Genomic DNA, 60,948 nt, shown 5'->3' with positions numbered 1-60,948 from the left:
AGTCGAGAAGGAAATTGAGAAGAATAGATGAAAGAGTTTAGTTTCTGTGGAACTGAACATGATTTTTTATATTTATTTTTATTTTTATGTCCTCATTTCTGTTTGAAAGCCAGTCAGTGGAACGGACGGTTCCACAACTGATTTGCTTGGTAGACCATCCCAGTAGGTTTTGGTTTGCTAATAGCTGGTAAAGTGTTGCCATAGACATAAATGAGGCTGGGAGAGATGACTTAATGCAGTGGATGAGCAGCTCCAGTTCTGACAGGATTTAACAATGGCAAGTAGATCCCTCCCCTCTTCACTTGTTCAGCAATGCCACCCACTGCTTATTCTTTTCAGCAGGCTTGATGTCAATCCAGTATGACCAGGGGAAGGCCTTGTGGCTTGCCTGTTCACACAATGTTCTTCAGTATGCCCTTTTTTGTTGCTTTCTGAGAAACAAACTATCATTGTAGTTTGACTATAGTTGCGTAAATCTGTCCTGCATAGCATAGCATGCCATTCCATTAACATCATCTTGCCAGTAATTTCTGATATAATCTCATTTGAGGTGCATTTCATTTCTGGCATGGTATTTCCATTACAACGTCTGGATTATGGCACTGCTACCACTACATTTTCTGGGCCTGCAACTAACCACAAGAATATAGTAATCTACAGCAACTTTCACAAAAGTGTTTCAGGAACTGCAAATTTTGCTCGAATTTTTCCTCTGTGTTTCTGCTGAAGATTGGCTTGATCCAATATACACTCACTGAGCACTTTTTTTCGATAGACCTGTACACCAGCTTGTTAATGCAAATATTTAATCAGCCAATCATGTGGCAGCAACTAAATGCATAAAAGCATGCTGACATGGTCAGGAGGTTCAGCTGTTTTTCAGACCAAATGTCAGAATGGGGAAGAAATATGATCTAAATGACTTTGACTGTGGAATGATTGTTTGTGCCAGACAGGGTGGTTTGAGTATCCCAGAAACTGCTGTAGAGTCTCTAGAAACAGTCCTAGAGTTTGCAGAGAATTGTGTGAAAAACAAAAAACATACAGTGAGCAGCAGTTCAGCGAGCAAAAACATGTTGTTAATGAGAGAGGTCAGAGGAGAAGGGCCAGACTGGTCAAAGCTGACAGGAAAGTGAGAGTAATGCAAATAACCATGCATTAAAACCATGCTATGCATAAGAGCATCTCTGAACACACAATGTGTCAAAACTCTGAAGTGGATAGGCTATATATAGCAGCAGAAGACTAATAAGTCTAATAAATACTAAATAAAGTGCTCACTTATACACACGTTATTTTCTCACCAACAGATGGCAGCAGTGATACACAATTGAAAGGTGGTCATCGGCAGCCTCTGAAAGTTCCCTTTACCCTTCTCTTCAGTTCTGAGTGAGTCCACCATAGCAAGGGTCTCTTAAGATGCTTGTTATTAGGGTCTAGGAATATTCTGACCTAACGTGGTGGTGTTACACATCCAGAAAGAAGTGTCCCTGTATACAAGTGGGGACATGTTCCAGGTGTCCACTTGACGAACACTTTAAATCTTGAAATGATAATGAGACCTGCAATTGAGGTTTTATATTTAAAAATGACAACTGGGGACTTGCTGTGTGTTCCGAGTGTAATTCCAGTGCACAGTGCTGGCTCTGTAGGCTAGAGACGCAATATCAGTCACACAATATCACACAACATTACTATTAATACACCTGACTCGCGCTGATAACTGGTATTTAGTAAATTTATAAACACTTATTTTTGTGAAATATGCACATTGGTCTGAGGTAGTTTTGTTTAATTTGTAATGAATTAATTACAAATTACCAACATAAATACAGATATGTTACTCATTTGCTCAGGTTTTTAAGCAATACTGATGGTGAGGGCTTATACATTTTCAGAAATAATTCCCATTCTAGGCAGCTCGGATGGTGCAGTGGGTAGCACAGATCCACACATGGATGCCATAGAATGATGATCACACTGCAGCATGTGTATCAAGACAAAGACATTTTTATTTTATTTGACTGTATAACCATACAGCTTATGAGCAACGGATTTCATATCCTCCTATGGCAATACAATCAAATCCATCTATAAGCATCATAGTAGTCTGTCTGTCATTCATTACCAGAGTTCTGTTAATACAAAATGGAATCCTAGAATTTTTATTCAAGATAAAATAATCAGGAGATATGTCAATTTGTTTGCCCTGTGCCTGCAATGTATGATTGTCTGTATGTTTCCTTTTTGTGGCTTTGACATAACTGAAAACTGTTCTCATCATGGCACTCAAACCAAAATCTCCCAACAAAAAGGGAATCTAACTGGAATTTACCCCAACATTATTGAAATATTAAAGAATGTTGGCAGGCGAAACCCTTGTCTTGGTTTAGCCTGCCACGCAAGCTTTGAACACAGGCAGGCTGGTGTTGTATTAGCCAGAGGAAAGCTCTCCCTCTTTATAGGAAACTGGCTATCACAACTGGCCCATCACCACACTGCCTTTCTGCTATGTGTAGTTTGGATGTTATAAATAGAATCAATGCTGTTTTCACAGGGTTTGCAACATCACACATCAAAGCAGGGAAATTAGTTGTTGGTTCACCGCTTCACCGGTAAATGTTTTTAGTAAATGCTCAGAATCCTTTTTTTACGAATAGCGGATAGAACGACTAAATTATGCATTATACAGTATATTTGTAAAGAGATGGATTTTGGAGATTGCACACATGCAGACACAGTAGAACGATACCAGCAAAGATGGCATATTTGAAATAAAAGCTGTTTAATTGAGACCTTTGGGTGCAATGCTACACTCATATGTTCATTGAAACGGGAAACGGGCGTTTATTGACGCCAGCCGGCTCCCAATAATTGAATTATAGGTGTAATCAGCGGGGCGCTGTCTACGCCGATCGGCTGTGGCGCAGTTCTTCTGCCACAGTTCTTCTGTTCTTCTTCTGATCTCAGACAGCCTTGATCAAGTTTTTATGTAAAAAGGAAGCATGGACTTCCAGCAGGGCTCTTAGTTATCGATCGATTTGATGAATTTCTCATAAGCCGCTTCGTCCATCAGCGCATCCACCTTTGTTTGTCAACGGTCGTCTTGATCAGCCAACCTGAGACAAAAAAAAGACATTTTCCATATTTTTAAACAGAAAATAAAGACTTCAGAATATAATGTACAGTACTGCGTGCAGAAGTCTTAGGCACCCTAGACTTTATTATATATACGTTTATTACGTTAGGAGAAAAGAACACATTTGACATTTCTAAATATTAATTTTCCAAAAGATTTAATTTTACAGAGACATTTTTGTATTTAATTTTAAAAAGGAACATATTACTGTCAGCAATTGATTACTTTTTACATAAAAACTTGATCAAGGCTGTCTGAGATCAGAAGCAAGGAGCCAACCATAGTCTGCAGAAGAACTGTGGCAAGTTCTCCAACATGCTTGGAACAACCTCCCTGATTATTGTCTTATAGAACTGCAGGACAGCGTTGGCCATCTCAGAGAAGTGATGCAGTTTTAACACCAAAGGGTGGTCACAAAGAATATTTATTTGATTCAGTTCACTATTCTGCCAAATTACTAAAATGTAATTTATAGTATGTTTATTTAGGACCTTTCGTTTAATTATTTTTGAAAGAATCTTATCTGTACAGAATGTTATACAGGTGCCTAAGACTTTTGCACAGTACTGTATATACCTTTTTATTTTCAATATATACACAATATATTGAAACGGATACTTTATAAGCAATAGTAATGTAAACCAAAGGTTGGACCAGGCTGTAGGTTCAAGTTCACATGAACAGCTCACATACAGGCATTACTTCAGATACCATCCATGCTCTCTTTCTGTTATTTAGTTCCTTAGAGTACAAAAACAATTCAAGGCATTTCTTACTTTGTCTATGCCAGACAGTATGCACTTTCTGCAGACAATGAAGGCACAGTAAATAAAGAGCTCTAAATTGCTTGGTCGGCTGAACAGAGGTTCTCATTTGGATAGGTTCTGTTGCAGTTCAATCATTTATTGTGCTTGGCGGACCAGCTCTCGACTCAGTGCTGGATGTCCTTCACACCAATGATCAGAGCAGCAGCTCGGGGATAAGTGGGGTCTGTAAAACAATGTCCCCTGAATGTACTATGAACACACGCACTCGTATTTGACGTCACTGGAGACAGACGATTCACAGCTGATTGCACTAGATCTAAGGGGAGGCATGAAGATAGCCCTTTCTGTATATGCTGCCATCTTCCGTCTGGTGGAATACACAACTTTTCCTACATTGCAATATGGCCTAGATTAACACCCAGTCCATATTGCCATGACACAAGTGCTGAATAATGTTTCCATTAACATGCATTGACATGTGCTGGGTGGAAAGCTCACTGGAATTCTGGCATGTCTCTTTCTTTTGTTCACTGGATGGCCGGAGAGAACACATGACCGGTCATTTTGTCTTTTTAGCTTAATGCTTGAGTAAACATTCAGTTCAGTCAAGTTTTTTTTAATGAAGGGGCAAGGAATTCATAAAGAATTAGACACAAATTTTTGTGCAATGGCCTATTTTTGCTTCTTCACATGAATCCTTATGAAACTTTTAGTAGAAGGATCAATCCTGCACAGCACGCTCACCCTTATAATAACATGATTTGTTGACCAGGCCGGGGTTGTCTGCCAGTTCCATGTTAATTTCTGTTACCTCCCCACATTATTACCATGAAAATGAAAAGTTCACTGGAGGAGGATAAGGTAGCGGACAGATTACCTCTTCACCTCTTCCCCCGCAAATTCTGTCTCACTCCCTCTTACCCTCCCTCTCTGTTCATAAACTTAACCCCTCCTTCTCTCTTCACTGATCACTCCACCTGTCCATTCTCTCTTTCCCTTACATACGTCTTTCTGTCACTCCCATTTGGTTGGATTAGATACTTGAACAGAGAGAAAATCACTACTCTAAAAAAACAGTGTCTCAGCTGGATTTTCCATTCAGAAGCTGCTAGAACACAAATTAACGAGAAGTGAGTTGATTCCTCTAAGGATACAAATGCTTTATCGATACTGAAAATAACCAGATAGAGCAGGCAGCACTATCTGTTTCAACCAAGGGCGATGTAGCTAGATGTGATCTCTGTACTACATATCACACTATGTGATGTTTTTCACGTTCAATTTAAACTTATCAAAATATGATATAAGCGCTTCTTTCCAGTTTTCAATATAAATCTTCTACATTTCACTTCTCCTACAAAGACATGGAGATAGTTGTCTGAAAATGAGAATCTGTGATAATATCTGTTCCTTGAAAGCATACACAGCAACCAAGGGGTTATCTGTGCCCAAATATCACATTGGGAAAGGCACAGAAAACCCACAGCATACAGACACTTTTCTTCCTCAAGTTCACCAGTGGAAATGCGATTAGCACTAAAGCGAAGGTGAAGGAACCATAATCAGATGCTTGCAAAAACATGTGTTTTAACCCGATTTGTGCTTAAAAACGCCAAAAAACATATGCCCAAAAATAAATAGCATGTGAAATTGTGGAATTGTTGATGGGTGTCGGGTATTTGAAATAAATCAATGCACCTCACTGCCTAGTTTAGTAAGCAAAATGCAGTATTTCACACCTTACGAGACACATAATATAATTTGGAGTCTAGCTTAGAAAAAAAATGGTGGTGATATTGTCATCAAATTTTAAACAGGACTTGTCCAGTGTTGTGGTTGTGGTTCTGTTGTGTTCCTAACCACAGCCAACCAACTGCAAAACTGTCATATATGCTTCATTGTATTCCTCTGTACAGCATGCATTAACTAAACAAAGATTTGATTCACTCAAAATAAAGTTAGTTATGTATATTCAATTAAAATCTCCAGAATGACTCCAAGGCCAAACATACTATTCAGTGAAGCTATTCCAATTACATACCAAGAAAAAGCATTCACAGCAGTTTCCAACTGCAGCCTCAAATCGAAACATCTGAGTTTCAAGCCCATTTCAATTGACCACTACATTGCATAGCTGAAACCCAAAGCCTACTGAGCCTCACTGAACATGGAGCTGAATAAACAGCAGGGAGCTGGTGAATGATAAATATAATTAATATATCAGTGAGAAGATTCTAGGATGGGAGATTGACATACACTACTTTTGAACCTCTGTTGCACTTCAGACAATTTCTCTATAGTCAAATAAAAACTCCAAGCAACAGACACTCAGTTAGCACTCAGTACTTATGAGACTTATTTTAAAAATGATTGGTCTTCTGCTGCTGTACTACACAGCATTGAGGCAAATGAGAAAGGGTTAAATATGTTTTCACAACAGTTCTAATGGGACATGAAGTCCCATGGTGTATTTTAATGCCAGGTCAGGACTTCATCTCCCATAAACAACTGAAAGGTCAAATGCTATTTAACTTTTCTTTACACTGCTGTTCTAATGGAAAAAAATGGTTCTGTGGTAAGCTCCAAATGATGGCTTCATGGGTATAACCCTACAATGCGAAGCAATACCAACCCTAGAGTCTGTACATTTTGTGAATGACGCCATGGTAAAATCCTCTACTTTACATGATTTGAACCCAGGACCTCCTTGCTGTGAGGCGGCAGTGCTAACCACTGCACTGTCCATGCCGCCCCCATATGTAGATGAAACATCTAATTCAAAACAGATATCGGCTTTGGACCAGATTAAATCTAAACAGAAAGGATAAAATATAATTAACACATTCCACACCTGTCTTATATTGTGAATGCATAATGTAGGCCAGGGAAATACACAAATTACACATGGATAATATCAGCATCATGCCACTAATACCACTAAGAAACTATTCATGGGTACCATGTGACGTCACTGTGTTTTACCGCCGCCATCTTTGTGTCCGGTCTCAGCTGCGCGCCACAACCAAAACGACCAGAGAAGACGAAGGAAGATCCACGATAAAGTTGATAAAATATGCCCGGGATATGTTGTGCTGTTGGCTGTGACAACAGTCGTCAGAGAAACCCCGGACTACAATTCTATTCGATCCCAAAGGAGTTAGATCGGCAAAATAAATGGTTGGCTTCAATCAGAAAGGACCACTGGCAGCCAACGTCTAACTCCAGATTGTGCAGTCAACACTTTGTCTCCGGTAAGTTTAGCTACGTTTGCCCTCAACTTAGCTAATTATTATTTTTATCTTTTAGCTCCCTTTGCCAGGAAAACGCTTACAAAAAATTTAAACATGGTTAACTTCAGTTGCCATATAATTAACGTTTGCAATGTCATGTCAGTCTCACATTTACAACTAATCGGGACCTACATTATTTACACCGTACCCATGTTAGGGTCCTGTGGTTAATGAATCATCCTCACCAAAGTTGTAAAAATACAATTGAATGCTTGTACCTACCTGTCCACGGCCCTATGTGGAAAAAAGTAATGGTTAGATTTATTACACTAATATTTGTTAAAAACGAAACTGTTATTAAACCCAATAGTTGTAAACCTACCCTTACTTACCTCTGCACTTAATTAAATAGACTGTACTTACCTGCAGTATATATGTGAATATGAGAGAAAAAGATGAAAGGGAAATTACCTTGCTCAGGTTGGTCAATATCTTGATAGTATGCACACATTTAATATTCTACCATTTTTGCCACTCTGTCTGCTTAGGAAGAAAAAATGACAACCCCATGAGCCCTGATTCTGTACCAAGCCTGTTTGCACACACATCAGCTGGACAGCGACAGAAAAACATCTATGCCAGCAGTAGGTTTGAGCATACCCAGCAGATGAAACGCAAAAGGACTGAGACTTTGGCCCCGAGCAGCGATGACACTGAGCATGAGTCTGTGGCCCCAACTAGCACCAGCGATGACTCCGAGCATGACAACACTATGGAAGTACGGGCAGAATGCATGAAGGATGAGCACAATTACTCCCAAGCCATTCATAGCCCAGGCATCCTGAGACCATGCTCGAATGCAGCCTGCCAAGCTACAGTTGTGGCATTGACAAATGAGTGTGCACGACTTAGAGCAGAGGTTCATCATCTAAAGGAAAAAGTTGATGAGCTGTCTTTGAATGAAGAGACCTTTCAAGGAAATGATGACATGGTACAGGAACTCACAGGCCAAAATAACACGGTTGATGATTGTTGTTGAATTACTTAGGTTAATTTCTCCATGTCTCTTGGTTCTGTTATCTCTTCCCACGGCTTCTCTTATCACTCCTACGCTGATGACACCCAACTCTTCATCTCCTTCCCCCCCGACACCCAAATCACCACACGGATCTCTGCCTGCTTGGCTGATATCTCTGCGTGGATGACTTCCCATCACCTGAAGCTCAACCTTGCCAAAACTGAGCTTCTCTACATCCCTGCCAAGTCCTCTCCGTCAATCGACCTCTCACTGACTGTGGAGGACTTTGTAGTTTCCTCCTCCCGTACGGCAAAGAATCTTGGGGTGACTCTTGATAACTGCCTCTCCCTGGCCCCACAAGTATCCTCCACTGCCAGAACCTGCAGGTTCTTTCTGTATAATATACGCCGCATCCGTCATCTCCTGACGGAGAAAGCCACCCAGCTCGTCATTTCCCGCCTGGATTACTGCAACTCCCTCCTAGCCGGTCTCCCAGCGTGCGCCATCAAGCCCCTCCAGCTGGTCCAGAATGCTGCAGCCCGCTTGATCACCAGTCAGCCCAGGTCGGCTCATGTCACCCCGCTTCTCATTGGCCTCCACTGGCTTCCTATTGCCGCACGCATCCGATTCAAGGCCCTAGTGTTGGCATTTCAGGCTGCTAAGGGGACTGCCCCACATTACATACAATCCCTGATCACTCCCTACTCCCCAGCTAGACCACTCCGGTCTGCCAGCTCTGGTCGCCTTACGGTTCCCTCTCTACGGGCACCTGGCGGTCGAGCTGCACGTTCACGCCTGTTTTCCGTTCTGGTTCCTCAGTGGTGGAATGACTTGCCTACCGCTGTCAGGACAGCAGAATCCCTCCCCCTATTTCGACGCAGACTCAAAACACACCTCTTCAAACTCTACCTTAGTCCTCCCTCCTGATTTACCCCGCCCCCCCCTTCTGATACCCCTATCCCTGTCTAACAGGGATTTACCCCCCCCCCCCCCAAAAAAAAAAAAAAAAAATTGCACTTATGATGACGACTATATGTTTAGAACAGCAGTCCAGGTGTATTCTCCTAGTTCTGGATGTGATGCTTTGACTTGTGGTAGAACCTATGCACTTGTAAGTCGCTTTGGATTAAAAGCGTCTGCCAAATGACTAAAATGTAATGTAAATGTTAATTTGTGAGTCTAAAATGACCATATGTGTGAATGTGTGTAACTGTGTGAATGTGAGATCTCGTATCTCAATGGGATCTTTCTGGATAAATAAATAAAATACAAATACTTACATGTCCTGTGATCACAAATATATTTTTTGTTTCCAGATGCCATATATTGGTGTCGTTGACCCATCCTGCAACTGAGTATTGATAGGCATCCGTACTCTTGAAAGCCTTAAGGCTGTCTCCGGTGTATGGGGATGGATTATGTATCAGATAAATGTAGATGTCGGGGAAAGTAAGTTGGGGCAGACGCTTCGCAGATTTTAAGGGACAAAATAAAGTTAAAGGTAATAAATAAGGATCACAACCAATAATCGCCGTTTTTTCCAAATATCGCTTTCTTTCTGTCTCGCTTAGATGCGCTGTATTCGCTGCCATGATGGTCGAAAAGTGTCAGTTGGACACAAATATGGCGGCGGGCATTCCGGAAGTGACGTCTTTGGTACCCATGAATTCATTTTTTGTTAACTTTGTCACCCTGAAGGACATCCCTCTCTGCTTGAAACAAATGCTTTTGAATGGGGTGAAGATGATCACTAAATTAAGATCAACCTTGACTTCTAAGGGTATGAGCACACCTGAATCATACCAGGAAAACACCTTTGTTGCTCCTACGGAATATGGAATCATCAGAAAACCTGCAGGAACACTGTTGTGTTTACATTTGTCCATCTACTTTCATATGGAGCCTGATCCCCCTTCTTCTCTCCCAGCATTCTCTCTTTCCTCATCTCCCTTCACTCATCCTCTCTTTCTGCTCCTCCCACTCGCCCAGTCTCCTCTCCTGTGTGACCCTCCCCTCTCAGAACAGACGTCTGCTGTGCTGTGTTCTCTCACCTTGTGCTCGCTGGCTCTGTGCTAATGAGCCCCTGTCAGCTATCAGAGGACAGGGCTTGACTGGGGCACTCTGCCAGACCTCTGGAGGGAAAAGCATATTGGCAGGCACAGCACCGGCGAGACAACACACAGCAAACGGCGGGTGACAGCAAGACACCCAGGGCCCGCTTGGCCCGGCAGCGGCTGGCTTCAAAACGAATTACCGCCAAACCACGGAGGAGCCATCGCGAAAGGCTGAGGCACCTCTCATCCATCCCCCAAGTCAGCTAATCCAGCTCCTCGCTCAGAGGAAGCAGTGCCTGCTTCAACCGCTCGGGTGGGTACCATGCAGGGGAAAGGCCACGTGTAACAGATGAGAAATTGCCTGAGTCCGACGAACTCGCCTCTAGCCAAGGGCAACAACGTTCTTTTGAATTTGAGGGTTACGTCATGAGGGAGTGTTGTCGCGCGATAACCTGCTACCAGCCTTCGCTTTCACTGCACTTCACCATGCTTACTAGCGAACTAGCTGAGCTAACCATGCTACACACGCACCATTATTGGCCATTTGAGAGTAACTGAAAAACCTGAAATCCTTGTGAAGTGCATTCACATTCCCGCCTCACTGGCTGAGAAGGAGGGTTTATGCGGGAATTATAGGGCGGGCTGAGTGCCAGCGTGTGTGGGCAGCGGGGGAGAGAGGGTGGTGAGTCCCATGTGCCCCTGTTAGGCAGTTGTAACTGTCAGGGCACAGTACCAGCAAGCCCGGGCCCAAGTCTACAGGGGAGGTAACAGATGTACTCAGAGCATGTGAGGCCAGTGGGCTTGGGCCACTGTGGTTGGCTATTCTTAGACCCATTCCCCTGTTATGTGGTCATAATGGCATATGAGGTAATAACAATCAAAATGGTGGATCTCCTTTGCAAAGAGACACAGAGATATGAAGAATATAAGAGGCGAGCAACCGATCTCTTTACTGTAGGGCAGCAACTATGCCTGCAAAAACTGTAGTAAGCCCTATATATGGATTACGTGTAAATACATCTATTTTATAAGTATTATATTTCTCCTTGCAATTTTAGAATGTCCTCGTGGTGGTGGCACTTATCCAGAATTCAGTGTATGTGAATTTCCAGGGCAAGATCATGTTGATTCTTCAGGCAGCACATGCTGCAGGGTACCAGAGCTGCCAATCACAATGTACGGCATGAAACTACATTGCTAAGAAGACCAATCATAATGTATGCTGGGTAAACTCAGTATTCCATACAGTATGGACAACTTATCTACTGCATCTAAACCCCAATATGTCCGCTTGTCATCCTTACTTCATGGAAAGAATTTCCATATTTCCGCACCAGATCAGATAAAGCTGAAAAGCTGGCATGTTCAATGCAATACAAGGTGACATCCCCCCCCCTCCACCCCAGGTGAAAAAATAAGATGTAACAACCTGTGGATAAAGATAAGATACATGTGTCTTCCCTGTGTTAATTCAGTTAGTGAGAGTGAATGAGTGACACATACCTGTCGTAATCTTGACATATCTCCCTAATTGCTACCAAGGCCTCCAGGTACTCATTGGCCTGGTAGGGGTTGATGTAGTGCAGGGAGCAGCTGTTTCGAGGGTCCCCATTGGATGCTGTGAAATCAATGGCCACCTAGGATGACAGTAGGCGGTACTGTAAGTGCAATGTTCAGTTCATGCATGGCAACAGTCATGCTGATTCATCTGGGGTAGGTAGAGCTAGCAGAGTCATTTGTGACATCTACTTAATACATGTTCTGCTACCAGGAATGTGGCTCCTCAAAGCTTCACAAGTAACTTTGGAGGTAAACATCCATACACTATGCAGGAGCCATTTTAATTATATGACATGTGAGGCAATGATAAACTGTATGTGCCTGTGACCACAGAATTTCTATAGTAACCAGATGACCAGCTTCTGCATTCCTTTCTGAATGCCTTCCCCACGACCATAATAGGCTACCTTGACTTAATGTATTCACCAATGGCAGTACACTCGTAGGGAAACAATAAATGTCTTCAGCGTATCGATAAATAAATGTAGCTAGAGCATTATATCACCAAAATAATAACATATCAAAAAGTATAATAGGATACTAACATGATCCAGAATTTTACAGCAACAGGGTTAGCCGTTCATTTTTAAGCAGCTGAAATTAACAGCGATGCATCGCCACGTGGCAGTTTCAGCACTGGACAGCAAATAGCTTAAGCAAAATCTGGACAGCAAAATCCTTTCGGTAGTGGCAAACCTCTCAGCCAGTTTGGATGTCCTGTCTTTATATTTTTAAACAAAGTGTAGCTACTGTAGCGTAATCCAGAAGGAAAATCAATAGCCGCGTTTATATGCAGAATATTACTTAATTCCGAATAATTTGTTCCGATTGAACATTCAAAATGAATACATTTGATCCGAATAAGCTATGGGTTTACACGACAGGCATTTAATCAGAATAAAACATTTTTACATGGGTAGAATGATCTCGGCCAGATACACAAAACACGTGTACAATATTTGCATCTATCCTGTTACATTTCAGAAAAATAATTATTTAACTAAACGAGAGACGAGCACTTTAAAGTTCACCTTAAATTGAAATGTTTTTTTATTTTGGCTTTTAGCCCTTTAGCAGTAGGCGAACGTCCATCTGCCTACATTTGTAGTTATTTTTATTCTTGGCTTGATGAAAACCGGACCTGGCACTGGACCTATGTGAAGGGATACATTTCATCCCCCCCCCTTCAAACTGAAAGCCTTTGCATCAGGATGACCAAAAAAGAGAAAGAGGCAAGAGTTGATCACTCAGTAGCCCCCCCCCCCCCCGCCAAAAAAAAAAAAAAAAAGGAAAGGAAAGGAAAATGTGCGGTTGAAAGAAGAAAATGAGAAATTGAGGAACTCCTGTGAGGCGTTGCGCAAGGCACTGGACATATTTGAAGGGGTACATTTCATTCCCCTCCTTCAAACTGAAAGCATTTGCATCAGGATGACCAAAAAAGAGAAAGAGACTAGATTCTGATCGACAGCCGACGCTCCTTAACCTACCATTAACCCACACGATTAAAATGCACTTTTTAGATTATAGATCATCTGTCTGAAACCCATTTTTTTTTTTAATACCAATACAACAAATGTTTTCTTTATTCCATAAGGGATTTAGACTATTGCAAAAAGCAGCATAACAACTGAACAAGGATCCACACATTGTAGGTCTATCCTACCAGCAGCGCTGCTATTTATTTAGTAAAACAGGCGGAATAAAGCTTTAAAACGGGCAACGGGCATAACAGGTTAGATCTCCAGTGTAGAAAAGTTGCCTATTTGGAACTGATTAAACTAGGGCCTAAACAGAAAACATTAGCCATGCTTTTGGGGAAAATTGTTTATTTGCCATCTTCCCAAGAGTCAGCAAGAATACTGTAGGCCAGCCGCAAGCGGCTCTTTGTCCGGTTTCATGCGGCTCTTACGTTCATATCGAAGTTTGTATTTGTGTTTTTCTAATTTGCGTGTTCGCTTCGCTTGAATTCAATATGGTATTTTCGTCAAACGTGCATGTGCGTGGGATGAAAATACCTCAAAGTTTCCCAGTAGGAGCAAGATAATTTGAGTAAATAATTTGTGTCAAGTTCGCTCTCAAAATGGCAGGGAAAAAATGCACAGCAAAACGAAAATATGAAGATGAACACAGGACGTTTTTAACAGAGTGGGAGAGTTTATATTTTTTTGTTGAACGTAATGGCAAGCCATTCTGCCTTATATGTCAGGCGCCATTTGCGCATTTCAAAGCTTCAAATCTTCAGCGCCACTTCAGCTCACTCCATGCTATCATCGACCAGGAATTTCCAAAAGGGAGTGAACTTCGCAAGCACAAGTCGGTCACTTTGAAAAGTCAGGCAGAAAAGCGGATACAGTTTTTCCAAAAATTTACGAAGCACTCAGAGACTGTAACGCTTGCATCTTATCAACTGGCTTGGAACATTGCACGGGCTAAAAAGCCATACAATGAAGGAGAGTTTATTCAAAAATGCCTCGGTGATGTTGAAATCTTGACTCCTGAAAACGACAAACTAAAACGAATGGTATCAGGCGTCCAATTGTCCCGCCACACTGTTGAACACAGAATATCGGACATTAACCCTCTATTGCATAGCGTTGCCATATGGCAACAATTACTTTATCTCAATTTTACTAAAAGGCTGTAATATAAAATCCATGTGTTTCTGTTTAGTTGTGAAATGGGGGGCCTTTATTTTGAATGACAGATAATTGATGACAGCAGGAACCAGGAAAGCCCTCTTTTCCATAACTCATGATGCTGTGACGTACATGGTCTGAGGGCACTCAAAATTGACAAATTCTTAAATATTTTAGCAAAATTCCACCAAGAAAAAAATCTAAATACTATCTGAGGTAAGTTAACTTTCAATTTTCATCATTAAAAACAAACTTAGATGTTATATGTTTTTGTAAAATGCTAAAATGAATTTGTTGCCATTTGGCAACTATATGCGAATATGGAAGTGATATGTGTGCATTCAACCTATTGGACTGCAATTGACTTACATAGCTCGAGGCTATGCTGAGACTATGTTTACAACTTTTGCTTATATTTTAAATGGAAAAACATTATTTTTATTTATATTTTGTAATTTCAGACATTTTCTAACTCTAACATATTATCTGGATTTCATCCATAGAACATGGAAGCCAGCTACTCCTATGGGAGAGGGAAAGAGAACAGGGCAGAGTTTGCTCTTCCACCAGAGGAGAGTGAGGATGAGCTAGTGGACAGTGATGAGGACAATGATGTGGATGTGAACCTGGATGAGAGCAGTGACAGTTCAGAGTCAGAGTCAGGCACAGATACAGAACCAGAGGAAACAGGTAGAGGTATTAGATAGTTCATCCTCTAAGGGGTGTGTGCGTGTTTGTGTTTTAGATAGACAAAATAAAAAAAAACCTGAAGTGGCAGACAAAGAAAACAATTCCACCAGTGCCACAATGGAAAGGTTCTCTCCCAGAGTCAATTGGAGTATTAGAACCAGTAGCCCAGCTAACACAGGACGTCGTCACGACGTCGCAGTAAGGTGATATATTGGTCACGGGTGACATGACCTTCTGACGACGTCGTGACGACGTAAGCTACATCTTATTCAAATAATGCGAATAACAGTTATTCTTGGCAGTTGGTGGTTTTCAGTGAGAGAAATTAGCGAAGCATTTTCAGTGTTATTAATATGAGTTTTATAGTAGTATTTAGTAGTTTAATATATTATATAGTGTAGTCGTTTTTAATACAGTAAGTTGTTACGTTTAGTGTTTTAGTATAGGTTTTTGTATTTTATAGCGTAGCTTAGTATAGTGGTTAACGTTATTAACGTGTTAGTGTTTTGTATATTTAGTATTGCAATAGTTTTAGTGTTGATAGTGTTTTTTATTGTAGTGTTATAGCAGGTTTTTGTATATATATTGTGTACGTTTCCGATAGCGTCAGGAAAGGCTGACCATCAACATCAATTTCCCCCTGAAGACGATTTAAGGTGAGTATTTTTGTATGAAGTCATACTGTTAACGGTAAGTATTTGCTGTTAATGCGGGTATGAACACTTTAAAGTTAGCTATCTCATGTTTCCTATTTGAATTACCTCAGAGCTAGCCTAATGGCTAAAACTTTAGCCGTTGGCTCTGAGGTAATTCAACTTAATCCAACGCGTTACTCGAACGAATTAACTAGCGAGCTGGGTGCAAATGTTAATATATCATCGATAGCTTTACGTTACTGACGGTGCAGATACGGCTCTTCAAGGCTGCTTTTCCTCACACATTAAATTAAATGAAGGCGATCCCGTTTCAGCGTCCCTACGTAGTTATCCAACAAGTCGTATTAGATTTTAGTCAACGATTTTACAGATAATGTGACACTAAAATAATTAATCTACACGAAGCATACCCTTCTGTATGAGATAAACAACTTAGCACTTCCACAAATTCCTCTTATCCGCATTAAAGTGAATCCGCTCTCTTCAGGTGGTTTTTGTCTGATTCTAAAAACAGTACATGTGAATCCTGGGAAATGGAAACGCCTGAGTCCAATCAGTTCTGACGTAGCAAACTTTTAAGTCACATGACTGAGCTGTTTCCGTCCCAAAATTTACCCATGAAAATAGCATTTTAAGCTGGAAGTCTAGATAGGCTTAGAGCTAAGCATGCATTTATGCTTCCATTTAGGTGCAGAAGAACCAAACCAATGATGATCATTGGAAGCATTATTCCAATAATCGTCAAACATTACTCTAGTATAAAAGTATTATAATATTAACCATCAAAGATCAGTTAATGTAGAAAATGCAAAATGTGGCTGTACAGACAGCTAGTAGCTGGAATACTATCTGAAATATCCCAGCAAGCAATCTAGTTATCATCACATTATCACTTGGAGTTAGATTAATGCAATGAAACAAATAGGCTGATAATTTTTATTTTGTGAATCTCTTTTAAGAATGGAAAACAAATGGAAAGTGGCAAGGAGAGAATACATTAGGCGATGGGGGGCAGCAAAGAGTTTACTTCGGGGCTTTCAGCCCCTTGTGCCCAGCGACACTACATGAATCATGATTTGATTACAAAATATGCAACAGTATTTACAGATAGTCTATACAAGAAGCAACATTATTTACAATATGAAAGTATGTAGGTATGTGAAAGTGTGTGACGGTATGTAAATATGTGTATACACTATATTGTGTCTATGTGTGTGTATGTGTGTGTGTGCATGAGATGGGCAGAATGTGTGACTTGGTCGGGGCCCTGGTGAGATCTGTATTTACAGTCCCAGTAATAGTATGTGAACATACTATTGACTGCAAAAGGAAGAACAGTTTTACTCAGTCCAAATGAGAGATTTGTTATTATTGCCATATCAAAACACACACTTGCTGTGTCATCTTTGTGTTTGCCTTAGGATGAGTGAGGAAAGACAGGAGCGAGCTAGAATATATCTTAAGACTTGGAGGTCTGCAAGAAGAACGCTAAAAAAAATTGGCATAGCTTCAGGTGTTCCTCATGATCAACCTCTGCCAGTTCCATCCCATGAAACAGAAGTTGAGATGGCGGATGATTCTCCTTCAGACATGGAGGAAGTCATTGACTCACCCTCTGAGGATATTAGTGAACAGTCTGTAGAGAACACGTGGGAAATGATTAATCACTTGAATGACACAACTCATACCTCAGACTTTGAAGATGACTTGGAAGTCAATGAGGGTGTGTCGTCATTGGCAGAGGAATTGGCTACATGGACCAATGAGTGTCAAATCAAACACAACGCAGTGGACAAATTGCTGAAGCTCTTACAAAATCATGGGCACAGTGAGCTGCCTACCACTGCCCGTACTCTGCTACAAACCCCCGAAAGATTGATACTCAGAAAATATCAGGGATGGAGTATGTATACTTTCCACTGCAGCAGAAACTGTTAGAAACATTAGATAAGTACCCACAGGAACAAACAGCCCACCTCAACACACTAAAACTGTCATTCAATGTCGATGGGCTTCCTCTGTTCAAAAGCTCTAGAACCAACATGTGGCCTGTCCTCTGCGCTGTGTTACTGGATCCAGTCAGCATTTTCCCCACAGCCTTAACATCTGGTGCTAGACGACCAACAGATCTAGATTTTTTGAACGAAACAGTTAGGGATTTGGGTCAACTTTTAGAACAGGGGCTTGAATACAGAGAGACAACAATCAAGGTTCAGTTGATTTGCTTTGCTTGTGATGCCCTAGCACGAGCAATGATTAAGGGGCCGTGTCCACAGAAAGTGTTTTTTGAGCTGCCAGCGCCTTTCTGCCATTCATTTCTATGCTAAAGACGCGCTTGGCGCGCTCCTCTTCCCAGCGTCGCGCCTAGCGTTTCAGCGCTCTCGGCGGCTAGCGTTTTTTGGCGGAGCACTCTGGGCGCCTTGAGTTGAAAATAGTTCAACTTTTGGAGAGGAGCGGCGCTCATCAATGTCACTTTTTTTTGACCGACCAATCATAATCGAGAGGTGGGACCAACAAAGATCAACAGACATGGCGGAGGAGAGGCTGATTCTTGCGGTGTCCGACAACCCGGTCATATACGATCTTACCATGAAGGGCTATCACGATAAAAATATGAAGAACAAAGCCTGGAGAGATGTCTCTGCCATTTTGGGTGTTTCAGGTGAGAATTATTAATTGTATTCTCTTGTTGGGTTGATGTTAGCTTGCTGTTTACCTTGTAGTTATGCTAACTAGCTAACGTTAGCTACTAACTGTCAGAGTTTATCCAACTGTCAGTTCGTATGCTCTTGTTAGGTTGATGTTAGCTTGCTGTTTACCTTGTAGTTATGTTAACTAGCTAGCTAAATAGTCAGCTAACTAACTGTCAGTTAGCATTATCTTGTTAGGTTGATGTTAGCTTGCTGTTTACCTTGTGTTAGTTATGTGAATTAGTAGCTAGCTAACGTACATAATCTTATATCAACAGCTGACGAGTGCAAAAAAAAATGGAAATACCTCAGGGACAAATATTTAAAGGAAAGAAAATTAGAGACGGACAGGAAGAGAAGTGGTGCCATGGCCACCTCACATAAGAGGTGGAAGTACATGGGCATTCTGGGGTTCCTTGAGCCTCACTGTAGGGAGAGGGCCACAACATCTAATTTGGTAGTGGTTTAGGGAGGAAAGGGAGTGGAGGAAGGAGAGGTGTCGGGAGAGATCATGGCCCTTCTGGGGCCAATGATGTCGCCCCAAAGAGAGGTAGGTGTACCAAGCTAGTAAACAAACCCTAAAACTAAAATCATATCTGAGTGTGTTACATCCCAGTGTATTATAAGGTTAGATCTAGGGATGTAATTTTAAGGGTACTGTTTGGAGTTTTTGGCTGGGTATTGCCGCGTGCTGGTTTTTCCCTATACAGGTAGGAGTGCATCCTGTTGCCGGGTGACCTGCCTTGGTGGATGCCCATGACGACCATCGCGGAGGAACCACCTGGCCATGCAGATGCTGCGGAGACCAGGATGCCTTTACGTCGCCCGGAGACGAGGGATCGCGGCGCGACGTGGGATTAAAAGATGCACGACTATATAACAGCTGGACGTCGTCATCTCATGAGAGTCGCCATTTGAATCACCATACGAATCATCATTTGAATAATCTTCTTGAGACTCATCTACTTTGAGCCATATTCTCTTCTCGCTCTCCCTTTTGGTTATTTAGGTTTACCACTTTTAGCTATTAATTATCAAGACTATAGAATACTTTATTTAGTCTCACAAGCCCAGCGTTTTCGGTTCTTCTTTTGGACTTACAAGAACCGACCATCGGACGACCTTGGACCGCTGTATGGACTGCCTGGTGAGGCTCTGTAAATAGTTTATAGTTTAGAGTTATAGGTTTAAGCTTAGGATTAAGACGATCATTAACTTGTAAATATTAAATGATTATTTAACCGATAAATCCCGTGTTGCGTTTCAGTCACGCCTTTACATATTACTGTGGTTGTGTGTTAAACGTTACGAACTTTTACACCCATTTGTCTTTGTTACATTGTTGGGTTTCCGTTTCGTAACAGATGGGGGCTCGTCAAACTTTGAACCCGACACTCCAATGAGCTATATTGGGTTTTGAATTGTTTAGGATTTTACCACGGAGTACAGACTTTGTTCTGTTCTCTTTCGCGCTGTTAGGCTACTCTGGGAATTAACGGTGTTACTTTGCTTGGTAGCTACGTTTTTCGGTCCCGTGGGGATTTTCGGTAGTACCAGCTTTGGATTTTGTAACACTGTTATTTTGCTGAGGCAACATTACGTCCCGTCGGTAGTAAACAGTTTTGGTATATCCTTTTGAAATTCGCTACTTCTCTCTGTAGCGATAGTTGCCACAACCACGATAGTAATTGTTTGTTGACGTTTCCGTGACAACCGCGTCTGTGGGAGAGCTTGATTCTTTTCTTGACTTTCGAATTTAGCATTAGTTATGACAACAGTTGCCATGGAGTTCGTTCTCGAGGCGTTTGTAGACGCTCCTACGTTGGAACAGCTGGACAGCTGCAGAAAAGCTGACCTCTTGTCGGTTGCGGACTACTTCGGTATAGATGTGACCCGCTCTGGTAGGAAGCAGGCAATTAAGGACAAGGTGTTGGAGGTGTTACAGGAGCAGCAGGTGCTACCTGTAGGTGCTGACACCGGGGAATCGATACCTTATAAGGTCGAGTTGCCCACGGTTAAGACCGAGTGCTCCGTCACTGCCTCCCAACACCAATTTGAGCTGGAAATGAAACGTTTAGAGCTAGATGCTTAAGCGAAAGAGAGAGCTAGATGATAAAGCGAAAGAGAGAGAGCTAGATGATAAAGCGAAAGAGAGGGAGCTTGCCGTGAAAGAGAGGGAGCTTGAGGCTCAGATACGCTTGAGGGAGAGGGAGATGGAGATGAATGTGCGTTTGAGGGAGCTAGAGCTGGAAACCGTTCGTGTTAACGGTGGCTGCAAGACGCAGCGGGCCGAATTCGATGTAACCAGGTATATTAAAATGGTTCCTCCTTTTCGTGAGGCAGAAGTGGAAAAATATTTTCCCATGTTTGAGCGGGTGGCTATCACGCTCAAGTGGCCCAAAGACGCCTGGTCACTGTTGTTACAGTGCGTGCTTGTGGGTAAAGCTCAGGACGCCTATTCGTCGCTGCCCTTAGAGCAAAGCCTCGATTACGAGGAAGCTAAGGCTGCTGTGCTCAGGGCTTATGAGCTGGTGCCAGAAGCTTATCGACAGAAGTTTCGGCGCTTTCAGAAGGTCGACAGACAGACTTTTGTCGAGTTCGCTCGCGGGAAGGAGAGTTTGTTCGACCGCTGGTGTGCTGCACAAGGGGTAAAAACTTTCGAAACACTCCGTGCTCTTGTGATCATGGAAGAGTTTAAAAGTTGTTTGCCTGAACGTGTCACCACCTACTTGAACGAGCAGAAAGTGACTCAGGTCGCTCAGGCTGCTGTTCTGGCCGACGAATTTTCTCTTACGCATTCAAACGCGTATGTTGGGAAACCTCCGGCACGTCATAATGACGTCACTCCTCGGAGGGAGTTCCCTCCTAGCTCAGCCGGGCCGCCAAAGGCCAGTGCTTCTGTTTCTGGTGCGGAACAGGATTCGTCGGGGAACAAGGCAAAGGTGTTATGCCATTTTTGTAAAAAGCCTGGCCATATGATGGCTAGCTGCTTCGCTTTTAAGAGGAAGAATAACCCTCCGAAAGGCGTCTCCCTGGTGAAAACCACGTCGCCTGCGTTTGTTCCCGGTGAGACTTCGCCTGTGTCTGGGCTTGGCGAGACTTCACCACTGGGGCAGAGTAGTGCTCTTCAGGATTATGCTCCATTCATTATGGATGGTATCGTGTTTTTAACTGGTGAGCCCAGTTCTCAGAGGCCAGTTAAAATATTGAGGGATACTGGTGCTGCACAGTCTTTCATTTTGGAGGACGTCTTGCCCCTATCCGAAAAATCCTCCTTACATACCAGTGTCCTTGTACAGGGTTTTGCGATGGGTTATACTAATGTGCCACTGCATGCTGTCTTCTTAAAGTCTGACCTAGTGACTGGTCGCGTCGTAGTGGGCGTGCGACCCAGTCTTCCGGTCGACGGAGTTTCTTTCATTCTGGGGAATGATTTAGCTGGTGGCCGTGTTTTAGTTAGCCCTGAGGTGACGCCAGTCCCTATTGTTGATCGCCCTGATGAACTAGCACAAAAATACCCTGATGTATTTCCTACTTGTGCTGTCACTCGTGCCATGTCTAAGCGACTGGCGGAGAAGGATTGGGCGGCTGGCGAACTCGGTCTATGCGATTTGTTCGCTGAGAGGCCAGAACCCGACGTGCAAACTCCCCTTCTCGCTGCGGCGGGGGAGAAACGGGCTGAAATTGTGGAGGAGTTTAACAAACTGGCTCTAGCCCGAGAGCAGTTTGTTGAGGAACGGGCTGAATGTACAGAGGAGTTTAACAAGCCGTCTCTAGCCCGAGAGCAGCTTGTTGATGAGCAGAAGAAAGATTCAGAGCTTTCTTCTCTCTTTGAAAAAGCAATTCCTGAGGAAGAACTTGCTTTAATACCAATGGTGTACTTTATTAAAAATGGAGTGCTTATGCGTAAGTGGAGACCCTTGGACGCTTCAGTTCTTGATGATTGGCGCGTCAATCAACAGATCGTGGTCCCTTCTGCATTCCGCAAGGAAGTACTTAACCTAGCTCATGATAGCTGCCTTGCTGGACATTTAGGCATCAATAAGACCTATGACCGTGTCCTTAAGCACTTCTTTTGGCCTGGTTTGAAGAAGGATGTCGCTAGGTACTGTGAGACGTGCTCTGTGTGTCAGGTCACAGGTAAGCCAAATCAAAAGATTCCGCCGGCTCCACTGTACCCTATTCCAGTGGTTGGGGAGCCGTTCGAAAGGATTCTTGTTGATTGTGTGGGTCCGTTGCCACGGACTAAGTCTGGTAACCAGTACCTGCTCACCATAATGTGCGCGGCCACTCGATTTCCCGAGGCGATACCTTTGCGGAAGATAACCGCGCCGGTTGTTGTTAAGGCGCTCATTAAATTCTTTACCCTCTTTGGTCTTCCTAGGATTATTCAATCTGACCAAGGGACCAATTTCATGTCTAACATTTTCGCTCAAGTGCTAGACCAGCTAGCAATTAAACATTGTCCCTCCAGTGCTTACCATCCAGAGTCGCAGGGGGCGCTTGAGCGGTTTCATCAAACTCTCAAGTCTATGCTTCGTGCATACTGCCTTGAGTTTGAGAAGGACTGGGATGAGGGTGTGCATTTAATGCTTTTTGCAGTGCGGGAGGTGGTTCAAGAATCTCTGGGATTCAGCCCTGCTGAGTTAGTTTTTGGCCACTCCGTACGCGGTCCTCTGAAGCTGCTCAAGGAGAAGTGGTTGTCAGAGGACAGTCACACGAACCTGCTTGATTTTGTGTGCAATTTTCGCTTTAAATTGCATAGAGCAGGCGAGTTAGCGAGAGAAAACCTGAAGACTTCTCAAAAGAGAATGAAGTGCTGGTTTGATCGCAGGGCAGAGTTGCGAATCTTTTCACCTGGTGATAAGGTTATGGTGCTCCTGCCCATTCCGGGATCCGCTTTGCAAGCGCGCTATAGCGGCCCTTATCTTATTGAACAGCGAGTGGGTGACCGTGACTACTTGATAGCCACTCCTGATCGCAGGAAAAGGAGTAGGTTATGTCACGTCAACATGATCAAGCCCTACTTAGATCGCCAAGCTAAGGAGGATGGTGAGGTGAAAGGTGTGGCACTGTCGGGCGTTATCCTTACTCCTCCCGAACAGGAGGAGGGAGATGTGTTTATACCCCCGAAGAGTATGACGGAAGGCAGGTTGCAGAATTCTGAATTTTTGGGCAGCCTTGAGGTGCAGCTGTCCCATCTGTCTAGTACTGAACGTGCAGACATTACCGGAGCTATTCATTCGCACCTGTCTCTGTTTTCTGATGTGCCTACTCGCACTCACCTTATAGAGCATGACATAGACGTAGGTGGTTGTTCCCCAATTAAGCAGCACCCTTATCGTGTTAACCCAGAGAAACGAGCACAGCTTAAGAAGGAGGTGAACTACATGCTACAGAATGGAATAGCTGAGCCTAGCTCAAGCAATTGGAGTTCCCCCTGCCTGCTCGTTGGTAAACCCGATGGCACTTTTCGTTTTTGCACAGACTACAGGAAAGTAAATACAATCACTAAACCTGATTGTTACCCTTTACCTCGAATGGATGACTGTGTAGACCGAGTGGGTTCCGCTGCTTATGTAAGCAAGTTTGACTTGCTTAAGGGTTATTGGCAAGTTCCCCTGTCGAAACGCGCTAAGGAGATTTCTGCTTTTGTGACACCAGATACTTTCATGCAGTATACGGTGATGCCTTTTGGTATGAGGAATGCTCCTGCTACGTTTCAGAGGTTAGTTAACCTTGTTGTGTCTGACCTGCCTGGTTGCGAAGCATATTTAGATGACCTGGTCATTTACAGCGCTTCTTGGACCGAGCATGTTAAACAGATAGGAGATCTTTTTGACCGTCTGTCTGCTGCCAATTTGACAGTCAACTTGGCAAAATGTGAGTTTGGCCAAGCAACTGTCACATACTTGGGCAAAGTTGTGGGACGCGGACAGGTACGTCCGGTGGACTCTAAGGTGGAGGCTGTGGTTAAATTCCCAGCTCCCAAATCGCGCCGCGAGTTGCGGAGGTTCTTGGGGATGGTAGGTTACTACCGCAACTTCTGCAGAAACTTTTCTGCAGTCGCCTCACCGTTGACAGACCTTCTCAGTCCTAAGACCGCTTACGCTTGGACTGACCAGTGCCAACGATCGTTTGAGAACGTGAAAGCTTTGCTAGTCAGCACGCCAGTTCTCTCTGCTCCCGATTTTACCCATCCTTTCAAACTTACAGTGGATGCAAGTGACTGTGGGGCCGGAGCCGTTCTTCTGCAAGAAGACACTCTTGGTGTCGACCACCCAGTGTGCTACTTCTCGAGGAAATTTGACCGACATCAGCGGCTATATTCCACAATTGAAAAAGAAGCTTTAGCCCTGGTTCTGGCTTTACAGCACTTTGATGTGTATGTTGGTTCCTCATTACGCCCCGTCGTTATACAGACGGATCATAATCCGCTTGTCTTTCTTCACCGTATGCGTAATCATAACCAACGTCTTATGCGGTGGAGCTTATTCCTGCAAGGTTATGATTTGGACATTCGACACATCCGCGGGCGGGATAATGTTGTCGCCGACGCATTGTCCCGTACATACGAATGTGACAATAAATAAGGATGTATTTATTGTCTTAAGGGTGGGGGTGTTACATCCCAGTGTATTATAAGGTTAGATCTAGGGATGTAATTTTAAGGGTACTGTTTGGAGTTTTTGGCTGGGTATTGCCGCGTGCTGGTTTTTCCCTATACAGGTAGGAGTGCATCCTGTTGCCGGGTGACCTGCCTTGGTGGATGCCCATGACGACCATCGCGGAGGAACCACCTGGCCATGCAGATGCTGCGGAGACCAGGATGCCTTTACGTCGCCCGGAGACGAGGGATCGCGGCGCGACGTGGGATTAAAAGATGCACGACTATATAACAGCTGGACGTCGTCATCTCATGAGAGTCGCCATTTGAATCACCATACGAATCATCATTTGAATAATCTTCTTGAGACTCATCTACTTTGAGCCATATTCTCTTCTCGCTCTCCCTTTTGGTTATTTAGGTTTACCACTTTTAGCTATTAATTATCAAGACTATAGAATACTTTATTTAGTCTCACAAGCCCAGCGTTTTCGGTTCTTCTTTTGGACTTACAAGAACCGACCATCGGACGACCTTGGACCGCTGTATGGACTGCCTGGTGAGGCTCTGTAAATAGTTTATAGTTTAGAGTTATAGGTTTAAGTTTAGGATTAAGACGATCATTAACTTGTAAATATTAAATGATTATTTAACCGATAAATCCCGTGTTGCGTTTCAGTCACGCCTTTACATATTACTGTGGTTGTGTGTTAAACGTTACGAACTTTTACACCCATTTGTCTTTGTTACATTGTTGGGTTTCCGTTTCGTAACAGAGTGTATTACTGCTGGGCTATTCTCCATATGGTTAACTCAGGTAAATTTAAAATATTACATTTTCTTTACAGGTTGTGGAAAGTGAAGAGGAGGCAGCAGGCCTAACAGCAGGCCCCTCAGCACATTCCTCAGAGGACACTTCTCAGCCCTCAGCACGCCTCTCAGGGGACCTGTCAGAAAGCACCTCTCCTCCAAGGACCTCTACAAGGGTGCGGGAGACCCCAAATTGTCCTTCAGCATTTAAGAAAAGAAAGACCTCAGAGACCACACTCACACCTTATCAACAAAGTGTTTTGTCCGTCTTGGAGAGACAGACGGATGAAGATGAACATTTTATGATGAGTCTGGTGCCCTGTTCGGAGGCTTACCAATCAAAAGAAGGCGCAAGTTCATATGCGTTTTCTACAAGTGCTATATGATGTGGAGTTTGGGGAGATGTAGACACACACACACACACACATTTTTTTCTTTTCTTTTCTCTATCCTAATATTTCAAATACAAAACATTTTTCACTTGTTCATCAGTTTTTACTTTCTTGGCTGCATTGGAACTCACAATCTGTATTTGACCTTTTTTATATGACCACCTGAATTAACTACGCACAAAATAAATAAGTTTAGATATTTTATTTGATTATTATTATCACTAGATGTATAGGGTATGGATGTGTGTAGTAGCTGGTTTGCTGCCGATGGTAAGGAGCAGGGGGGCAGGGAGTTGTAGGGCTCAGAGGATGCTGTCCTGCCAAGGCACTTGACCATCTGGAGAGGAGAAGTAGCTGGTGAAGGTCTCTCACAGCAGCTGCTTCTCTGGAGGCGTTGTTGCTGCCGACCCTGGGGATGCTCTGCACTGCACCCTGTGACTCTGCTGGCACGGTTGTAGTGCGGGGGACATCTTCTCCGTCACAATCCCAGCGCAGGAAGTTGTGGAGGATACAGGTGGCCTTCACTACGGACTCCGCAACCTCTGGGGACACTCCAAGAACCCTCCTGTAGAGCCTCCACTGGGTGGCAAGAATTCCAAAGGAGCACTCCACCATCCGTCTCGCATGGGATAGCCGATGGTTAAAGATCCTCTTCTCTCTCCCCAGATGTTGGCCAGGGTAGGGCCTCAGGAGGTTCCTCCGAAGAGGAAACGCCTCATCTGCGCGGAAGACGTGCGGCTGGGGTCCCAGATGGTCTGCTCCAGGCAGAGGTCGATCCTCGGGGAGGTCAAGGTTCCCAAGCCGCAGAGCAGTGCCAAAGGCTGAGGAAGCCAGCGTGCCTCCATCGCTGCTCCTGCCATATGCACCCACGTCCACCACCGTGAACCGGTAGTGGGCATCCACCACCGCCAGAAGCACGATAGAGAATGCCCCCTTATAGTTGAAGTACTGGCTTCCGCTAGATGGTGGGGCTTGGATCACCACATGCTTCCCGTCCATGACACCAAGGCAGTTGGGGAATGCCCAGAGCCTCTCGTAGTCCCCTGCAATCTTCCTCCAGGCTTCAGCCCCTGGTACGGGCATGTAGTCGGAGACCATACACTCCCATATGGCCTCACACACACTCCGCACAATCCTCGCTACAGTGCAGAACCCCACTCTGTAGCTGAAGGCGATGGAGCGGAAGGAGTCTCCAGTTGACAGGTACCTGCAACATAAAAAAAGATACATTATCTTCAGATAATCAGAAGAGAACTAGGTATGGGAAATGACATGACATAGACACAGAATATCAATAGCTAATACATCTATCTACTTATCTATCTAGACAGATAGATGGACAACTAATTATTAGGCATGGGAACTGTATCTGTGGATTACTTAAAAAGTCTCTGGCAATATGACAATTTCACTGTTACTTGCTTTGGCAACATTGTAACAAATGCAGTCATGGCAATAAAGCAGTATTGAATGGAACTGATATGACAGACACAGACTATCAACAGACTATAAATAGCTAATGCATCTATCTAGACAGACAGACAGAGAAATAGCTAGCTAGTCTATTGATAGTTATGTAGTTAAATATCTAACGTTAGCTAGTTTAATCTTGAATTGTTTTTGTCGTGTTATGTTGTCATTTGCTGTTTATTTATTATGCACCGTGGATGAGAGGGAAACGCAATTTCAGCCCTTTGTATGTCTACATATATTGGATTGACAATAAAGCCGACTTTGACTTTGACTAGTTACGTTAGTGATACAGTTTATTAACGTTACCTACCTAGCTAGACACTAAACTGTATCACCATGTTCATCAATTAAGACAATGTTCACGTTTTAGCTAGCTACTCACCTCAGACAAATGCAGAGCCGTTCCGCAGGGCTGATGGTCTCCCTGTAGTTGGTCTGCATTTTGGTGATGTTTGGCCCGATCTTCTGGAGTACCTCTTCAAACTGCTGCTTGTTCAGTCTGAAGTACGCTTTGAACTGGGTATCGTCCAGTCGCAACTCTTGGACGAGCCGGTGATACTCCCCAAACTGCTTCCTACCACGATTGATGTCGTGCTCCCACACACTTCTACACCTTCTCCTGACAGCGGGATCTTCATTGAGATCCGCCGCTAGAGCAATTGCGAGGATTTTGTTTCTGGTATTCATGTTTACCGTTATGTCGTTATTTCGGTTAGGTTATGTTATTTGTATAAGTTATTTGTATTAATGACGGAGATGACACGAAGACCGTAACCTAGCAACAAAAAGCGCTCTGAGCTCTGAGCGCTTTTTGGAAGCGCTCTAGGAATTTTTTGATTTTGATGTCCAAAGCGCTCTGCCATGAAAAAAACGCTTTCTGTGGACACGGCCCCTAAGAAAATTAAGCAATATTCGGGTTACTATGGCTGTGATCATTGTCAACAAAGGGGGGAGTGGCTGGGTAGAGTCACTTACCAGGAGACAGACAACCTGGAGTTAAGGACGGATGAGGCATTCAGAAGCCAGACACAGGCAGAACACCACAATGGCAAAACACCGCTGACCAACCTGCCTATTGACATGGTGCAATGTTTCCCGATCGACTACATGCACCAGGCCTGTCTTGGTGTCATGAAAAGGCTGCTCTTAATATGGACAAAAGGAGAGAGGAGGGTTAGAATGTCAGCACAACAAACCAATGAAGTAAGCAGCAGACTACTGAGTCTAAAGGACAGCATACCGTCCTGTTTCTCCCGGAAACCCAGGGGTCTGGATGAATTGGAGAGGTGGAAGGCTACTGAGTTCCGTCAGTTTCTGCTTTACACAGGGAAACTTGTGTTAAAGGGGATGGTTAAAGAAGATGTTTATGTACACTTCCTGACACTAAATGTAGCACTAGCAATCTTAGTTTGCCCTGACCTTGCAAAGGACCATTCTCCCTACGCACACAACCTTCTCCAATACTTTGTTGTGAAAGGAAGAGCACTCTATGGGAAGGAGTTCCTAGTGTACAATACACATTCTTTGTTGCACATGGAAACTATGGCAACTGCTTTTAAGGGTCTGGATAATTGCAGTTGTTTCATGTTTGAGAATTACCTTCAGACTCTCAAGAAGAAGGTCAGGCCAGGGAGGAATCCTCTTGCTCAGGTGGCCATGGGACTGGAGGAGTACAAGATGGAAAAACTGACAACAAAAGAAAAACATGTCAAAACAAGACAAAGACAGGGCATTTGTCCTTAAAGAGGAAGTCTGCTGTACAGTGATTGGAGACACAGATAGAGAAGAGACTCTTTGCAGGGTATACAACAAGCCTACCCCATTGTTTGAGAAACCATGCAGCTCCTATCTAGTTGGTGTGTACAAGTACATCACTGCACACTCAGTAACCAGGTTGATTCCCAAACGTGATCTGAAGACAAGAGCAATTAAAACAGTAAAAGGAGACAAGACAATATTCATGACAGTGCTGCATCAGCTTTAATTCTCCACCCTCACTGCTGACATGATGCTACCTTACTCTACGTTCAACATCCTCTTAATGGGTAGTTATTGTTTGAGTTCTAGACAAAGTACTTTATTCTCTCATAGTGAAAAGTAAATTGTGGATTTTACATATATAGATACAAATAGCTATACAGCCAGAATGGTCACTTTTTCCACACATGCGGTCATTAACCATCATTTTAAAATCCATTTAAGTCACCTCTAATTTAAAAAAACAACATACTGCAAGCCATGGTAGCCTACAAATTAAATAGCAAACACAGGTAGACCTCTGAAGCCAAATAAATCTTAAAACAGTCTTACCTTATATGATTAATTTTCTTCTGGCTCTGCTTCGTACAATATCCTCCACAACGTTGTCAAAGTCCAAAGTTCTGGTAAGTTCACTTTCAATGGCGAGGACAGCAAGTGCCTTGAGGCACTAAAGGGGACACACAAGGTGTTACAGTAGCTTTACATATATCAAAATACACAGTTAATTTTGCACCATATTATTAACTACAAATTTAATTAAGAATACAGGTTTACATATCACAGAAAAAACCTTCACTTCACGTCTGCTGTGGTTTGCATACTATCACGAGATAACCATGAGAGGACGTCATCCCCATTTTGCGAGCATTTAACCTTATTTTCCACACTGTTACACTAACGTGGTTGAAACAGTAGGCTATAAATAAATAGTCTTATAACCTTACCGTAGAAAATTATCTTGACGATTTTTGCAAAGTGGATCAAATGTGACCTTGCGTAACAATAATAATACTAATTATTGCACTTTTACTCATACATTTGTTTTGTCTTTTTTAGAGGGTGCAACAACCTGGTCCAGTGGTGCCAATGCACAAAGAGGGGTCGGATGATGACACATTTATTATTAAATCTCCCTGAGCCTGTTTTCTACTGGCTGCGATGTAGTTTGAACAAATGTATTCATTAAACATTTTTGAAAATAGTAATTGTCATTTGTATCTTTGTTATCATAAATAAAGCAGTAGGAAACTTAAATTATTATTACTAAATATACTATTTTTATAGATAATATCCACAGCCTACATAAAGTAGGCAGGTATAGGGCTGGGTCTAGCGGGGGCCTGGAAGGACAGGAATAAGACGTTGTCACGACGTCGCCAGTACATACCAGATACGTCTCCACAAGGTCCGATAACGACGTTGCCAGAACGGATCTGGGACTTTCACTGTCACGTCTCAGCGACGTCGCTCTACGACGTCGTCACGACTAATAACGACCAATAACAGACGTCCTGACGACGTCGCCACGACGTCCTGTGTTAGCTGGGAGATTACTTTCGCCGCCTTTTCCACAGAGAAGTAATAGAAGAAATCGTCAGCCAATCTAATCTATATGCTTTACAGTGCAATGTCTCTAGACCCCTCAATGTTACTGTTGCAGAAATTGAGCAGTTCATTGGTGTATGCTTCTACATGTCTATCCATGGCTTGCCAAAAACCAGGTTGTACTGGAACCCCCAAACTAGGGTGGAGATGGTCGCAAGCACCATGACTGTGAATCGATGGGAAAACATCAAAAGACATCTCCACTTCGCTGACAACAACAACCAGGTGCCAGGGGGAGACAAGTTGTTCAAGGTGAGACCTCTCCTCAACTTCCTCAATGACAGCTTCAGGAGCATCCCTATGGATGAAATGCTCTGCGTCGATGAGCAGATGGTGCCCTTCAAGGGGAAGAGCCAACTGAAGCAGTATATACCTATGAAACCGAAGCGCTGGGGCTACAAGTTTTTCATCCTAGCAGACCAACATGGAATTGTATATAATTTTGACGTGTACACAGGTTCCATTCAACCCTGTCCTGGATTCCCTGACATTGGTGGCAGCGGAAACATTGTGCTACAGTTGGCCTCAGCTATCCCCACCAACCTTTCGCACAAAATGTTTTTTGACAACTGGTTCTGCAGTGTGGACCTGCAGGTACTCCTGGAGAAGGAGAAGATCCATAGTGTCGGAACTGTGAGACAGAACCGTCTTGCAGGCGGGGGGGAGTGGATCTTCTTGATTCTTTGATAGCCCTCTACCGCACCAAGATCAGGTCCAAGAAATGGTACCATCGTCTTCCATATGCTGGACCTGACCCTGGTAGAGGCATGGCTTCTCTACCGAAGAGACTGCCAGTCGCAGATGCCAGAGAACGGCCACCTCCCACGGTTGGACTTCAAGATCCAAGTGGCCTCCTGCTTGTGCATGGAGAAAAAGGTGACCAACAAGAGAAAGGGGAGACCTTCCCAAGCTGTTGTGGTGGGGAAAAATAAAAGAGGGCCCCTCAGCTTTGTCCCACCAGATCCTGTCCGCAGGGACAACACTGACCACTGGTCCTTGCATGCCTCCGAGAAGGGCAGATGTAAAATGCCAGGATGCAAGGGCATTGTAAGAAGTAGGTGCTCGAAGTGTGCAGATTTCCTCTGCTTCACCGGAGAGAGGAACTGCTTCTTGGCCTTTCACACGGGGTGAAATGAAGAATGACCCAATGAAATGAAAGAAAATAATAACTAAATTAAATAAAATGAATAAATGTAAAGAATAACTCAATGAAATGAAATTAATTGAAATGAGTACATGAAATGGAATGAAAAGAATAACTAAGTGAAATGAATTGAAATGCAAACATGAAATGAATGAAAATAATAACTAAATGATATAAATTAATAAATGAAAAGAATAACTAAATGAAATGAATAATACTGAATAAGAATGATTACATGAAATGAAGTGGGAAATAAATTTGTTTTTGATCAAGAAAATGTTGTCCCCGAGTCTTAGTACAGGTGTCTACGATGTTATTATTACCATACATTCCAAATAACAATTGAAATTATATTAATTTAACTGTGTACATATTGCATTATACATTTCACAAAGTATAAGTTGGATTTGTTTAGTCTTCTTTTCAATAAAAGGATGTTTTAGAGAAAATTGAGATTTTATGGTACTTTCCACAAATGCGCATTGTTGCCATATAGCAACAATTTACCAACTACCCCCCTTTAAACATAAATAAAATATCTTCATTATTTAAGCAATTTTAAGTAATAAAAACACATTAAAACATTTTTATCATGTTTAAGTAATAATTCATGCAATAGAGGGATAGAGCACCCTTGGGGTTCTAAAAGTTTGTTCAAGATATTTAAACCCTGGCACGTGAAGACAGAAGTCACCGACGGTTAACGCAATCTACAATTTGACAAGGTAAGTGAGTGAGCATTATCTTCTGTAACGTCACTGGCAATAACTTAAATTAAAATATTACATTTAATTTGTGTGATTAACCAACTGTTAACGTATGACTTAATGTGTTAGGTAACGTTATTGCAGTTAACATGTTAGTTTCGACTTGAAATTAACGTTAGCTAGCTAAGCTAACTTAACATTAGACCGTTATATTATGGTTGAGAATGCTAACTAACGCTAGCTAATGTTAATGGTGGATTACGTTAACTGGCTGAATGTTAAAGTTACTGCTTCCGAAAATGACAAGGGTTAGACCAAGGATGAGACGTCCCGAACGACTTTATTTATATTAGCATTAGGTTAATTTTTAGAACCGTTGGGCTTATGTTTGCCATCAAGTCCAGGGTTGTCTGGTGCGAGCGTGCAAGCCTTGTGTCGGCTGGACGAGGCCTTTACCGCAAACGCGATACACTGAATGACGTCATTCATAGGCATGACTCCTCGAAAGAAACGATCCTTGAAAACCTAGCTAGCTGTCTAGATCAAATTGCACTTGTCTGTATGTGGACTTAGATACATTATAAGTACGGCCAAATAAATGCAAGTAATTAAACTGTTATTTGATGTGTGTGTTTATGTGTTATTATTATTCATCAACAATACTAGACATAGAGTGAGCTAGCTATCAATAAGTCATTACAGCTTGTACAACTTTCATTGACTAGTCTTTTTTGTTTGACTTTGTAGTTCCAAAAGAGAATAACAATGACCCTGCAATTATTTTATTATTGATTTAATACAAGCATGTTTCTATTTCGTCTTGATTTCAGATGGATGTTGAGAAATGGAGTACTGAACACACGTGCAAATGGCTTCAAAACATAGACCTTATTGATGGCAAAGAGGCTTTTTGCGGTATGTGAATTTAATGGGTTTTTTTCACTGTCCTTTTTGTGATGTAGTCAAGTTCCAAATTAAATAATACTTGACTCATTTACAGCTGCAGCATAGTCACCAACCAAACTTTGTCATTACATGCAATATTGAGAACTGCAGGAGAAGCTACAAAAGTGTTCAAAGTTTCAGGAACCACGTCTATATTAAACACAGACAACTTATTTCTGCACATCCATCTAGAGTTGAGGAGCAAAACTGTGAGCAATTAAATGAGGAAGATGACTTTTGATCACTCAGATTTGGACGTTTCTTGTGAAAACTCTTGCTCTGCTATAGATGTCAATACCCTTCTAGCTGGCTTAAAGGACCATATAGCTCTTTTCATTCTGAAGCTTCAAGAGCAACACCTTATTCCCAAAATAACCACAGAAACTATTGTGAATGGTCTACAGTTCATTTTACATTTCTTCAAAGACAATTATGCAGATATAATTAAGTTTCATTTAGAACAATCAGGCTTCAAAGTTGAAGATCATGAAGATTTAGATTTTTTTCTTTCAAACACAACTGTCTTTGATTCAGCATTTGCACATGTTAAATCTGAATACCAGCTTCATCAGTTCTGTAAGGGAAACCTGCAACTTGTTGATCCTGTAGAATACACACTGGGCATTAACAGCAAAGGAACCAAAGACACCTATCAATATGTGCCAATTAGCAAGGTCTTGGAAGTTGCTCTAGCAAAAGAGGACATTTTTGATAGTACACGAAGAGAAAGTGAGAAAGAGTCCAATGGAACTTGTTGATGGAAAGAGGTTTCAGGAATTCCCTTTTTTTGGCGACAAGGATATCATACGGCTTCACCTTTACACTGACGAATTTGAAGTGGTGAACCCATTAGGGTCAAAAAAAGCTTTGCACAAAATATGTGCATTTTATTTTAATATTGGAAACATAGTACAGAAGTACAGGTCCAAGCTTAGTAACATCCATTCCTTGCTCCTCACCTGAGGAGACAGCTCACCAATTACAGGGTGCCCATCGACCCAGAACAACGCCTGGCAGTGTGTTCGAGGTGAGGAATTTCTACACTTCGGTTGAAAATGTTACATTGGCCTACTTCCATTTACTGGACTATTGGACTAGACTTGTCTTTTATGATCTGACACTGTATTGTCTGGTTGTATTCGAGTTACTGATCCTGTCTCACGCGTAATGGGTATTGGGGTGGATCCAGTAATTTCCGCGAGGCCCAACATGACTTTCTGGATTCCAAGTAACGGCACAGATGGTGAAAAGAAAAGATAGCCTATAGCCAAGCGTGCAAGATGGCAAGTATTTTTAACTGACATAATGCAAATGTTTCAGAATATATATAGCCTATTTTACACACACTCAAACCACCAAAAGTCTGTTTTTCCAGCATGTAATGCTACAGGCTTAATGAACAAATCATTATGGCACGTAAAGACGCACATTCCAAACAATTTAACGTAGCCTAACATTCTCTTAAACTTTACAGACGCACTTGCAATATTAATCAAAGGATTTCACAGGTAGACCGTCTTCAAATAAAGAATCAGCTTGTCGCCAAACAGTGTTCAAACCTGCACCTGTAGCTGCGTAAGACGCACCATTGAAATAGACGGGCCAGAACGTAAGCTTGCGGAGATGGGGAGGCGGAGACGTGCGCACTGAAAATAGGGATTATTAATAATCAGACTATGGAAACGTGAGAGAGATGAATGAGACATGTATCCTACTATGTATAACACGTTTATGTATTTTTCTTGTAAACGTTTATACCTATAACAAGTTCATGTCATCTGGTTGCTGTGAGTGAACCTGTACATGCCAGCACCGACAGGAGTTGTGGAGGAAGGTTGCAGCTGGCTTCCAACAGCATTTCCCCAACTGCATTGGTACACTGGATGGGAAACATGTGGTGATCCAAAAGCCAGCTGGATCTGGATCATCATTTTTTCATTAGAAGGGCACCTTTTCTATTGTTTTGCTGGCCCTGGTTGACCACAACTACAATTTTATTGCTGTGGATGTGGGAGCCTATGGCAGCAACAGTGATGGAGGTATATTTGCCAATTCAAACCTGGGGAAGAGCCTTAATGCAGGCATCCTACATGTCCCTCCACCTGCTCCCTTACCTGATGCCCCAGAACCGGGAAGTCAATATACAATAGTGGCTGACGATGCTTTTCCTCTGAAGACTTACATCATGAAGCCCTACCCTGGCAGACACCTGCTAGAGGAGAAGCGCATTTTCAATTACCGGCTCTCCAGTCCCGTCGTATGGTGGAGAATGCCTTTGGTATTCTGACACGGAGGTGGCGTGTTTACCAGCGGCGGATTCAGCTCGCACCGGACACAGTGGATAAGGTAAAGTAGCCTGTTGTACAGTATAAGTGGTCACCGGTCGAGGGCACCGCAGACCATTGCAGGCCATGCAGAACCGGGACACACCGAGGCACTTCAATATGGAAAGCCGTTGGGGCCAAAACCGTCTGGGAAAATACGCACTAACAAGGCAAAATAGACCACGTAAAAAATAAACGCGTTCAAAATACCCGCGTTAACACGGAAGTAATGGCCGCGTTTAGACGGCCAAAATGAACGCCTACTTACAGAGCCAATAATTTATGTACCCTGATGGTGCAAGAAAAAGGAGGAGGTTTTCAGTGTCACAACCAATACAGGTACTGTACTTGATATGCATCTCCCCAAATTAATACAGGAGTGATACAACTTTCTGGTTAATAATTTGCGTTTTTTTAAGGACCTATTTGCCTTTGCTGGTTCTGAGGACATGGCCTTGCTGTACAGAGAACACTTCAGAGGCACATTCATTGGAGCCTCCTGGAAGTATGGCAGCTGTATTTCTCAATTGGACTTACCGGTACATTATTGTTATCCTTTTCAATACTGGTTTACAGAGAAATCTTTGTAGTGGACTCTGAGGAGGGAAGGGGAGAAGATGGCGGAGAAGATATGGTCGTGTTGACATCTCAGTCTCCTGGCCAGAGCCAGGAAGACGTGAGCAACCCCACTTATTCTTGAAAATCGCCACAAATAGAATTTGTTGGTGAGATTGCGGACGACTATGGTGGACCTCGCAGAGAATTCTTCAGGTAGGCCTCTTCCCAATACATTATTTCACAAATGTATTGCTTGACAAATAGTATTTTAGATAGTCCTTTCTTTTATCAGGAGACATTATGTTCTCCTACAACAACTCTTTAATCCCATTGTTTAGATTTTCTGCAATGATTTTTAAAAATCTATGCAAGCTTAACTTCTGTCTTGTGTTTTGCAGGGTTGATTTTAAGGCACTGTTAATGTTGATGCCTTTCTTGTTGTACGTTGTCTATGTCTCCTGTGTTAGGCTCTTATTGCTTGAGGTCCAGTCTTCACTGGGTGTGTTTGAGGGCAAGACCGGCCAGGTTTTTCTTACATATGACCAGACCGCCTTGGAACACAACAAATATCGGACTGCGGGGAAGATGGTTGCCTGGTCTTTGATTCATGGTGGACCAGGTATCAAAGCCTTGGACCCCACCTTGTTCAAGCTCATGTGTGGCCAGCTGGAGAAAGTGGAGAACTTTGACTGGCAGAATTTGCCAGATGCTGACACACAAATAAAGGCACACTTTAAGTTGAGTTGCAAGGGTATGTTTTACAAAATATAATACACGGTGATTTTTTTTTTAAGCTAAAGTTTTTAATATTTTGGCCATGCAGAACCGGGACACACCAAGGCACTTCAAAAACATCTGTCGCACCCTCGCCACACGACACCAGTCACGTCAGTGTTGGGAGTATTCTTCAACGTGAGCTACAGGACAAAAGACAACATCATCATATTTATTGTGTTGTGTTACATGTATTGGTGTTTCCCAAACATGTGTGCTTTTCTGTTATTTATGGTGCCTTATACATTTTTTGTCTGTGACTTTAAGAAGATCTTGTAAGAGACCGAACTTTGGAGAAGTTTCACCCCGTTGTAGAACAACTTAGACGGTGAGACTTCCGAATCACAGACCTTTAATTATCGAAGGACATTATTAGTATTGGACTCTATTTAGCTTTGTAATTATTAAACATTCTCTTACTTCTTTATAACGTTGCGTACTGGTTACTTCTTTCTGAAAAGTTTGTGATAGTGAATGTTACGCTGTAATCAACTCTGTTATTGAAACATCGGTGAGTACCAGGTCGTAACAGATTGGGGGCTCGTCCGGGATATAAACATATATTACAGAGTTGGCTCTGTTCTCGTTCATACTTTTGCTAGGCTACTTTAGAGAGGCTACGAGGTGTTGACTAGCTTCGATCTAAGTATATGAAGTTACACGGTTTGAGGACACATGGTTACTAAGACTTAACGCTAGTTTGTGTTGTATTCTGGTGAAATACATACCGTTTGCCTTGCAGTTTGTAACCATATTTATTTTGTTGCTGTCTATTTCGTTTGGTCGGTAGCATGAGGCATAAGTTTTGTGTTATTTTGAGTCGCTAGTTACTTAGTTGCGATTGTCAGTCACATTCCACTTGTATACCAGCGAATTGTAGGCGTTGCCGTGGTAACTGAGTAGAAGGGAGAGCTGTGTTTTCTTTTCTTGATTTTAAAAGCCGCAGGCGATAGTAGTTAGCGAACATGGAATTTAATCTGGAGAGGTTTTTAGATAGTCCTACCTTAGAGCAGCTGACAGCTGTAAAAAAGCCGATCTCCTGGAAGTCGCGGACTGCTACGGGGTTGACATAGTTCGCTCAGGGACGAAACAATCTATTAAAGCCAGAGTTAAGGAAGAGTTGCGAGAAAGACAACTGCTACCTATAGGTGCTGATGTCGGGCAATCGTTCCGTAGTGAAACTGACTCGTCTCCTGTTAAGCCTGAGTGCTCTGATGTTGCGCTTCAGCGCCAATTCGAGCTGGAAATGAAATGCTTAGAGCTAAAGGGGAGAGAGGCTGAGGTGCGCTTAAAGGAGCTGGAGGTTGAAGCTATAAAGGCTGGTGGCTCTGCTGGTAACAGCACAGCCAGTTGAATTTGATGTCAGTAAGCACATTAGGATGGTTCCCCCATTCCGTGAGGCAGAAGTGGAAAAATATTTTTCCCTGTTTGAGCGTGTTGCTATTACGCTCAAGTGGCCAAAAGACGCCTGGGCGTTGTTACAATGCGTGCTTGTGGGTAAAGCTCAGGTCTTAACTATGAGGAAGTGAAGGCTGCTATTCTCAGGGCATACGCGCTGGTCCCGGAGGCTTTAGGCGCTTTCGGAAAGCGGACAACCAGAGTTCACCCGCGAAAAGGACAGCTTGTTTGAGCGCTGGTGCACCGCACAAGAGGTTGAAACGTTTGAACAACTCCGTGCTCTAAAGCCCAATTTATACCTCCTTGGCTCACGGCTCACAGGCATGAGCCGTGGCTCACAGACGTCATTTGGAACGTCTCAAATGACGTCTGTGAGCCAAAAAGTCTTGGCTCATACCACCTGAAATTTCTAGCGGCTCACACCGCGTCATTCATGTCTTATAGCTTTGATTCGAGAAGTTCCGTGTTTTGATCGGAGCCGAGTCAACCGAGTCAATAATATGAATGGTTTTGAAGAGAGACTGGCGGAGGAGGTGAGGAAGTACCGTAATCTATATGACTCCAGCAGTCAGGATTATAAAGATGTGGTAGGAAATATGAATTCATGGGTCGAAATTTCAGAAACACTTGGTGTTGCCCGCACCCCCGAAGGCAATCCAAACGTCAAACGAGTGAAGGATACCTGGAGAAGCCTTCGCAACAGGTAGGCTAAAATCGAAATAACGTTAACGTTCGTTAACACTATAATAAAGTGTATTATATTAATATTAATTAATTAGTTATTATTATTAGTTAATTATAATCATTAATATTATTATATCATATTATTATTACTATAATAATTTAACGTTAGCTATCAATACTAACTGAGGAGGATTTGAAATTTTACACATATTGTAGTTTGCTCAGCATCTAAAGCAATGTCAGGTAGCAAGGTGCAACACAAAGCAGTTCTCTCTGGACATAAATGTGCACCAGATCCGGTGACACCTGAAACTGCAGACGTACCTTTTTCTGAGTTGCTCCCGGAGTATAAATGCCCGGAGCTCATGCCTGTGAGCCGTGAGCCAAGGAGGTATAAATTGGGCTTAATGGTCATGGAGGAGTTTAAAAACCGTTTACCCGAACGTGTCACCACCTACTTAAATGAGCAGAAAGTTACTCAGGTCGAGCAGGCGGCAGTTTTAGCGGACAAATTTACGCTCACGCATTCAAGTTCGTCTGCTGGGAAATCTCCGCTACGTTATAACGACGTCACTCCTCAGAGGGAATTCCCTAGCATGTCGTTCGTTCCATCGAAGGCCAGTACTCCCGTTTCTAGCGTGGGGCAGGAGATGTGGGGAGTGGACAATACTACGTGTTTGCCTCCAGGCTTTGCTGCAAGGCATGCAGGAAGTACTGGTTCGCAGATAACCCCCAATGGCTGTGCATGCTGCCGTCCAGATTAAAAAACATCCTCCCAGCCATTCTCTTATAAAAAAGCCGTATGCAAATCCATTGTGCATGAACTTAGACGGACCGGGAAGTCTCCGGGTGATATGGCCAACCAGGTCATGGAGATGCTCCACTTAAAGTATGAGCAGGCACATCTGGCCTACCTGCATAGTGTGCAAAGTGTCAGAGATGGCGAGGCTGGAGCTCATGGACATCGGACCATCGCCGGCTTTATTAGGCTCCCTTTGGTGGCTACGGCAGTCCACATGGATGGTCCGGTGTGTCCATTTCTGGATACTACCTCACAGACTGCCTCCTGAATGAACCAAACTCTGCTGCTCCAGCCTGCACCACCACACCAGCCTGTGCCACACCAGCAGCCTCCTCTCATGCAACAGCCTGTGCCACCACATCGGCAGCCTCCTCTCGTGCACCAGCCTGCACCACCACACACTGTGAAGACAGAGTGGTCTGGATTGCCTGAGATGGATACAGGTGACTCTCTCACTCACAGCTCAGACCACTGCTAAAGTAGTTATTGGTTGATTGTATGTTATATATATTTTTAAAGTTTATTCAAAGATATCTGTCTCTGACGCCAAATATGTTTGCTAGCCACACATTCCCTTGATCTTATCATATTTACTGCACAGCTGGTACACACTGATTCATGGAGAATAGTGGCTGAGTGTAAGAGACTGGGAACTACTCAAGTCAACAGACATGCTAATTCAATCACCACAGGATTGAATACACTACCTAATTGATAGGTGTCGCAGATTCACTACATCCTTTCTTCCTGTTTTTGTGTGAAGTATCATTGTTGATCAAGGCCCGACTATTTAGCAATGACTGATAATGTCTCTTGTGCCAACTTTTCTCTTTTGTAGGAGCTACAACAATGCTCTCCCGCTCTCTGCTTCCCCCTGAAGTATACGGACAGGACGAATAAAAACAGGTGGCAGGGTGTTTGTCCTGGACCACTGCAGGTGGACACAGCCAATGCGGGAAGCCATTGATGGTCTACTGACCAAATATCATGGTTGGTCAAAAAGACCTTCTGAGACTGGTGGATCATGATTACGTGGCATTGGTGCATAGGTCAAGCACAGATCCAAGCAGCCTCCTGCACCCAACAACTAAGCTACACATATGTAGGTATGTAAAACACCTGGCGAAGCTTCAAAACACCAACGCGTCTTTGAATACGAGCCCAGAGAAGCTTCAGGAAACACAGCAGCTATGGCAGCGCCTGACATCAGACAGTTCAGTGAGCATACCAGTGGTGACTCTGCCCCCCTGCAACTGTCAACCCACCAACAGTGTCTGTGCCTCTGAATGAAGCCGCTGTGGAGAGCATGGTTCGCAGCATCTTGCAAACACAGCAGCAGCAACAACAACAGCAGCAGCTGCCTCAAAAGAGCCTTGCTTGTGGCCAAACTAAATCACGTTACGAAAATGACGGGTCCTCCATTCATTACTTTGATCAAAGTGGACAAAGCTGGTACTGTTACTGCTCAACTAAAGTATTCAAAACTTACCAGGGAGAGGGTCTTGCAAACCCCAAAATGCGTTTTGAAGACTTTATGTCGACACCATTTTTCCTCCGAGAGGTTGAGGCAACAAAAGTCAGAGTTGAAGAAAATAAATTAAAGAGGACCAGAGCTGAAGAAGCACAGAAAGGGCGTTTATGTAGGTTCTGCCACAAAGAACTGAAACAAGGCCCAAATAGCCCGCATATTCATGCAGGCTTCCCTGGTGTGCCTGGCAAGTACATATACGGTATTTTCCCAATACCAAGCACAAGGCATGGCAAGGGAGATGACCTGGAGCGAGTTTCAGGCCACTGCCTTTTATGAAAAGGAGAAACAAAGATGGTCAGCTGAGAGAGGAATATGAGGCACACACATATGCACACACACACACGCACAGATACACACAGTTCTTCCAAGCCCCCGCCCCCCACCATTGAACCTTGGAACATTGTAAAATGCCTTTTTTTGGGACAGGTTTATATATTCGTTTCAGTCCCTTTGTTTAAGTGTATGTTTGTGCTGTTGCCGCAGTTTTTTTTACATAGATGTTGCATACCTAGTAATTAAAGAGTTTGTATTGTATAAGGGGCGGTGTCCACAGAAAGCGTTTTTTTCATGGCAGAGCGTTTTGGACATCAAAATCAAAAAATTCCCAGAGTGCTTCCAAAAAGCTCAGATGTTCAAGTAGCAATGGGGGCGCTGTGCTATAAATGGCAAATGGCAGGCATTTATATAGCGCCTTTATCCAAAGCGCTGTACAATTGATGCTTCTCCATTCACCCATTCATACACACACTCACACACCGACGGCGATTGGCTGCCATGCAAGGCCCCGACCAGCTCGTCAGGAGCATTTGGAGGTTAGGTGTCTTGCTCAGGGACACTTCGACACAGCCCGGGCAGGGGATCGAACCGGCAACCCTCCGACTGCTAGACGACTGCTCTTACTGCCTGAACCATGTCGCCCCATGTTGTTGCTAGGTTACGGTCGTCGTGTCATCTCCATTATTAATACAATTAACCTAACCAAAATAACGACATAACGGTAAACATGAATACCAGAAACAAAATCCCCGCAATTGCTCTAGCGGCGGATCTCAATGAAGATCCCGCTGTCAGGAGAAGGTGTAGAAGTGTGTGGGTGCACGACATCAATCGTGGTAGGAAGCAGTTTGGGGAGTATCACCGGCTCGTCCAAGAGTTGCGACTGGACGATGCCCGGTTCAAAGCGTACTTCAGACTGAACAAGCAGCAGTTTGAAGAGGTACTCCAGAAGATCAGGCCAAACATCACCAAAATCCAGACCAACTACAGGGAGACCATCAGCCCTGCGGAACGGCTCTGCATCTGCGGGCTGAGGAGGAATAATTCCTCAAAAGGAGTCTCCTTGGTGAAGACCTCTTTGCCAGTGCTTGGGCACGATGAGACTTCGTCGATGGAGAATAATAGTCTAATAGGATTATTCTCCATTCATTACAGATGGTTCTGTGTTTTTGACTGGTGAGCCTGGGTTCTCAGAGGCCAGTTAAAATTTTGAGGGATACTGGTGCGAAGCAGTCTTTTATCTTGGAGGATATTTTGCCCCTCTCTGAGGAATTCTCCCCTAGGCACCAGCGTCCTTGTGCAGGGTTTCGAAATGGGCTTTACAAACGTGCCACTGCATGCTGTTAACTTGAAGTCGGACCTTGTGACAGGTCGCGTCGTGGTGGGCGTGCGACCCAGCTTTCCGGTGGATGGAGTATCTTTCATTCTGGGGAATGACTTAGCTGGTGGCCGTGTTTCAGTTAGCCCAGAGGTGACATCTGTCCCCGTTATCGATCACCCTGATGAGCTGGCACAGGAATACCCTGACGTATTTCCAACGTGTGCAGTCACTCGTGCCATGTCTAAGCGACTGGCAGATGACCCCGATTCCTTCAGGCCTAATGGTGAGCTGGAGGAAGATTGGGTGGCTGGCGATCGAGGTCTGAGTGACTTGTTTGCTGTAAAGCCAGAACCCGATGAGCAGCCTCCCGTTCTCACTGTGGAGGATGAGAAACAGGCTGAATGTGTTGAGTGGGGTTAGTAAGCTGTCTCTATCCCGAGAGCAGCTTGTTAAGGAACAGAGGAAGGATCCAGAGCTTTCTTCTCTCTTTGAAAAGGCAATTCCTGAAGAGGAAGTTACCTTAGTTCCAATGGCATATTTTATAAAGAATGGAGTGCTTGTGCGTAAGTGGAGACCCTTGGACGCTTCATTCTTGATGATTGGCGCGTCAATCAACAGATCGTGGTCCCTTCTGCTTTTCGCAAGGAAGTACTTAACCTAGCTCATGATAGCTGCCTTGCTGGACATTTGGGCGTCAATAGGGTAGGTGCATTACGTTCGCGCTGCAGAACTTCCGGGTGTATCTGGTTGCATAACAACTTCCGGTCATTAGCTTTCCGTCCGAAATTGTAAAATCAATGGATCAAACAGGGCAAAAACTGGCGTTCAAATATCAACGCCGTGAATCAGGCTCAACTTATCAGTGTTGTGTGCCATACTGTGCTAATTCGGCGCGCTATAATTCTCTTTTAAGTTTCCACGTATTCCCTAGTAACGGCGAGGAAAGAGCTAAGTGGCTAGCGAAGATTCGGAGGGATGCGTTTACCGTCACCAGGGGTACAAAAGTGTGTAGTCATTTTGAACTGGGTGCCAGCTACAGGTGTGTTAAGGAGGCTCAAGAAAGGAGCTGTCACCACACTCTTTGCGTGGAATGAATACTCCAAACCTGCACCCAGGCTCGGTGTGTGGGAGCGCCGTGAGCGTCCTGCTGTCGCCCCTCTGCCTGCTCTGGAGTCCTCTGATAATGAGATGGATGTCAGCAGCTGCCTGCAAGAACATGACTATTGCGTGGCTCCTAATCCTGCCGCTTTGGATGATGCCCAGGCCCAAATTCAGTCAATGATGAAACGCATAGAAGTTCTCCAGAAACAATTAGAGACCGTCCAGCTACAATCCAAATTCAGCCTGAGGCGATTTGCAGGTTCTGATGAGGACATTCGGTTTTACACCAGGTATGTCTGATTTAATTATTATTTAATAATTTAATTGAATCGCCCCTGCCAAATTAACTCACCTGTTCAGTCTCCCCACCCCCACCATGCCTCTCTCTCACACACGCAGTAGATTGCAATAAGTACTGGACTATAATTTAACAAATGTATGCTTGTAGTATAACAACTGTACAGATACAAATCTGAAACACGGCATGTATTATGGCTTGTGTCCTAAGGTTTGCTACCTATGAGCATTTCATGTGCTTCTGGCACTTGATCGAGCCATCTACCTCCAAAATTATAAAAAAAAATAGTAAGGTAACGTTAGTTGCGAGGCAGCCAGCTAACGCTAGCTTAGCTCGCGCTAGCTAACTAATGACGCCGTTACTCACCCTCATAGTTGTCGATGTAGCTCGAAATATACATTTTAAACCCCTTTTCTCTTTTGCTCGTATGGGCGACCGAGGAAGCACTCAAGATGCGGTGTACATCGTTTACCGTGATTTTCGGGAGGTCCTGCAAACACCTAGTGTAAAACGAAGACATCTCTTCTAGCAACAAACCAGACCGGAAGTTCCGGTGCAAGCCCGAAATCGAACGACGCCATCTTGCGCACCTCTGGTGCACCTACCCTATAAGACCTATGACCGTGTCCTAAAGCATTTCTTTTGGCCTGGTTTGAAGAAGGATGTCGCTAGGTACTGTGAGATGTGCTCTGTGTGCCAGGTTACAGGGAAGCCAAATCAAAAGATTCCGCCGGCTCCATTGTACCCTATTCCAGTGGTTGGGGAGCCGATCGAAAGGATTCTTGTTGATTGTGTGGGTCTGTTGCCACGGACAAAGTCTGGTAACCAGTACCTGCTCACCATAATGTGCGCGGCTACTCGTTTTCCCGAGGCGATACCTTTGCGGCGCCGGTTGTCCCTCCAGTGCTTACCATCTGGAGTCACAAGGGGTGCTTGAGCGGTTTCATCAAACTCTCAAATCTATGCTTCGTGCATACTGTCTTGAATTTGAGACAGACTGGGATGAGGGTGTGCATTTTGCAGTGCGGGAAATCTTTGGGATTAAGCCCTGCTGAGTTAGTTTTTGGCCACACTGTACGCGGTCCTCTGAAGCTGCTCAAGGAGAAGTGGTTGACAGAGGACAGTCACATGAACCTGCTTGATTTTGTGTGCAATTTTCGTTACAAATTGCATAGAGCAGGCGAGTTAGCGAGAGAAAACCTGAAGACTTCTCAAAAGAGAATGAAGTGCTGGTTTGATCGCAGGGCAGAGTTGCAAACCTTTTCACCTGGTGATAAGGTTATGGTGCTCCTGCCCATTCCGGGATCCGCTTTGCACGCTATAGCGGCCCTTATCTGATTGAACGTCGAGTGAGTGACCGTGACTACCTGATAGTACTGAGCGTGCAGACATCACCGGACTTATTAATTCGCACCCGTCTGTTTTCTGATGTGCCTACCCGCACTCACCTTATAGAGCATGACATCGACGTAGGTGGCTCTTCCCCAATTAAACAGCACCCTTACCGTGTTAATCGAGAGAACGAGCACAGCTTAAGAAGGAGGTGAACTACATGCTACAGAATGGCATAGCTGAGCCTAGCTCAAGCGATTGGAGTTCTCCCTGCCTGCTCGTTGGCAAACCCGATGGCACTTTTCGTTTTTGCACAGACTACAGGAAAGTAAATACCGTCACTGTTACCCTTTACCTCGAATGGATGACTGTGTTGGGTTGAGTGGGTTTGGCTGCTTATGTAAGCAAGTTTGACTTGCCTGTCGAAACGTGCAAAGGAGATTTCTGCTTTTGTTACACCAGATACATTACTGCAGTATACGGTGATGCCTTTTGGTATGAGGAATGCTCCTGCTACGTTTCAGAGGTTGGTTAACCTTGTCATGTCTGACCTGCCAGGTTGTGAAGTGTATGTAGATGACCTGGTCATTTACAGCGCTTCTTGGACCGAGCATGTAAAACAGACAGGAGATCTTTTTGACCATTTGTCTGCTGCCAATTTAAACTTGGCAAAATGCGGTAATTACCTTCCCGGCTCCCAAGACCCGTCGAGAGTTGCAGAGATTCCTGGGCATGGTAGGTTACTACCGTAGCTTTTGTAAGAATTTCTCTGCGGTTGCCTCACCTTTAACTGATATGCTCAGCACTAAAACGGTTTTTAAGTGTTCTGAGAAATGTCAACGGTCATTTGAAAAGGTGAAGGCCTTGCTGGTCAGCACACCTGTTATCTCCGCGCCAGATTTTACGCGCCCATTTAAGCTTGTTTTGGATGCAAGTGACTGTGGGGCTGGAGCCGTTCTGGTTCAGGAAGATGCTCACGGTATTGACCAACCAGTATGCTACTTTTCTAGGAAGCTCAATCGACATCAGCGTTCATACTCCACAATAGAAAAGGAAGCTTTAGACTTGGTTCTTGCATTACAACATTTTGATGTTTATGTAGGTTCCTCTTTACGCCCTGTTGTGGTACAGACGGATCGGATCATAACCCACTAGTTTTCCTTAACCGCATGCGTAATCAGAATCAGCGTCTCCTGCGTTGGAGCTTATTTTTGCAGGTTTATTTATTTGGATATTCGGCACATCCGTGGACGTGAAAATGTTGCTGACGCATTGTCCCGGACTTACGAATGTGACAATGAATAGGGAGATATTCATTGTCTTAAGGGTGGGGGTGTTACGTCCCAGTGTTTTGGGCTGTGTACTGCTGTGTTTTTATGTTTCCCTATACAGGTGGAGGGGAGCATGCATTCCGTTGCTGAGAAACACACTTGGACGAAGGGGATGCAGCATCTCGTCGCGTTGGAGGCCGGACCAGATGCAGCCGTTGCTAAGAATGCCGGCGGTCGTCGCGGAGCAACACATGCCAAGAAGAATGCAACTATATAGCAGCTGCACGCTGTCAAGAGCGAGACAACATCACATGCAGCTGGAAGCTACGCCGCTTTGACCTCCGCTACCAACAAGTTGTCTGTGACTTTAAGAAGATCTTTAAGAGACCAAACTTTGGAGAAGTTTCACCCCGTTGTAGAACAACTTAGACGGTGAGACTTCCGAATCACGGACCTTTAATTATCGAAGGACATTATTAGTATAGGACTCTATTTAGCTTTGTAATTATTAAACATTCTCTTACTTCTTTATAACGCTGTGTACTGGTTACTTCTTTCTGAAGGGTTTGTGATAGTGAATGTTACGCTGTAATCAACTGTCTTTGTTATTGAAACATCGGTGAGTACCACGTCGTAACATCCAGCAAAAGCAACAGTCTTTTTTAATTGTTAATGTAAACTGAGACAAAATGATAACGTGTTAATTCTAGCTAGCTAAACCATTGCACATATTAAGCTTTTTATAGCTCTTTTTGCCAATGTGGAAAACACAAAGCAGTAGATTAGATTTACTATCTCACTATATTAGTCAGTATATTTAAACGGTGACAACCGTAATCTAATTCATTATAAAATTCACATTAAATAATACTCTTTGCACAGTTTGGCACTAACAACAAAAACAGTGAATTCAGATAAAGGTTCTAGAAAAGGTCTTGGGAAAAAAAGTATGCCTCTTTCAGCCAATGTGGAAAAAACAAAGCACTAGATTAGTCTTACTACCTGACTACATTAGTCAGCATAGTTCCATTATCTTCTAACAAAAGCAAGTCTTTTTTTAATGTTAATATAAACTGAGACAAAATGGTAACGTCTTAATTCTAGCTAGCTGGAACATTGCACATATTAAGCTTTTTATGGCTCTTTTTGCCAATGTGGAAAACACAAAGCAATAGATTAGATTTATTACCTCACTAAATTAGTCAGTATATTTAAACGGTGACAACCATAATCTAATTTATTATAAAATTCACATTAGCTAACTCTTTGCACAGTTTGGCACTAACAACAAAAACAGTGAATTCAGATAAAGGTTCTAGAAAATGTCTTGGGGGGGAAAAAAAAGTATGCCTCTTTTTGCCAATGTGGAAAACACAAAGCACTAGATTAGACTTACTACCTCACGATATTAGTCAATATATTTAAATTGTCTTCCAGCAAAAGCAAGTCTTTTTTTAATGTTAATGTAAACTGAGACAAAATGATAACGAGCTAATTCTAGCTAGCTAGAACATTGCACATATGCTTTTCATGGCTCTTTTTGCCAATGTCGAAAACACAAAGCAATAGATTAGACTTACTACCTCACAAAATTAGTCAGTATATTTAAATTATTTTAAGGTCTTCGAAAAAAGGTCTGGCTCTTTTTTCCTTTGTTTAAAACACAAAGCAATAGATTAGACTTACTACCTCACAAAATTAGTCAGTATATTTAAATTATTTTAAGGTCTTCGAAAAAGTCTAGCTCTTTTTGCCATTGTGGAAAACACAAAGCACTAGATTAGATTTACTATCTCACGATATTAGTCAATATATTTAAATTGTCTTCCATCAGAAGCAAGTCTTTTTTTAATGTTAATGTAAACTGAGACAAAGTGATAACGAGCTAATTCTAGCTAGCTAGAACACTGCACATATTGAGCTTTGTATGGCTCTTTTTGCCAATGTGGAAAACACAAAGCACTAGGTTAGATTTACTATCTCACTATATTAGTCAGTATACTTAAACGGTGACAACCATAATCTAATTTATTATAAAATTCACATTAGCTAACTCTTTGCACAGTTTGGCACTAACAACAAAAACAGTGAATACAGATAAAGATTCTAGAAAATGTCTTGGAGGGAAAAAAAAGTATGCCTCTTTTTGCCAATGTGGAAAATGCAAAGCACTAGATTAGTCTGTACTATCTCACTACATTAGTCAGTATAGTTCCATTATCTTCCAACAAAAGCAACAGTGTTGTTTTAATGCTAATGTAAACTGAGACAAAATGATAACGTGCTAATTCTAGCTAGCTAGAATATTGCACATATTATGCTTTTCATGGCTCTTTTTGCCAATGTGCAAAACACAAAGCAATAGATTAGATTTACTACCTCACAAAATTAGTCAGTATATTTAAATTATTTTAAGGTCTTCGAAAAAAGGTCTGGCTCTTTTTGCCATTGTGGAAAACACAAAGCACTAGATTAGAATGAACACAGACAACCTCTGAAGACAGTCACTGTACACACTGGATTCAAGGATACTTGTTCAGCTATTGTAGTTTGATAGCTACCATTTCAGTAAAGGATTCATCAGATGACTCTAAGTCTGAACATCTGTGGCATAGGAGAACCTGATGTCTGTGACCTGGGCGAACAGGATGATTCTAATGAAACTTCAGATGAGGATGAAGAACTTCTCACAGTCTGTTTTATTGCAGACAAGACAGCAGGGATCTCTGGAATGACAATACATCATACAACATAAATATCTAAACTTCAAAAGTAGAATAAAAGCATTCCCTTCTAAAGACAGAAAGGCTCAGAAGATGCTCTACAGAAATGCTGAGGAATTTGCAAAATGCACGAACCTTTTTTTACTTTTCACTTTTCAATGGAAGTTTTCTTCTTTAAGTTTGACGATATCTTTGGTCAGCTGCAAGACGTCCTTCTCAGAAGTTTGGTGCCTATCAGTGGTCTCTTCGGACCTGTATTTTGCCAGTAACTTCTGTGCCTGGGTCATCTGAGATGATTTCTTTGGTGACTACAAGCAATTAAGTGAAGACATTCATACTTTCCAGACCTGGGTCAAATATGATTTGCCTTTCAAATACATTAAGTGCTGATTGAGCCTGCCTGGACTGCCAGAAGGGCAGGGTTTGAAATCTTTGGGACTTTTCCCACTCGTGTCAAGCAAGGGTAATCAAGCCAATATTTAGTTTTCTTGCATACATTCACCATATATTTCTATTTGGTGCAATCAATTAAATAAAGACTAAAGAGAAAAGTAACGTCAGTAGTAAATCAATAGTATCCATACAGCCTTATTTTTATTTAGAGCTAGAAGCTGAGAGTAAGTTACTTGAACTGTCCTAAGAAGTGCAATGTTGATGGATAGGACAAGACAGGATAGGGTAGATACTGTATTAAGGTAATTTGTTTTGCACATTCAAACATCAGCTAAAACATACTCCATTATAACATTAGACACAAAATAAAATAATTAATTCTATAATAAATTACTTTAAATATGTTATCAATGTCTAAGGTGTGACTGATCCAATCATTCACATATTGTTAATTTTGACAAAAGAAAAATTACCAAGAAACTTACTGTCCACATAGATGACACTGCCTTGATACACACTCCCTTCGCTAATTGGATTCCCATCTTCATCCATCTTTGAATCATCGTACTTTCTTATGGCCTCAGTTCGGACTTCACTGAAGGTCCCCTTGTCCTCCCCTCCAGTCCACTGGACCAAAGCAAATGTTCTCCTAAAACGTTAAATAACAAAGTTGAACATAAAATAGCTCTTAAAATAAATTGGGTCGCACATAAATCGGCATTGGTCGGTCACAAACCAGAAAGAATAGCTAGCAATTTTTTTACGGGTAAACTATTTAGCTAGCTAGCTAGGTACGTTAGCTGCCTCCAGGCGGTGTTAACGTTAGTCTACGACGTTAACGGTATTACCAACTATCGAATTACATATATATCATGCTATGCATATTTTTAAAAATGATAGCGGTATATTTTATGTGACAATTTATATTACAGCGTACATGGTTTAACGTGAATGCTGTCCTCCATAGCCAAATTTCACTGTATTTCAAATAACCGCAGCCGTTGCGCGCGCTAAAATGTTGGAGGTAACAACTCATTTATCATAACTCAAGTCACCTCATGTTTGATGGGTGCATAACAAAATTTGAGCAGTGGATTAATAACATGCTGAGAGTGGGTGATCACATAGGCACATATGAATAACCTACGTGTAAAAACGTTTATGAACCATTAATTGCTGTAATATTTAAATAGATCCTGCAGCCCATAATTTATTGAAATGCAGTGCTATTTGTTTTTTTAATGACTACAACGTCAATGTTACCCGACTGAGCCAAGTTAGCTAGTAAGCTAGTTCATTCAAACATGGCTCATGTTATTAAAATTCAGACGGCCCAGTAAAAATTCCGAAACGTACCAGGTCACGCTGGAAAAAACGGTGAGTAGCTTCAATGATACGTGAGCCTACGTTAACAAGCTATTGTTGCGACTGCTAACTAGCCTAGTTAGATACTGTAGTGTAGGATCTTCTTGAACTTGAAACGATGGGAGATTTGTTGTTCTATGGAAGGGAAAATAATGGTGTGATCAGTGATTTTGCAGATGGATGCATGTATGTGGCACTTAAGGAAAGCTGGACTGACAACTAATTCTTAACACTGACATTCAGTTCTGATGGGGTACCTGTATTTAATTCATCCAAGTATTCTGTTTGGCCAATTCTCTGCTCTGTCAATGAAATACCACCAGATATCAGGGATAAGCATGTGCTGCTATGTGGCTTATGGTTTGGCTCATCTAAACCGGATATGCAGTTTTTTCAAGCCTTCTGTTCAAGAATGTGTGAGCCTTTCTGAACATGGTTTTCAGTGGCAGGACCCAAAGAGCAAATCAAGTAGAACTGTGAAAGTCTATGCATTGTGTAGTGTATGTGATTCTGTTGCAAGGCCAATGGTGCTAAACTTCAAACAGTTCAATGGGGTATACGGGTGTAGCTTTTGCCTTCATCCAGGAGAACCTGTTAAGAAAGGCAATGGAATGGTACGAGTGTATGCATGCACTGATCAAGTGCCAGAAAAAAGAGAACACAAAACAACTTGAATGCAGGGTGAGGCTATGTTAGGTGTTAAAGGACCTTCTGTTCTCACAAGTTTACCCTATTTTGATTTGATCAATGGAATGATTCCCGATTACATGCACTGTGTGCTTTTGGGTGTAAGTGACAAGTAGCCAGTCTGTGGTTTGACTCCAAAAAATATTCCAAATGCATGGTACCTGGGCAATGAAACCGAAAGAATTGATAGCCAACTTTTATCTATTTTGCCACCAAATGCCTTCTCTCTCATTTTCAATTGAGACAGTGATTACCAGCTAATCTTTTTCACTAAAGCGAATGAAACGTAATGTTGAACATGTTGAACATGTAGGCAAGGGCTTTGGTCATCTCCCTAGGTATTTTTTTTAATTTAATCTATTCTGAGAAGCATTTGTAATTTTAAGTTAAGCTTCTGTTCTGTTGAAGCATTATCACATTGACAGTTACCTTTATAAGGCTGTATGGAGCTGCCTGCTCGTTTTTTTGACATACATCGCACTGCACATGTTGACTTGCTAAGGGCTTAAAAGGCAGGTGCTGTAAGTTGTTTAATGATGTTGCTTGTGTTAACCCCCTTGTGGTAATAAAAAACGATTGAATCTTTTACCATCTTGTAACATCTTTATTTTATACACTAAATTACACGCCGTGGTATCGATAAGAGTATCGATAAATACCGGCACCGATAAGGAGTATCAGTATTGGTATCGGTATCAATAAAATCCTAACGATACACAAGTATTACAGTTGGATTATTGTGAATGGTCAGGTAATACACAGTCAAGCATACAGCAAAACAACAATACAGTGGTAATGTTGAAGAATGGCGCAATATTCCAGATTTCTCACTTTCTAAGTGTCAGCAATAAAACACAGTCAGCTTGCTTATTTACTGTTGGCCTACTGGGGAACAGTGCAATGCAGAAATTATCAAAGGGTGAAATGGTCAAGACAGGGTTACAATTGAAAAGAAATGTTTATTTTCCTGCTGGGTACAGAAGAGCAGTCTACTGTGAAAATATTGTAAGGCTTTGTGTCTTCATCATCTGTGCAAAAACAGGTAACATTGTTTGTGATACACTTAAAACGCATGGCTGCAAATTAATTGATGCTTCCCACAATACACAGATGACCCATAGATCCCATCATAGGACCCGCAAGGTCGGTGGTTTGATCCCCGGTGTAGCCACAATAAGATCTGCACAGCCCTTGGGCCCTTGAGTGAGGCCCTTAACCCTGCATTGCTCCAGCGGAGGATTGTCTCCTGCTTAGTCAAATCACAGATGCCCCATAGATTTTGCTTATCGCAAAAAAGTACTGCCCTCCAGACTAGGGGAATAGTACAGGCTCCAAAAAGTGGATAAAAGTACTTTCTACAAGTTTAAGTAATGCATTTTAGTTGTGTGCAAATTGAGGGCTGAGAAACAGATGGGTGTAAGTGACATTTTGTGCAAAATGAGTTCTATATATCAATAGAAAGCTCTTGAGATCTTTCTAGTGGCAAAAGTACACATGTGGATTCTAAAACAATCCAGAGTAATTCATCAAAAACTGAAAGACCTAACACTGAACGCACTGAAATATAATTTTTTGTTTTGGCTCATGTAAAGTTTGTCAAATGTCACTTACGCCCCTCTGGTTCTAAGCCCTCAAAATATTGTATCAATATTTTACATATTACTCAAAATTGTACATGAGTAATACAGTAGCAAACATTGGAAAATATTATGAACTGAATCCACCTTTAATTAAAAGTCAATAAATAAATCATATCTTGGATCATTCATGTGTGTGACTTAATGTCTGACCATGTAGTCCTTGGGCCAAACCATTTTTCAGTACCATCTGGGTGGGCAAATTCTAGATGTGATTTTTTTAGTCCTATACATCCCTAGATTATGTTTTGATATGATAGACCTTTTGTTTTGGCAGCTTATTAGTGGTTATCACCTCCTAAAGGTATGAACTGCTTTTGTTGAAAACCGGAGTTTTGCCAAAAAAAGTCCCGTGCCATATTTTGCTCCCCTTCGCATGATTCGCTTGTAGGTCGGGCTGTGGGGGTGCTAGAGACAGGTTATTGTTATGCGTCTGAGTCTCCCGAACATGTAGAGATCAACCCGATCAGAAGTCGATCAGACCTTCCTAGGCCGAGCTATGGTCACTTTTCCGCACCTACCCCCCTACCGGTGAATGCCGGAGGTATTGTGCGGTAGGTGCGGGAAAGTTACCATAGCTCAGCGTAGGAAGCTCTGATCGACTCGGGGTCTCTACGTGTTTAGGAGACTCCGGCGCATAATGAACATGTCTCTATCAACCACAGCCCAACCACAGCCCGAGCTACGAGCAAATAACGCGAAGGGGAGCAAAATATAGCAGGGGACTTTTTTTGGCTCCGCCAGAAAAGTTAAAAAGGGTAAAACATTTTACCATGGTGTAGATATCACCATGAAACTTCCTCAGCTGGTTACTTACATAAAGACTATTATTTTTTTTGCCTATGGTCCTAGCGGTCACCAGCCACTAGACTCACTCACTGAACTGAAACCTGGACATAAACAAAACCTTCAAAAAGGGTTTATGTATTGTATGTGTTATTATCCATATTCTAAAGGTTTGTACAGGGGGGCTTGCTTAGATTACTTTTAGATTTTTTTTTACAGATTAAATTTCTATTCTGGAAAGTTATGCAAATTAACACATATTTTAAGTAGATAATGCATCATTTGCATATTTAAACATAAAAATTCAGAAAACTTTTAATACAAAAAATAATAGTCTTTATGTAAGTAACCAACTGAGGAAGTTTCATGGTGATATCTATTAGGTAAAATGTTTTACCCTTTTTAACTTTTCTGGTGGAGCCAAAAAAAGTCCCCTGCTATATTTTGCTCCCCTTCGCGTTATTTGCTCGTAGCTCGGGCTGTGGTTGGGCTGTGGTTGATAGAGACATGTTTCTTATGCGCCTGAGTCTCCTGAACACGTAGAGACCAACCCCGAGTCGATCAGAGCTTCCTACGCTGAGCTATGGTAACTTTCCCGCACCTACCGCACAATACAATACAAAAATGAGGCATTCACCGGTAGGGGGTAGGTGCGGAAGAGTGACCATAGCTCGGCCTAGGAAGGTCTGATCGACTCGGGGTTGATCTCTACATGTTCAGGAGACTCAGGCGCATAACAATAACAGCCCGACCTAGAAGCGAATCATGCGAAGGGGAGCAAAATATGGCACGGGACTTTTTTTGGCAAAACTCCGGTTTTGAACAAAAGCAGTCCATACTTTTAGGAGGAGATAACCACTAATAAGCTGCCAAACCAAAAGGTCTATCATATCAAAACATAATCTAGGGATGTATAGGACTAAAAAAATCACATCTAGAATTTGCCCACCCAGATGGTACCAAATCGTCCAATTTTGGGGTTTGGCCCAAGGACTAATGTGTTAGTGCAGTCTCTCCCTTACTCCCTCATTCTCTCACAAACACACATGCATTCCTTATATAGTTTAAAGTTCACAATAGTCGCTATGGTGACCAGGGGATAGAATTTAGCCATTGACTTCTACTTTGAACTGTGTGAACTAACACATAGTATTGTATGTTCTTGACACGTGCCATGCCATGTGTTACACCAAAGTTAAACTGAGTATGAATTCTGTATGTGAATTTAATGCCACACAGATATCGTATATCTTTGTATTTAACACATACAATTCTTATAATATCACTATATGTTTTTTTAATATGATAAAACGTGTTAAAGAACTACTTAATTCTAGTGTGAATTTTATATGCTAATTTAACACCATATATTTATTCAATATGTTTTGTATAATGTGTATACAATTCTTATATAATTTGTATATACCTTTTCCATATGGGCTGTAACCTAATCCAGAAGGAAAATCAATAGCCGCGTTTACATACAGAATATTACTTAATTCCGAATAATTTGTTCCGATTGAACAAACCATTGATCAGAATAAAACATTTTTATATGCGTAGAATGATCTCAGGCAGATACACAAAACACGTTTCTCACACTTCTCCACATTTGCGTTGTGTATTATGTACAATATTTGCATCTATCCGGTTACATTTCTGAAAAATAATTATCTAATTAGCAGTAGGCGAACGTCCATCCGCCTACATTTGGAGTTCTTTTTATTCAGGCCTAGAAGAAAAGAATCATGGCGTGGTGAAAACCGATCACATTGTCATTCCTATGTGCAACATCAAAGCAGTCAACTCAACTCGATGAGTTTTGGAAGATTGCCAACACGCTGATCTGATGGCTAGGCAACTTATAGGTAGGCTCACTGGATAAAGCTGTTATTAAATTAGCCCAACGATAATGCTCATTTTGAAGCACAGCTGCACAGGTAGTTGGAATCACTTTGTTAGCTCACTAACAAAGATGCTATGCTATGCTTAGCCTACATGTACAATTAGCTTGTTAATACCTCTGCTACTTGGGGGGTTTAAACAATCCCAAATGTTTGCCATTTGCTTAAATGGGGGATGGCTGTCTCTTTAACTCTTTTTACATGAAATTACATTACCAGAGCACTAGAAATATCGCACCCCGTAAAATCTAGTAAACAACCATGGTCACTCGACAGGTGGATACGAACTAAAATGCTTTGCGACTAGCATTCCCCTAGCTTTATTAGGCCTTTTTCATTCGCCATTTTAAACCGTGAGGGACGATGGCGCGGTCCAGGAGCATATTCAAATTAAAGAACAGCTCTTCTGGGTTTTTCCACATTGATGACAAATAGGTTTCCATTGAGCATTATAATAAAGTAGTACAACTACCCCAATATAACCTAATACAATGTATTCGTTATTTAATCATCCCCAAAACCCTGTGTGTCTAGTAAATGGTGCTGTTTGTTAGCTAGCTAGCTATGTTTTATAGCTAGTTGACAGTAGGGTTGCCACACGTTCAGGTTTTCCCTGGATTGAGTAAAACACAGCGAAGATTGGCCATATGCCTACACTCTGGCGTGTGCATTCACTTCAACGACCCTACCTTAGGAAAGTTCAGCTAGCGACTAGCCTAGAGGTAATCGGTAATTTTTTATTTATTTTGTCGGTTTTATAAAATGGAGGGAGATACGGACGAGGAGGACGAGAGAACAAAATCAGACAATGAACCCGCATCAAAAAAAAAAAGTATTGTTTGTTACTTATTAATTCGTGATAAAGCGATCAGTGGAGAAACACTTGTGTTGAGTCACGATTATTATTTCGTCCCCCAGCAGCGCGTACCCGACATGATTACGCTGATCTATTGCAAAATAAGGCTTCTGCTGTCCGAAGTGACCGTTTATTTAGTAAACTATATAGCGCATTCACTAGATAGGGATTAGAAATTAGTGTATTATTATTATTATTATTATTATTATTATTATTATCATCAATAGTAGTAGTAGTAGTAGTAGTAGTAGTAGTAGTAATCAGTTTTGTTACGCAAAGTTCAGAACAATTAAATAGAATTCCAAAGTGCCTAGTAGAGACATAGGGAAATTGTGATGACATAGTAGGATATAGGGCTTTTATAAGGATTTTCCTTGATCTCTTCAGCATATTCAGATGCACTTCGGTCATGGCGGTTGTTGCTTGGAGTTTGTTGTTTTTGCTTTGTCATTTTTGGGTACTACAGTACACTGACATATACACTGGCGTCAAGAAAAATGGTAAAGCAGCGCTACTATACGAATAACGTAACATAACGTAACGTCATTGCATACTGTACGTTATCTAGCCTTTGTGAAACTGCATCGCTTATTGTTCAATTGGTTTATAAATATTACGTAGGCCTATCGTGTCAACCAGGTGTCAGAAGTGTTAGAACAAAGAAAGCTTACTTAATATTTATTTAGGCTATTCATTTTATGTATTTATTTCCCCAGTAATGCCATATTTAATCGGAAACGTGCGGGAGGCCAGTGGACTCGGCGTCCAATTGCTTTCCACTGAGAATGAGTGGGTCAGATGGGAAGGAAACGTAAGTAGCTAAAATACGTATCATCACAACATTCTGAATTGTGACTGTTACAACCAGACAATTAGTAAAACCATCATTATCACAATTTTTCCCTAGGGTGTATGTCAAGCTGAGGTTCTGGATGACCCGCTTTGGACAGACGGAAAACTGACTGAGGTTTCGACTGCAGTGCGTATAATTACGATCTTTAGAACAGCTAGAATGAGCTACTTTTATAAGGTTGAAATTGTGTTTTGAGTTTGTGTTCAGCACATACAAATCCGTATTAAATACTGGACGTAAATACCCTCAAATTAATGACAGCCTGCACTTTATCCTCATAATCACTGTTTCATTTCAAATGCAATGTGCTGGACTACAGAGGCAAAATGACTGCAATTCATATGGACTGCAACTGTAGCTGGCTAATATATTAAACCCAGTTCTCCCAGGGTTTTATTTAACAACTTGTTTTTGGGGGGTTTTTTTTCCAGTTGATGGTCATTCCACCAAAGGAGTTTCAGACAGACTCCATATTAATGTGGATGGCCACAATGAGAGCCGCCATTTTGACCTTATCAGCTCTGGCCCTTATCTGGGGAGCCGCAGCCATCGTAAGTCTTCATTCATTTTTATCCAAGTCCTTATAGGCTGCACTGCTCTGCATTACTTTGCATTGTATGAAATTATTCATTTCGATTGATTTTCCATTTGTCTTTTTATCTAGGTCACAATATGGACGTGCCTGGGTAAGTTTTTTTTTCCAGATAGTCTTTCAAACAGCAATTTTTCAACATCTTAGATGCCATTAATGCCATAATTTAATGTGTGACATTTTGCTTTATTTTATTTTTTTAGTAAAAGAAAATGAGAAATTGAGGGACACCTGTGAGCTGTTGCACAAGGCACTGGACATACGTGAAGGGGTACATTTCATAATTCCCCCTCTCAAGTACATGTTGGGTATTAGGACCACCTTTAGTAATGATGTAAAAAAATGCACACTGGTCAAAAACATCTTTAGCATTGCAAGAGAAGCACCTCAGAACATACAGTAATGAACTTGCATTTGTATGGACTTCTAGGCAGGAATTGGCAGGTGCTTGTCTTTGCCCCATCACAGGAATCTCAGAGGGACATCCATGACTTACAGTACATGAATGAGGAAATGAGAAATTTGAGTGCTACAGTGCAGAAGGAAATAGGCAGCCAAAGGGAACGGATGAAATCCATTTACCGCACATATGACTCCATCATAGAGCTGCAGCAACAGAAAATGGATGCTCTACGGCGGCAAGTATCAACCAAAATACAGTCCAGTCAGGGCTGGCTTCTCACGCTCCAACCTTTACACATGAGAAGCATGCTTTCAGCTTTCAGATCTTTGTTTCTTTCAGGATCAAGTGTCTTTGCCAAAAAGTAAGCTTCATTAAAGGTACAATAGGTAATTTCGGACTTCTAACGGTCAAGAGAGGAATAGCAGAAACAAAAACCTTCAAACCACAACACTGTTTATCCCTCCCCCTTCCCTGTGAACGTTGAAACGCCATTGGCTCTGGCAATTAGAACCAATTTTCAACCAATGAGCGTGAATTATTGTACAGCTATATGATGTTTTGCTACAGAGTGCCGGCCTGTCAACTGTACATTTTGGAACTATAAACGCAGGCTGAGGGTCAACATGTCAGTGAGCCCTTTTCAATGATAGGATGGGATTTACAATAGTCTTGTAACAGTGTTTTAAAACACAAATCTTACCTATTGTACCTTTAATAAACAATTTTCAAAAATCCAAAGCCATAGTAAACCTTGCCGCCTAATCCTGCTGGAGATGAAATGTTTTAAATTGTGCGCAGCTGTGTGAAGAAACCAAGGTTTAATTCAGCTGGAGGAGTTATGGTGAGAGTGAAGGGATTATATGAAGCCTCTATGCTCTCTGTGCTATAGGAAGCTGATTGAGGAGCGTTCTAAAAGTTATGAGAAAGAAGTCAAGATGATGTTTGATTACATAGTACCGGAAGATGGAATGGTAAGCAGGAGGAGGTGGTAGTAACCGTCCAATACAAATGCAGTGCTGCATACATGTCATACCGGTAATGAAATTAGATTTATTCCCTTAAAGTAATTCATTGTAAGAATTTGCCTTTCAGAACCCAACCTCATCATTTCAAGATGCTGGATGAATTGGGAACTGAAGGTAAGTAGTTGAAATGTCCTGTATTATAATAATTGTAATGATGGAAATGGCCTGTG

General features: G+C 42.4%; 1 protein-coding gene and 2 long non-coding RNA genes across 4 annotated transcripts; 1 reads left to right on the top strand and 2 right to left on the bottom strand.

The window, feature by feature from the left end:
- Nucleotides 1-1,992: 1,992 nt before the first annotated feature.
- On the bottom strand, nt 1,993-16,249 carry LOC133130347 (uncharacterized). 2 transcript variants are annotated; one of them, XR_009708950.1, is made up of 3 exons: nt 16,161-16,249; nt 11,712-11,845; nt 1,993-3,119 (listed from the first exon to the last, which is right to left on the bottom strand). It is a non-coding gene; the product is annotated as an uncharacterized LOC133130347 (long non-coding RNA). The 2 variants fall into 2 exon arrangements; XR_009708949.1 differs by lacking the exon at nt 16,161-16,249 and having other exon boundaries at nt 11,712-12,620.
- Nucleotides 16,250-23,086: 6,837 nt separating this feature from the next.
- Nucleotides 23,087-28,409, bottom strand: LOC133130565 (uncharacterized). Its single transcript, XM_061245229.1, has 3 exons — nt 28,105-28,409; nt 26,622-27,456; nt 23,087-23,122 (listed from the first exon to the last, which is right to left on the bottom strand). Exons 1-3 carry the CDS (start codon nt 28,407-28,409, stop codon nt 23,087-23,089), a joined length of 1,176 nt encoding a protein of 391 aa, XP_061101213.1.
- Nucleotides 28,410-59,209: 30,800 nt separating this feature from the next.
- On the top strand, nt 59,210-59,622 carry LOC133130350 (uncharacterized). Its single transcript, XR_009708953.1, has 3 exons — nt 59,210-59,309; nt 59,423-59,444; nt 59,554-59,622. It is a non-coding gene; the product is annotated as an uncharacterized LOC133130350 (long non-coding RNA).
- Nucleotides 59,623-60,948: the final 1,326 nt, after the last annotated feature.

Source organism: Conger conger, chromosome 6 (genome assembly GCF_963514075.1).
Source record: "Conger conger chromosome 6, fConCon1.1, whole genome shotgun sequence".
NCBI lineage: Eukaryota > Metazoa > Chordata > Actinopteri > Anguilliformes > Congridae > Conger > Conger conger.
Note: the sequence above shows the minus strand (reverse complement) of the source record. Positions and strands in the feature narration are given on the sequence as shown.

What these genes read in the sequence shown, in the direction of transcription:
- LOC133130565 (XM_061245229.1), bottom strand. Translation starts at nt 28,409, where the DNA reads ATGAATACCAGAAACAAAATCCTCGCAATTGCTCTAGCGGCGGATCTC. An exon ending in CGGCTCTGCATTTGTCTGAG is followed by an intron (nt 27,457 to 28,104) that starts GTGAGTAGCTAG and finishes TTTATGTTGCAG; the next exon opens with GTACCTGTCAACTGGAGACT. An exon ending in CCTCCAGAGAAGCAGCTGCT is followed by an intron (nt 23,123 to 26,621) that starts GTGAGAGACCTT and finishes CTCCTTGAGCAG; the next exon opens with CTTCAGAGGACCGCGTACGG.